Source organism: Triticum urartu, chromosome 6 (assembly GCF_003073215.2).
Source record: "Triticum urartu cultivar G1812 chromosome 6, Tu2.1, whole genome shotgun sequence".
NCBI lineage: Eukaryota > Viridiplantae > Streptophyta > Magnoliopsida > Poales > Poaceae > Triticum > Triticum urartu.
This window is the reverse complement of record NC_053027.1, coordinates 36,496,798-36,567,788: the sequence shown is the minus strand read 5'-3', so window position 1 is coordinate 36,567,788 and position 70,991 is coordinate 36,496,798. Positions and strand designations below refer to the sequence as shown.

The 70,991-nt window shown below is 44.1% G+C and overlaps 5 protein-coding genes across 6 annotated transcripts; 3 read left to right on the top strand and 2 right to left on the bottom strand.

Moving 5' to 3' along the window:
• Positions 1–44,063: 44,063 nt before the first annotated feature.
• LOC125516062 (RNA N6-adenosine-methyltransferase mettl16) lies at positions 44,064–49,074 on the bottom strand. 2 transcript variants are annotated; one of them, XR_007287224.1, is made up of 8 exons: positions 48,698–49,074; positions 47,549–47,754; positions 47,045–47,435; positions 46,757–46,964; positions 46,213–46,288; positions 45,920–46,042; positions 45,769–45,832; positions 44,064–44,738 (listed from the first exon to the last, which is right to left on the bottom strand). XR_007287224.1 is itself a non-coding variant. In XM_048681550.1 (8 exons), exons 1-8 carry the CDS (start codon positions 48,934–48,936, stop codon positions 44,668–44,670), a joined length of 1,410 nt encoding a protein of 469 aa, XP_048537507.1. In that variant the 5' UTR covers positions 48,937–49,074; the 3' UTR covers positions 44,064–44,667. The 2 variants fall into 2 exon arrangements, 1 of the variants encoding a protein (XP_048537507.1); XM_048681550.1 differs by having other exon boundaries at positions 46,181–46,288.
• Positions 49,075–49,128: 54 nt separating this feature from the next.
• On the top strand, positions 49,129–51,700 carry LOC125516065. Its single transcript, XM_048681552.1, has 4 exons — positions 49,129–49,320; positions 49,415–49,458; positions 49,752–49,891; positions 51,134–51,700. The coding sequence occupies exons 1-4, from the start codon at positions 49,231–49,233 to the stop codon at positions 51,484–51,486; spliced, it is 627 nt and encodes a 208-aa protein (XP_048537509.1). The 5' UTR covers positions 49,129–49,230; the 3' UTR covers positions 51,487–51,700.
• Positions 51,701–51,971: 271 nt separating this feature from the next.
• On the bottom strand, positions 51,972–55,008 carry LOC125516063 (MEIOTIC F-BOX protein MOF-like). Its single transcript, XM_048681551.1, has 5 exons — positions 54,853–55,008; positions 53,895–54,768; positions 53,545–53,709; positions 53,306–53,459; positions 51,972–52,285 (listed from the first exon to the last, which is right to left on the bottom strand). The coding sequence occupies exons 2-5, from the start codon at positions 54,756–54,758 to the stop codon at positions 52,269–52,271; spliced, it is 1,200 nt and encodes a 399-aa protein (XP_048537508.1). The 5' UTR covers positions 54,759–54,768; positions 54,853–55,008; the 3' UTR covers positions 51,972–52,268.
• Positions 55,009–57,089: 2,081 nt separating this feature from the next.
• Positions 57,090–60,332, top strand: LOC125512926. Its single transcript, XM_048677988.1, has 5 exons — positions 57,090–57,306; positions 57,793–58,203; positions 58,286–58,603; positions 59,058–59,480; positions 59,553–60,332. The coding sequence occupies exons 1-5, from the start codon at positions 57,145–57,147 to the stop codon at positions 60,189–60,191; spliced, it is 1,953 nt and encodes a 650-aa protein (XP_048533945.1). The 5' UTR covers positions 57,090–57,144; the 3' UTR covers positions 60,192–60,332.
• Positions 60,333–60,482: 150 nt separating this feature from the next.
• Positions 60,483–66,531, top strand: LOC125512924 (receptor like protein 22-like). Its single transcript, XM_048677987.1, has 4 exons — positions 60,483–60,670; positions 60,766–61,131; positions 61,784–63,381; positions 64,444–66,531. The coding sequence occupies exons 3-4, from the start codon at positions 62,592–62,594 to the stop codon at positions 66,321–66,323; spliced, it is 2,670 nt and encodes an 889-aa protein (XP_048533944.1). The 5' UTR covers positions 60,483–60,670; positions 60,766–61,131; positions 61,784–62,591; the 3' UTR covers positions 66,324–66,531.
• Positions 66,532–70,991: the final 4,460 nt, after the last annotated feature.

Genomic DNA, 70,991 nt, shown 5'->3' with positions numbered 1-70,991 from the left:
AAACTTCAACTAGTTTGTCATCAATCACCAAAAAGGGGGAGATTGTAAGTGCATCTAGTGCCACCCCTAGTTGGTTTTGGAGTATTGACGACAAACCTAGTTGAGGGACTAATGTGTTTGTGAGAATTGCAGGATAACACAGGTAGAAGTCCCTCATTGATTCGGTTTTCCTACCAGAGATGACCCCTAAAAATGTATGAAGACATTGATGTCAAAGGTGGTATATGAAGATATTCACATTGAAGACTATGACAAGAGAAGACATCGCATGAAGCCTATGGAGCTCGAAGACTTAGATCTTTCGTAGTTCTTTTTCTTCTTTGCTGAGTCATACGAACCACCGTACTGTTAAGTGGGGTCCAAGAGAACCAGTCAGAATGACTGAAGTGATGCTTAAACAAAACCTATGTCTTCGAGTGAAGACTATGAGAGTGAATCTTGTCCAGAGTCGGACAAGTCAGCTTTGCTTGTAGCCCAAGTAAAGTTGCCGTGTGAGTTTGAAATCTGACAGTTGGAACACGTGTCAGTTCCTTAGTGACCCAGGGTCATTTCGGACAAATCAGGTCGGGTTGCCTAGTGGCTATAAATAGCCCACCCCCTACAACCATAAACGGTTGGCTGCTTAGATTTAGAGTACGACTTTTGTCGTTTGAGAGCAACCCACCTCGAAGCCTTTGAGATAGAATTCCTTGCGAGGATAAAGCCCTAACCACCCAGAGCCAAAGAGAATTAGGCATCACTTAAGTCTTATTGTCTGTGTGATCTGAAGACTTATTACACTTGAGGACTGTGAATCCTCCAGCCGGTTAGGCATTCTGAGCATCCAAGAGACATTGTGGATCGTCGGTGAACGAAGTCTGTGAAGGCTTGGGAGTCTACCTTGAAGACTTACCAGAGTGATTGGGCAAGGTCTGTGTGACCTTAGCTCGACTGTGTGTCCTCAGGTTTAAATACCTAGCCGCCCTAACCAGACGTACAGTTGTCACAACAACTGGAACTGGTCCAACAAATCATTGTCTTCGACAAGTCACTGGTTTCATCCTTCCCTTCCCTTTACTTACTGTTACTCCTTGTGAAGTCATCGTATGTTTGCACTATCTTTTGTCTTCATTGAGTGACTGTGTGTTTTGTTTGGCTTCATAATATCTTCCTACCTGATCCTTACTACATTGCTGCTATTAGTCATTGTGCTCTCACTTCATTGAATACTTGACTATGGTTTGCCTAGTGTAGTCTACCTTCCGCTGCATGGTAATGGGTTTATTTCTAGCGTTTGTCTTCGAAACTTCCACATTTTGAAGACTTCCATAAAAATCGCCTATTCCCCCCCCCCCCTCTAGTCGATATAACGCACTTTTAGTCTTCAATGTGAATGGCTTCGTGGCACATACCACCTTCTTCAACAGCTCCAAGAACCCTTATACCAGACCTCGCATTTCATCAGATCGGTTCTGGAGCTATCAGCAGCACAGCTACTATTCCTGCGTCCTATACAATCAAGAGCGCATATTTCCACATATGCGCCTCGACTCTGAAGCTATAGCTGGCCTGCCCTGCCTTGAAGAAGCATTGGATTGCTTCAGAGATGCTGGACTATTGCACTTTGTCACAGATAAGGAACACTGGAATGAAGAGCTCTGCTACAGTTCTATGCAACTCTTCACATTCGAGGCTACAACAGGGATCCAAAGACTTGGGTCCTTGAGTGGATGACAGGCAATGACCATCATGAAGCTAAAGCTCTTGATATCATTGAGCTCACAGGCCTGCCCACTCCTGGTGAATACTATGAACCAGGTTGTCAACAACACCAAAATGCCTTGGAAAGCATCTTTCAGAAGCCAGAACCCAACATGAGTCAAATGCTGAGCATGATGAAGCCTCTGCCTCACGACGTCGAATACCCATCTGAGTTCTTTGTTGAAGACCTAGAGTACCTGCCTCACACCATTTACCATATCATCAGGAAGACTCTATGGCCTCTCAAAGGACATTCATCTGCAGTGAAGCTTGAAGGAGCAATGAAGACTTTGGTTTTCTATATCTTCAATGGCATCAGCTTCAATGTTCAAGACTTCTTCATCAGGCAGTTGGCTGCATCTGGCTCCGACATCTTTGGGTTGAAATTCTATGCTCCATGGGTCATGCGTCTTATCAAGCGTCACTCCGCCTTCAACTATCAGCCGTCTGCGCGCAATCATCTCATATTCTTGCCAGAGGTTGATCTGTCAATTGAAGCTATTTACCCAGAGCCGGCTAAGGATCCCATTTATCTTCACAATGTTGATCACCAAAGCTTCACCTAGCCTATTGAAGGAGTTCCAGCCATTTCTCGTGTTTATCCTCTTGCTGGTAACACACGTGCCCCTCACGCTCAGACTGACGCCACTGGTAGCACCATTACGCAAAGGCCTCGGAGGCGATCTCGTGTCCTAAATGACCGAGAGCTTCTCGTCGCGTTGCACCAGAAACAGGACAAACATCACGACTGGCTCAAGCATCAGATGCAAAGCCTCTTGGTGGATGCCAAACGCATTCGCAATCTTGCCACCAAGAATGCCTTTGTCACTCATGAAACCTGTCGGAGGTCGTGGAAGAATTTGACCTTACTTGGTGCTGAAGCTGATCTGCAAGACGATGGCTTCACCGAACGGTTCAAGTTTGACTCAACTCCTCGCAGAAATGCTCACTTGCGTCGGACTCCCTCACTTGAAGACTCCGACTACTCGTCCTCAGCTGCGACAGTGAATGCCAGAGTCATCGATGACCAAGATGATGCAACTTCACCTCCTCCAACTTCAGCGCGTGTCGACACTGCACCAAGTTCTTCTGCACCACCGGACCTCAACGACGACCCTGCTGCCTCACCTGCACCTCATGGGAACAAGTAGGCGCTCTATGTCTTCAAACCTTTTTGGTCCTTACTGACAAAAGGGGGAGAAGCTTATGAGTTGTTAGTCTTCAAGCGGGTCCATATGGGTGGTTGCTTTACTTTTTGCTACTTTTGCCAAGTGCTTACAAGTTACAACTCTCGTTTTCGATACATTTGGTTATTTGAGTTGTAACACCTAAACTCGATGGTCGTCTGCTACTTGTTTGCTATTCTGTGATGCGATGATAAATTCCGCATGTGCGATGATAAATTCCGCACTTAGATCATTTCGCAAACGTCCATTTTCCATTATGCATGTCATTATCTTCGTTACATCATATCATGCATGATGAATTGTCATCATAGGTTGAAGAGGATCTCCACAAGTACAACCTGCCATGTGCATTTGCATTCCAAGAGCAAATTACTTATATGCACATCTTCAGGGGGAGCCTTTGCAACTTATGAAGACAATACCCTATCCTTTACAATTTCACATATTTTATTCCCCGTTGAAAACTTCAACCAGTTTGTCATCAATCACCAAAAAGGGGGAGATTGTAAGTGCATCTAGTGCCATCCCTAGTTGGTTTTGGAGTATTGACGACAAACCTGGTTGAGGGACTAATGTGTTTGTGAGAATTGCAGGATAACACAGGTAGAAGTCCCTCATTGATTCGGTTTTCCTACCAGAGATGACCCCTAAAAATGTATGAAGACATTGAAGTTAAAGGTGGTATGTGAAGACAGTCACATTGAAGACTATGACAAGAGAAGACATCGAGTGAAGACTATGGAGCGCGAAGACTTAGTTGTTTCGTCGTTCTTTTTCTTCTTTGTTGAGTCATAGGAACCACCATACTGTTAAGTGGGGTCCAAGTGAACCAGTCAAAATGACTAAAGTGATGCTTAACCAAAAATCCTATGTCTTTGAGCGAAGACAATGAGAGAAAATCTTATCCAGAGCTGGATAAGTCAGCTTTGCTTGTAGCCCAAGTAAAGTTGCCGTGTGTGTTTGAAATGTGACCATTGGAACATGTGTCAGTTCCTTAGTGACCCAGGGTCATTTCGGACAAATCAGGTCAGGTTGCCTAGTGGCTATAAATAGCCCACCCCCTACAACCATAAACGGTTGGCTGCTCAGAGTTAGTGTACGGCTTTTGTCGTTTGAGAGCAACCCACCTCGAAGCCTTTGAGAGAGAATTCCTTGCGAGGATAAAGCCCTAAACACCCAGAGCCAAAGAGTGTTAGGCATCACTTAAGTCTTCCTGTCTGTATGATCTGAAGATTGTGAATCCTCCAGCCGGTTAGGCGGCACGTTCTGAACATCCAAGAGTCATTGTGGATCACCGGTGAACGAAGTCTGTGAAGGTTTGGAAGTCTACCTTGAAGACTTACCAGAGTGATTGGGCGAGTACTGGGTGTCCTTAGCTCAAGGGGAATAAGGTGAAGACACGGTCTTCTGAGTTGAATCTCAGCCTCCCTAACTAGACGTACAGTTGTCACAGCAACTGGAACTGGTCCAACAAATCATTGTCTTCAACGAGTCACTGGTTTCATCATTTCCATTCCTTTACTTACTGTTGGTTCTAGTGAAGTCATTGTATGATTGCATTATCTTTTGTCTTCACTGAGTGACCGCTTGTTCTGATTGTCTTCACACTATCTTCCTACCTGATCTATACTGCCTAGCTGCTATTAGTCGTTGTACTTTCACTTCATTGAATACTTGACTATGGCTTGCTTAGTGTAGTCTACCTTCCGCTGTATGATAATAGGTTTATTTCTATCGTTTGTCTTCGAAACTTCCATGTCTTGAAGACTTTCATAAAAATCGCCTATTCACCCCCCCCCCTCTAGTCGATCACTAGCACTTTCATATGGCCTTTCTCTTTTTTTTATAATTCCTCACTTGGGACAATGCTCTAGAAAATGATGATCATCACACTTCTATTTATTTACAACTCAATGATTACAACTCAATACTAGAACAAAAGATGACTCTATATGAATGCCTCCGGCGGTGTACTGGGATATGCAATGGACCAAGAGTGACATGTATGAAAGAATTATGAACGGTGGCTTTGCCACAAATACTATATCAACTACATGATCATGCTAAGAAATATGACAATAATGAATGTGTCATGATAAACGGAATGGTGGAAAGTTGCATGGCAATATATCTCAGAATGGCTATGGAAATGCCATAATAGGTAGGTATGGTGGCTGTTTTGAGGAGGATATAAGGAGGTTTATGTGTGAAAGAGCGTATCATATCATGGGGTTTGGATGCACCGGCGAAGTATGCGCCAACTCTCAATGTGAGAAAGGGCAATGCACGGTACCGAAGAGGCTAGCAAGGATGGAAGGGTGAGAATGCGTATAATCCATGGACTCAACATTAGTCATAAAGAACTCACATACTTATTGCAAAAATCTACAAGTCATCAAAAACCTCGGCACTACGCGCATGCTCCTAGGGGGATAGATTGGTAGGAAAAGACCATCGCTCGTCCCCGACTGCCACTCATAAGGAGGACAATCAAATAACACCTCATGTTTCAAATTTGTTACATAACGTTTACCATACATGCATGCTACGGGACTTGCAAACTTCAACACAAGCATTTCTCAATTTCACAACTACTCAACTATCATGACTTTGATATTATTACCTCCATATCTCAAAACAATCATCAAGCATCAAACTTCTCTTAGTATTCAAAACACTCATAAGAAACTTTTACTAATCTCGAATACCTAGCATATTAGGATTTTAAGAAAATTACCATGCTATTTAAGACTCTCAAAATAATCTAAGTGAAGCATGAGAGATCAATAGTTTCTATAAAACAAATCCACCACCGTGCTCTAAAAGATATAAGTGAAGTACTAGAGCAAAACTATATAACTCAAAAGATATAAGCGAAGCACATAGAGTATTCTAACAAATTACAAATCATGTATGGCTCTCTCAAAAGGTGTGTACAGCAAGGATTATTGTGGTAAACTAAAAAGTAAAGACTCAAATCATACAATACGCTCCAAGCAAAAACACATATCATGTGGTGAATAAAAATATAGCACCAAGTAAAGTTACCGATAGAAGTAGACGAAAGAGGGGATGCCTTCCGGGGCATCCCCAAGCTTTGGCTTTTAGGTGTCCTTAGATTATCTTGGGGGTGCCATGGGCATCCCCAAGCTTAGTCTCTTGCCACTCCTTGTTCCATAATCCATCAAATCTTTACCCAAAACTTGAAAACTTCACAACACAAAACTCAAAATAGAAAATATCGTGAGCTCCGTTAGTGAAAGAAAACAAAAGACCACTTCAAGGTACTGTAATGAACTCATTCCTTATTTATATTGGTGTTAAACCTACTGTATTCCAACTTCTTTATGGTTTATAAACTATTTTACTAGCCATAGATTCATCAAAATAAGCAAACAACACACGAAAAACAGAATCTGTCAAAAACAGAACAGTCTGTAGTAATGTGTAGCTCGCGCAAGATCTGGAACCCCAAAAATTCTAAAATAAATTTCTGGACGTGATGAATTTATCTATTAATCATCTTCAAAAATAATTAACTAAATATAACTTTCCAAATAAAAATGGCAGCAGTTCTCGTGAGCACTAAAGTTTCTTTTTTTACAGCAAGTGTAACAAGACTTCCCCCATGTCTTCCCAACAGTTCTACTTGGCAAAAACACTAATTAAACACAAAAAACACAAACTAAACAGAGGCTAGATAATTTATTTATTACTAAACAGGATCAAAAAGCAAGGAATAAAAATAAAATTGGGTTGCCTCCCAACAAGCGTTGTCGTTTAACGCCCCTAGCTAGGCATAACAAGCAAGGATAGATCTAGGTATTGCCATCTTTGGTAGGAAATTCTTCAATGAGGCATCTACCATCTTTAGGAATTTCTTTATTTTTATTTATTATCAAACTTTTAGGCACAAGATCAAAAAAATCATTTGTAACAAATGGTTCCTTAATGATAGCAAAAAGATTGGGATGAATACTTATAGATTTGAGATCCACAGTTTCCTTACTAGAGGATTCACCCTTATTTTTAGGAACATACATAAGCTTGGCAATTTTAGTAGGAGCACTTGGAGTATTCTTTACGGAAGAAAAAGTGGTTCCCAAGTTGGTAATAATATCCTCAAGTTTATCGATTCTAGTGGAATCGTGATTTATTTTCTCATTAATTATGGGTTCCTTCTCTTTAATATTTTTCAAAGTGACTCCTACTTTAGATCCATATTGAGAGATTCAGTTGTGGATCTTTACATCCAAATTTTCAATTAACTCTACGGTGCCAACTTTATTTTCAATAATTTCAAGTCTTTGCATTACATGCTCCAAAGTTAATACAGTTCCATTAACCAAAAGAGGGGGTGAGCCAAACAAATCTATCATAGCATTATAAGAATCAAAAGTATGGCTACCCAAGAAGTTCCCTCTAGTAATAGTATCAAGGACATATCTGTGCCAAGCAGTAATGCCTACATAAAAATTGCGAAGAACGGAAGTAGATTGCTTCCTGGTAGATCTATTTTGAGCATTGCAAATTCTATACCAAGCGTCTTTTAGATTTTCCCCCTCCCTTTGCTTAAAATTTAGAATTTCATTCTCGGGAGACAACGGAGAAGATAAGGGGCTAGCCATAACAACAAGCAAACGAACTAACGCACAAGCAAACAAAAAGCAAGCGGGCAAAAAGAGGCAAATAGAGAAAGAGAGGGAGGATAGAGAGAGAGGGCGAATAAAACGGCAAGGGTGAAGTGGGGGAGAGGAAAACGAGAGGCAAATGGCAAATAATGTAATGCGGGAGATAAGGGTATGTGATGGGTACTTGGTATATTGACTTTTGCATAGACCTCCCCAGCAACGGTGCCATAAATCCTTCTTGCTACCTCTTGAGCACTGCATTGGTTTTCCCCGAAGAGGAAGGGATGATGTAGCAAAGTAGCGTAAGTATTTCCCTCAGTTTTTGAGAACCAAGGTATCAATCCAGTAGGAGGCTACGCGCGAGTCCCTCGTACCTGCACAAAAAAAAATCCTCGCAACCAACGCGATAAGGGGTTGTCAATCCCTACATGGCCACTTACGAGAGTGAGATCTGATAGATATGATAAGATAATATTTTTGGTATTTTTGTGATAAAGATGCAAAGTAAAATAAAAGCAAAGGAAATAACGAAGTATTGGGAGATTCATATGATGAAGATAGACCCGGGGGCCATAGGTTTCACTAGAGGCTTGTCTCGAGAGCATAAGTATTCTACGGTGGGAGAACAAATTACTGTTGAGCAATTGATAGAATTGAGCATAGTTATGAGAATAACTAGGTATGATCATGTATATAGGCATCAAGTCCGAGACAAGTAGACCGACTCCTGCCTACATCTACTACTATTACTCCACTCATTGACCGCTATCTAGCATGCATCTAGAGTATTAAGTTAATGAAAACAGAGTAACGCCTTAAGCAAGATGACATGATGTAGAGGGATAAACTCATGCAATATTATGAAAACCCCATCTTGTTATCCTCGATGGCAACAATACAATATGTGCCTTGATGCCCCTACTGTCACTAGGAAAGGATACCGCAAGATTGAACCCAAAGCTAGGAACTTCTCCCATTGCAAGAAAGATCAATCTAGTAGGCCAAACCAAACTGATAATTCGAAGAGACTTGCAAAGATAACCAATCATACATAAAAGAATTCAGAGAAGATTCAAATATTGTTCATAGATAGACTTGATCATAAACCCACAATTCATCGGTCTCAACAAACACACCGTAAAAACAAGATTACATCGAACAGATCTCCACAAGAGAGGGGGGAGAACATTGTATTGAGATCCAAAAAGAGAGAAGAAGCCATCTAGCTACTAACTATGGACCCGTAGGTCTGAGGTGAACTACTCACACTTCATCGGAGGGGCTATGGTGTTGATGTAGAAGCCCTCCGTGATCGATGCCCCCTCCGACGGAGCTCTGGAACAGGCCCCAAGATGGCATCTCGTGGATACAGAAAGTTTCGGTGGTGGAACTAGGGTTTCGGCTCCGTATCTCATCGTTTGGGGGTACGTAGGTATATATAGGAGGAAGGAGTATGTCGGTGGAGCAACAGGGGGCCCACGAGGGTGGAGGGCGCGCCTGGGGGGTAGGCGCGCCCCCTACCTCGTGGCTTCCTCTTTTGTGTCTTGACGTAGGGTCCAAGTCTCCTGGGTCTTGTTCGTTGAGAAAATCACGTTCCCGAAGGTTTCATTCCATTTGGACTCCGTTTGATATTCCTTTTCTTCGAAACCCTAAAACAGGCAAAAAAATAGCAATTCTGGGCTGGGCCTCCGGTTAATAGGTTAGTCCCAAAAATATTATAAAAGTGGATAATAAAGCCCAATAATGTCCAAAACAGTAGGTAATATAGCATGGAGCAATCAAAAATTATAGATACGTTGGAGACGTATCAACCGCAAGTCAACATCTCGCACATGCCATTTCCTCGGACGATCCTTGGTCAGTTGGTCCTCGAAGAAACAGAACTGCGTATCACTGTCTACTTCTGAAGCTGAGTACATTGTTGCTGGTTCTTGCTGTGCTCAACTACTATGGATGAAGCAAACTCTCAAGGACTACGGCATCAACGTGAAGAATGTGCCACTCTACTATGACAATGAGAGTGCCATCAAGATTGCTCATAACCCAGTTCAGCACTCGAAGACAAAGCACATTCAGATTTGTCATCATTTTCTTCGTGATCATGTGTTGAAGGGTGACATCTCTATTGAGCATGTGAAGAAAACATAACCCATTACATTGTCTTCCTTGTCCAACGTCAACTCTTTAGCATGTCATATTTTAATTAGTTCTCACAATAATAAAAGATGTCCAAGATAGTATATTTATATGTGAAGACCTCTCTTTCTTTATTACTTCCTATTAATTGCAACGATGACCAAAACTATGTTTGTCAACTCTCAACAACTTTTATTCATAATACTCTTTATATGTGAGCTCATTACTCTCCATAAGATCTTTATGATCTCTTTTATTTCTTTTTATTCTTTTCTCTTTTCTTTTATTCACTCAAGATCATGGCAAAATAATCAAGCCCTTGACTCAACATTAATCTTTATTATATAGCTCACGGACTTGATTACATAGAGGGATCATAAAGCAAAACTCAAAACTAGATCATAATAAAAAAATTTATTCTACTAGATCAAGATATTACTAAAAGGACCGAACTAAGAAAAACGGTAAAGATAAAAGTGATGGTGATACGATACCGGGGCACTCCCCCAAGCTTGGCAGTTGCCAAGGGGAGTGCCCATACCCGATGATCAGTTCTTCTTTGTTGGTGAAGAAGGTGATGGTTTTGTTGATGGCGTAGGCTTCCTCCTTAATTTGCGCTTGAGGACAGAATTTTGGTCCCTTAGGTCCTCGATCTCCTGCTCCAGGCTCAGTATCTTTTTGCATAGTTCCTGCTTGTTTTCCTGCAAGAGGCGAAAAGGGATAAACTCAATCTTAGGTTTCTTTACTCTATCCGAGAGGCTTGACTTTTTGAACTCCACATGCATGTCCCTAGGTGGAGGTAATGGGACTTCATCTTCTTTTGAGCTCGTCTCCTCCCTTCCCTTGGGTTCATAGTCCTCTTCTTATTCCGTAGTCCAACCACAATGCTCCACATTCCCATAGACCTTAGGATCTGCAAGGTAGTCAGCCACATAGCTTTCTCCTTCCGAATCCTGGGACGACATGTTGCTCTAATCTGCAGCAGGACAGCTCGAAACAAAGACATAGGATATTTGCGTGATATAGGAGTCAAAACCTTTGGGAGATTATATAATGAATTTTTACCGACCAAAATACGTAACGTGCAAGAAAACGGAGTCCGGAGAGCACACGAGGTGCCCACAAGGCAGGGGGCGCGCCCTCCACCCTTGTGGAGCCCTCGTGTCCTTCCCAGGCTGCTTCTTATTTTTCTATTTTTCTAAATATTCCAAAACGGAGAAAAATTGCCATTAGAACTATTTTGGAGTCGGTTTACTTACCGTACCACATACCTATTCCTTTTCGGAGTCTGAAATGTTCTGGAAAGTGTCCCTTATGTATTCCTCCGGGGTTACGGTTTCAATAACATTGGTTTCAACATTTATAGGATTACCTGAGATATAATGTTTGATTCTTTGACCGTTCACCACCTTCGGATTTGTGCCTTCGAAGTTGTTGATTTTTATGGCACCGGAACGATAGACCTCCTCGATAACGTAAGGACCTTCCCATTTAGAGAGAAGATTTCCTACAAAAAATCTTAAACGGGAGTTGTATGGCAATACATAATCACCTACATTAAACTCATGCTTTTGTATTCTTTTGTCATGCCATCTTTTAACTTTTTCTTTAAACAATTTGGCATTCTCAGGCTTGGGTTCTCCATTCATCAAGTGAGCTAATGTCAAATAGCCTCTTCTCACCGGCAAGTTTAAAATCATAGTTGAGCTCTTTAATAGCCCAATATGCCTTATGTTCTAGTTCGAGAGGTAAGTGACATGCTTTTCCATAAACCATTTTATACGGAGACATACCCATAGGATTTTTATATGCAGTTCTATAGGCCCCTAATGCATCATCAAGTTTCTTGCACCAATTCTTTCTAGATATATTAACAGTCTTTTACAAAATTAATTTGAGTTCTCATTACTCAATTCTACTTGACCACTAGACTGTGGGTGATAAGGAGATGCAATTCTATGATTAACATCATACTTAGCAAGCATTTTACGGAAAGTGCCATGAATAAAATGTGAACCACCATCAGTCATTAAATATCTAGGGACTCCAAACCTCGGAAAAACAACTTATTTAAGCATCTTAATAGAGGTCTTATGATCAGCACTACTAGTTGGAATAGCTTCTACCCACTTAGTAACGTAATCAACAGCAACTAAAATATGTGTATACCCATTAGAGGCAGGAAAATGTCCCATATAATCAAAGCCCCAAACATCAAATGGTTATGGTTCAATAACAAGTGAATAATTCATAGGAATTTCTTGACGTCTACTAATATTACCAATTCTTTGACATTCATCACAAGATACAACAAACTTACGGGCATCCTTGGAGAGAGTAGGCCAATAAAAACCGGATTGCAATACCTTATGTGCAGTTCTATCTCCAGCGTGGTGTCCTCCATAAGCTTCGGAGTGACACTTGCGTAGGATCTGTTCCTGTTCATGCTCGGGTACACAACGTCTAATAACACCATCTACTCCTTATTTATAAAGGTGTGGGTCATCCCAGAAGTAATGTCGTCAATCATAGAAAAACTTTTTCTTTTGCTGGTATGTGAAACTAGGTGGTATAAACTTAGCAACAATGTAATTAGCATAATCAGCATACCATGGAGCAGTGTGAGAAGCATTTATGACATTTAATTGTTCATCAGGAAAGCTATCATCAATAGGTAGTGGGTCATCAAGAACATTTTCTAACCTAGACAAGTTATCTGCAACGGGGTTCTCAGCTCCCTTTCTATCAATAATATGCAAATCAAATTCTTGTAGCAAGAGAACCCATCTAATAAGTCTAGGTTTAGCATCTTTCTTTTCCATAAGATATTTAATAGCAACATGATCCGTGTGAATAGTTACTTTAGAATCAACAATATAAGGTCTGAACTTATCACAAGCAAATACAACTGATAAGAATTCTTTTTTAGTAGTAGCATAATTTCTCTGGGCATTGTCTAGAGTTTTACTATCATATTGAATAACATTTAATTTCTTATCAACTCTTTGCCCTAGAACAACACCTACAGCATAATCAGTAGCATCACACATAATTTCAAAAGGTAAATTCTAATCAGGTGGCTGAACAATAGGTGCAGAGATCAATGCTTTCTTAAGTATTTCAAATGCTTCTACACAATCATTATCAAAGATGAATGGTATATCTTTTTGTAATAAATTAGTCAGAGGCCGAGAAATTTTTGAGAAATCCCTAATGAACCTCCTATAAAAACCGGCATGACCAAGGAAACTTCTTATACCTTTGATGTCCTTGGGACACGACATCTTTTCAATAGCATCAACTTTAGCTTTATCAACTTTAATGCCTCTTTCAGAAATTTTGTGCCCCAAGACAATACCTTCATTAACCATAAAGTGGAATTTCTCCCAATTCAAGACAAGGTTAGTTTCTTCACATCTCCGCAAAACTCAATCAAGGTTGCTTAAGCAATCATCAAAAGAGGATCCATAAACGGAGAAATCATCCATGAATACCTCACATATCTTTTCACAAAAATCAGAAAATATAGCCATCATGCATCTTTGAAAGGTAGCAGGTGCATTACATAAACCAAAAGGCATACGTCTGTAAGCAAAAGTACCGAAAGGGCAAGTAAAAGTGGTCTTAGATTGATCATCAGGTGATACAGGTATTTGAGAGAAACCAGAATAACCATCTAGAAAGCAAAAATGTGTATGTTTGGATAATCTTTCTAGCATTTGATCAATAAAAGGTAAGGGTAATGATCTTTTTAGTAGCCTCATTTAATTTGCGGGAATCAAATACCATCCTATAACCTGTAATAATTCTTTGCGGAATCAATTCATCTTCATCATTAGGAACGACAGTAATACCTCCCTTCTTAGGAACACAATGGACAGGACTTACCCACTGACTATCAGCAACGAGATAAATTATACCTGCCTCAAGGAGCTTTAGTATTTCTTTTCTTACCACTTCTTTCATCTTAGGATTCAGCCGTCGTTGGTGATCAATAACTGGTTTGGCCTCTTTCTCCAAATTTATTTTGTGTTTACATAGAGTGGGACTAATGCCCTTAAGATCATCAAGAGTATATCCAATAGCAGCACGGTGCTTCTTCAGAGTTTTCAATAATTTTCTTCCTCCTTCTCTGAAAGTTTAGCACTAATAATAACATGATATATCTTATTTTCATTAAGATAAGCATATTTAAGAGTATCAGGCAATGGTTTAAGCTCAAACACGGGATCACCCTTGGGTGGAGGAGGATCCCCTAGGATTTCAACAGGCAAGTTGTGTTTCAGAATAGGTCCCTGTTTAAAGAACACTTCATCTATTTCCCTTCTTTCATTCATAAACATATCATTTTCATGGTCTAGCAAATATTGTTCTAAAGGATCACTAGGAGGTACGACAATAGAACCAAGACCAATAATTTCATCTTTACTAGGCAATTCCTCTTCACGGTGTTGTCTACGAAATTTAGAAAAGTTGAACTCATGAGACATATCACCTAAACCAATAGTAACAACATCCTTTTTGCAGTCTATCCTAGCATTAATAGTGTTTAAGAAGGGTCTACCAAATATAATGGGACAAAGCTATCTTGTGGGGAACCAAGAACAAGAAAATCAGCAGGGTATTTAGTTTTCCCACACAATACTTCAACATCTCTAACAATCCCAATTGGTGAAATAGTATCTCTATTGGCAAGTTTAATTGTGACATCAATATCTTCTAACTCAGCAGGTGCAATATCATGTATAATTTCTCTGTATAAGTCAATAGGTATTGCACTAGCACTAGCACCCATATCACACAAGCCATGATAACAATGATCTCCTATTTTAACAGAAATAACAGGCATGCCTACCACAGATCTATGTTTATCTTTAGCACAAGGTTTAGCAATTCTAGCAGTTTCATCACAGAAATAAATAACATGCCCATCAATATTATCAGCCAAGAGATCCTTAACAATAGCAATATTAGGTTCAACTATAACTTGCTCAGGAGGTGTATAGGTTCTAATATTGCTTTTACGAACCACAATTGAAGCTTTAGCATGATCTTTTATCCTAACAGGAAAAGGTGGTTTCTCAACATAAGCAGTAGGAACAATAGGATCATTATAAGTGATAGTCTTTTCTTCAACTTTAATAGGTGCAGCTACTTTTACTTCTACGGGATGATGATATTTAAACCACTTCTCCTTAGGGAGATCAACATGAGTAGCAAAAGATTCACAGAAAGAAGCTACTATCTCAGAGTCAAGTCCATATTTAGTGCTAAATTTACGGAAAACATCGGTATCCATAAAAGATTTAACACAATCAAACTTAGGTGGCATACCTGAATCCTTACCTTCGTCGAGATCCCAATCTTCAGAGTTGAGTTTAATTATTTCCAATAAATCCCATTTGAATTCAATAGTCTTCATCATAAAAGAGCCAGCACAAGAAGTATCAAGCATGGTGCGATTGTTATCAGAAAGCCGAGCATAAATTTTTTGGATAATCATTTCTCTTGAGAGCTCATGATTGGGGCATGGATATAACATTGATTTAAGCCTCCCCCAAGCTTGAGCGATGCTTTCTCCTCCGCGAGGCCAAAAATTATATATATATATATATATATATATATATATATATAATTGCGATCACGATGAACAAGATGCATAGGATAAAACTTCTGATGAAATTCCAATTTCAATTGTTTGTGGTTCCATGATCCCGTATCATCACATAGCCTATACCATGTCAATGCATCTCCCTCCAAAGATAAAGGGAAGACCTTCTTCTTGATAACATCATCGGGCATACCTGCAAGCTTAAATAATCCACAAACTTCATCCACATATATTAGGTGCTCATCAGGATGTAATGTTCCATCTCCTGCAAAAGGATTAGCTAGTAGTTTTTCTATCATACCCGAAGTAATTTCAAAGTAGACATTTTCATTTTCAGTAGGTTGAGTAGGTTGAGGAGCAAATCTTTGCTCTACTGGTCGGGGTGAAGATACCCCGAACAAGCCCCTCAAAGGATTACTTTCCATAGTAACAAGTGACAGTAAATTTCAGCACACTATATAAATTTTTCCTTACCAAATTCCACCTACCAAAGGCGCTTCACTCCCCGGCAACGGCGCCAGAAAATATTCTTGATGACCCACAAGTATAGGGGATCTATCGTAGTCCTTTCGATAAGTAAGAGTGTCGAACCCAATGAGGAGCAGAAGGAAATGATAAGCGGTTTTCAGCAAGGTATTCTCTGCAAGCACTGAAATTATAGGTAATAGATAGTTTTGTGATAAGATAATTTGTAACGAGCAACAAGTAACAAAAGTAAATAAAGTGCAGCAAGGTGGCCCAATACTTTTTGTAGCAAAGGACAAGCCCGGGCAAACTCTTATATAGAGAAAAGCGCTCCCGAGGACACATGAGAATTATCGTCAAGCTAGTTTTCAGCACGTTCATATGGTTCGCGTTCGGTACTTTGATAATTTGATATGTGGGTGGACCGGTGCTTGGGTGCTGCCATTACTTGGACAAACATCCCACTTATGATTAACCTTATTGCAAGCATCTGCAACTACAACAAAAGTATTAAGGTAAATCTAACCATAGCATGAAACATATGCATCCAAATCAGCCCCTTACGAAGCAACCCATAAACTAGGGTTTTAAGCTTCTGTCACTCTAGCAACCCATCATCTACTTATTACTTCCCAATGCCTTCCTCTAGGCCCAAATAATGGTGAAGTGTCATGTGACGCCCGGGTAATCAAGCTACAGTAACCCTCTGGTAATGATGCCACGTCACCTCGATTATCGTTGATAATGTCACGTTAGTTCAAAACCGATCCGAATTCAAATTTGAATTTAAGTCTAACAATAAAAGTTTTCAAACATTAAAATAAAAATGTTTGGTTTGTACTAAATATTACAAAGGTAATTATGGTGCAACAAACCCATTTTTATAAAATGCCTAAGTAATTTAAAATGATTTAAAAACAGAAAAGAAAATAAATAAAAGAAAGAAAAAACAAAAGAGAAAAAAAGGAAAAGGATCCCCCCAGGCCAGCCGACCCAACAGGCTGGCCCATTCGGCCACACCGACCGGTCCAACCTCTCCCCTCCATAACCCCCCACCGGGGGGGAAACCTTAACCCATCCACCCCGTCACCCCCACTCCCCACGCCTCTCCTCTCCCCTTCCCGATCCGATCTGGATCGGGGACGAGCCCACTCCCCCCCACCTCGCGACGCCAGCGCCCCAACCCAGTCGCCGGGCACCCCATCACCTCAACCCCGCGTTGGCCCCCCCTCCTCTCTCCCGATCTGGGTCGGGATCCAGAGGAGGCCACCGCCGCCCGGAACCCCCTTCGCCGGACCACCTCGCCGGCCTGCTCCTCCACGACGATGTCGTCCTCGTCCCCCTCCACGACGGCCCTCCCCGACCTCCACCGAGCACATGCCCCGTTCCCTGCTCCTCGATGTGAGCTCCGCCTCGCCCCGGCCTCTTCCTCTCTCCCTCGCTCCCTCGCCCCGCGCTCACTGCGTCGACGGCCGCGCCCCGCCCCTGGACGCGCCCTGGCCGTGCGCGCGCACGCGTCCGCGCACCCGCGCTGGTCTTGCCCCGCCCATGGCCGCGCCCCCGCGCTCCCTCTCGTCCTCTCCCCGCACCCGGCCACGCCCGATGCGTGCTCGTCGCGCGGCACAAGCCCGTGCCGCCCGTGGCCCCCTGTCGACGCCCTGCGCCCCGTGCGCCCACGCCGGCGCCGTCCGCTGCTGCCGGCCCGCGTACGCCCCCCCTACTTCCCTGTCGTCCCGCGACCCCGCACCGGGCGGGTTCTGTCCCAGCCCCCGTGCACCGTCGCCATCCCCGTCCTCCGCCCGGTTGGCGTCCGGCCTCGCCGTGGCCACCGGCCTCCCCTGCCATGACGACCTGCCGGGTCCGCCGCCCCGCGGCCCCCTGGGCATGTGCCCGCTCGGGCTATGCCCTGCGCCCGACGCCCGTTAGCAGCCACTAGCACCCGAAACCCGCAAGGCCCCTGTGGGCCAATGACATGGGGCCCAGCCCCAGAACGTTAAAAAAAGGGAATAAATAAATAAATAAGTTAATATAAATAATTAACCAATTAATTAACTTAATTAATTCTGATTAAATTAACCAAATAAGATTAATTAACCTAATGATTAGTTAACCTAATTAACTACTGTTAATTAGCTAATTAATTAGTATGACAGTGGGGCCCACCCACTAATTAATTTTGATTAGATTAATTAAACTGTTTAATTAAAATGTGTCACTGACCAGTGGGACCCACTGGTCAGGTTGACCAAGTCAACTCTGTTGACTGCTGATGTCAGCATGACATCATGCTGATGTCATTAATTCATTTTCGAATTAATTAATTAATTAAATTCCAGAAATTAATAAAATCTTTAGAAAATCATATCTTTTAATCCGTAACTCGGATGAAAATATTTTCAACATGAAAGTTGCTCAGAACGACGAGACGAATACGCAGCCCGTTCATCCGCACACGCACCCCTAACATATCAAACTCGCAACTTTCCCCCTCCGGCTCCTCTGCCCGAAAACGAAACACCGGGGATACTTTCCCGGATGTTCCCCCTTCACCGGTATCACCTCATACGCGTTAGGGCACCCCTAGCACCGATACTTGTCATGTCATGCATCGCTATGCATCTGTTTGCTTAAATATTTATTGTTTCTTCCCCCTCTTCTCTCGCTAGACACCGAGACCGACGCCGCTGCTACCCAGTACGACTACGGAGTTGACGACCCCTCTCTCTTGCCAGAGCAACCAGGCAAGCCCCCCCTTTGATCACCAGATATCGCCTACTCTTCTCTATACTGCTTGCATTAGAGTAGTGTAGCATGTTACTGCTTCCGTTAATCCTATCTGATGCATAGCCTGTCCTTGCTACTACTGTTGTTACCATTACCTGATATCCTACTGCTTAGTATAGGATGCTAGTGTTCCATCAGTGGCCCTACACCTTGTCCGTCTGCCATGCTATACTACTGGGCCGTGATCACTTCGGGAGGTGATCACGGGCATATACAATATACTTTACACAGTTACATTACCTGTGATATGTTCGAGATGGGGGCTGAAGGGGCAGGTGGCTCCATCCCGGTAGAGGTGGCTGGTTCCCCGACGCCCCCGACGTTACATGTTGCGGAGCGATAGGATTGAGAACACCTAGGAAGAGAGTGGGCCGCCCTGGTCGGCGTTGCGATATAACACTTTAACGAGATCTTGGTATTGATCTGAGTCTGGCTACTGGCCTATACGCACTAACCATCTACGCGGGGACAGTTATGGGCACTCGACGTCGTGGTATCAGCCGAAGCCTTCGTGACGTCAGCGACTGAGTGGCGCGCGCCGGATTGGACCGTAAGCCTGCTCTTGTATTAAGGGGGCTAGTTCTGCTTCCGGCCGTTCGCAACGTGCAGGTGTGCAATGGGCGATGGGCCCAGACCCCTGCGCCATAGGATTTAGACCGGCGTGCTGACCTCTCTATTGTGCCTAGGTAGGGCTGCGACGTGTTGATCTTCCGAGGCCGGGCATGACCCAGGAAAGTGTGTCCGGCCAAATGGGATCGAGCGTGTTGGGTTATGTGGTGCACCCCTGCAGGGAAGTTAATCTATTCGAATAGCCGTGATCTTCGGTAACAGGACGACTTGGAGTTGTACCTTGACCTTATGACAACTAGAACCGGATACTTAACAAAACACACCCTTCCAAGTGCCAGATACAACCGGTGATCGCTCTCTCACAGGGCGACGAGGGGAGGATCATCGGTTAGGATTATGCTATACGATGCTACTTGATGCTACTTGGTGAACTTACCATCTACTCTCTCCTACATGCTGCAAGATGGAGGTGGCCAGAAGCGTAGTCTTCGACAGGATTAGTTATCCCCCTCTTATTCTGGCATTCTACAGTTCAGTCCACATATGATACCCTTATTCCATTTGATACCCATGCATATGTAGTGTAGCTCCTTGCTTGCGAGTACTTTGGATGAGTACTCACGGTTGCTTTCTCCCCCTTTTTCCCCCTTTCCCTTTCTTTGTGGTTGTCGCAACCAGATGCTGGAGTCCAGGAGCCAGACGCCACCGTTGATGACGAATACTACTACTCGGGAGGTGCCTACTACTACGTGCAGCCCGCTGTCGACGACCAAGAGTAGTTTAGGAGGATCCCAGGCAGGAGGCATGCGCCTCTTTCGATCTGTATCCCAGTTTGTGCTAGCCTTCTTAAGGCAAACTTGTTTAACTTATGTATGTACTCAGATATTGTTGCTTCTGTTGACTCGTCTATGATCGAGCTCTTGTATTCGAGCCTTCGAGGCCCTGGCTTGTAATATGATGGTTGGAACATATTCCCAAGAGTTATAACACTGGTATTTTATATGACCCGGTAAGGTGATGTCATGCCTAGCACACCTGGCCGTAGGCCCTATTGTTATAACTTCCTTTTAGCAAGGTTAACCATTCTGCCATGACGAAATTGTAAAACTTATTCTATAAGTTGTTTTCAGTGGATCCTTTGCATCCAAAGTCTGATCTTCACATGGAGACCATGCCAATGCTATCTCGAAGCATGTCTATGGTACTCCGATTTTCCACAAGAGCATTTGATGCCCAATGCTAAATGTTTCCTGCTCAATTATCCAAACACCGTTGTATGGGTAATGTCAGGAAATTTCTCTCCCCATACTTAAAGAATTTTCTACATTATATCCTGTCATGGATATCATGCTCTGCTCGTCCATGGGAAGGATATATCCCTGTAATATGTGTTTAAACACATTTTCCTTTCCATTGTTCTGTTTAAATCTGATGATCACCTTTTCCTTTCCATTGTTTTGTTTAACCTTATTGGTGATATATATGATCTAAGCAGTAATATTCTCCTGCTTATGTAAACACCATGGTGTACAACTCAGTCAGTAAGACCCTGTTACTATTGTTGATGATATTCCGGTAACCACCGATGGGCGAGAACTTTGCCTATTGGTCCGCCTCGTTTCGACGAGCAGGAAAATGGTTCTCTTCGTCCCTCGCCCTTGGTACCGATGTTGTTGCCGACATAAATGACAGGCTATCCTCTGACATGCCTTGCTTACATGATCGCGCAAGATGTCACCACCTTTCCTACATTTAACCCACATGGTGGGCCCATAACCCACAGTTCCACAGGATCAAAACCTGACTCTCCTGTACACCCCATGTTCCCAAAGTTATTCCTCGCGCATGGCTTCGTATGTAATTAACAAGCCACCTTCCGTGTGATCATCAATTCTGGTATTAAACACAATACCTATAACCGTTGCCTTGTTTCAGGCAACGATGATTGTCTATCCGCTTCAAACTTTTTATGGTACCTTCTTACTTTGCTCTCGATGTGTTTCATTTGTTCAACTCGAGAGATACTCTTATGATCATTCTTGGGATACCCCCGCCCAGATGACTTTCCCTTATACCATTCAATTGTTGTAAAGCTGCCCCATTACCTATTCGTAAATACGATGGAGTTCTCGAAGAAAAGAGCCGACTTCATCATGAGGACCTGAAACAGAGGAATGAAGAAATCAATGTAATGGATCGACCTCTTCGAGAAGAGCAACCAAGACCGAAAAGATTCGCTAGATTCATTATCAAACTTTCCCCCCTTACACTACCTCTTAAATCTCGGGACGAGATTTCTTGTAGTGGAGGAGAATTGTGACGCCCGGGTAATCAAGCTACAGTAACCCTCTGGTAATGATGCCACGTCACCTCGATTATTGTTGATAATCTCGCGTTAGTTCAAAACCGATCCAAATTCAAATTTGAATTTAAGTCAAACAATAAAAGTTTTCAAACATTAAAAAAAATGTTTGGTTTGTACTAAATATTACAAAGGTAATTATGGTGCAACAAACCCATTTTTATAAAATGCCTAAGTAATTTAAAATGATTTAAAAACAGAAAAGAAAATAAATAAAATAAAGAAAGAAAATACAAAAGAGAGAAAAAAAGGAAAAGGACCCCCCGGGCCAGCCAACCCAACAGGCTGGCCCATTCGGCCACACCGACCGGTCCAACCTCTCCCCTCCATAACCCCCCACCGGGGGGAAAACCCTAACCCATCCACCCCGTCACCCCCACTCCCCACGCCTCTCCTCTCCCCTTCCCGATCCGATCTGGATCGGGGACGAGCCCGCTCCTCCCCCACCTCGCGACGCCAGCGCCCCAACCCAGTCGCCGGGCACCCCATCGCCTCGACCCCGCGTCGGCCCCCCTCCTCTCTCCCGATCTGGGTCGGGATCCAGAGGAGGCCACCGCCGCCCGGAACCCCCTTCGCCGGACCACCTCGCCGGCCTGCTCCTCCACGACGATGTCGTCCTCGTCCCCCTCCACGACGGCCCTCCCCGACCTCCACCGAGCACATGCCCCGTTCCCTGCTCCTCGATGTGAGCTCCGCCTCGCCCCGGCCTCTTCTCTCTCCCTCGCTCCCTCGCCCCGCGCTCACTGCGTCGACGGCCGCGCCCCGGCGCCCCTGGACGCGCCCTGGCCGTGCGCGCACACGCGTCCACGCACCCGCGCTGGTCTTGCCCCGCCCATGGCCATGCCCCCGCGCTCCCTCTCGTCCTCTCCCCGCACCCGGCCACGCCCGATGTGTGCTCGTCGCGCGGGCACAAGCCCGTGCCGCCCGTGGCCCCCTGTCGACGCCCTGCGCCCCGTGCGCCCACGCCAGCGCCGTCCGCTGCTGCCGGCCCGCGTAAGCCCCCCTGCTTCCCTGTCGTCCCGCGACCCCCCGCACCGGGCGGGTTCTGTCCCAGCTCCCGTGCACCGTCGCCATCCTCGTCCTCTGCCCGGTTGGCGTCCGGCCTCGCCGTGGCCACCGGCCTCCCCTGCCATGACGACCTGCCGGGTCCGCCGCCCCACGGCCCCCTGGGCATGTGCCCGCTCGGGCTATGCCCTGCGCACGACGCCCGTTAGCAGCCACTAGCACCCGAAACCCGCAAGGCCCCTGTGGGCCAATGACATGGGGGCCCAGCCCCAGAACGTTAAAAAAAGGGAATTAAATAAATAAATAAGTAAATAAATAAATAAGTAAATAAATAATGAAAATAACTAACTAATTAATTAATTAACCAATTAATTAACTTAATTAATTCTGATTAAATTAACCAAATAAGATTAATTAACCTAATGATTAGTTAACCTAATTAACTACTGTTAATTAGCTAATTAATTAGTATGACAGTGGGGCCCACCCACTAATTAATTTTGATTAGATTAATTAAACTGTTTAATTAAAATGTGTCACTTACCAGTGGGACCCACTGGTCAGGTTGACCAAGTCAACTCTGTTGACTGCTGATGTCAGCATGACATCATGCTGATGTCATTAGTTCATTTTTGAATTAATTAATTAATTAATTAATTAAATTCCAGAAATTAATAAAATCTTTAGAAAATCATATCTTTTAATCCATAACTCGGATGAAAATACTTTCTACATGAAAGTTGCTTAGAACGACGAGACGAATCCGGATATGCAGCCCGTTCGTCCGCCACGCACCCCTAACATATCAAACTCGCAACTTTCCCCCTCCGGCTCCTCTGCCCGAAAACGCGAAACACCGGGGATACTTTCCCGGATGTTTCCCCCCTTCACCGGTATCACCTCATACCGCTTTAGCGCACCTCTAACACCGATACGTGTCATGTCATGCATCGTTATGCATCTGTTTGCTCAAATATTTATTGTTTCTTCCCCCTCTTCTCTCGCTAGACACCGAGACCGACGCCGCTACTACCCAGTACGACTACGGAGTTGTCGACCCCTCTCTCTTGCTAGAGCAACCAGGCAAGCCCCCCCTTTTGATCACCAGATATCGCCTACTCTTCTCTATACTGCTTGCATTAGAGTAGTGTAGCATGTTACTACTTTCCGTTATTCCTATCCTGATGCATAGCATGTCCTTGCTACTACTGTTGTTACCATTACCTGCTATCCTACTGCTTAGTATAGGATGCTAGTGTTCCATCAGTGGCCCTACACTCTTGTCCGTCTGCCATGCTATACTACTGGGACGTGATCACTTCGGGAGGTGATCATGGGCATATACAATATACTTTACACAGTTACATTACCTGTGATACTGTTCAGAGATGGGGCTGAAGGGGCAGGTGGTTCCACCCAGGTAGTGGTGGGCCTGGGTTCCCGACGGCCCCCGACTGTTACTTTGTGGCGGAGCGACAGGGCAGGTTGAGACCACCTAGGAGAGAGGTGGGCCTGGCCCTGGTCGGCGTTCGCAGATACTTAACACGTTTAACGAGATCTTGGTATTTGATCTGAGTCTGGCTACTGGCCTATACGCACTAACCATCTACGCGGGGACAGTTATGGGCACTCGACGTCGTGGTATCAGCCGAAGCCTTCGTGACGTCAGCGACTGAGTGGCGCGTGCCGGATTGGACCGTAGGCCTGCTCTTGTATTAAGGGGGCTAGTTCTGCTTTCGGCCGCGTACACAACGTGCAGGTGTGCAATGGGCGATGGGCCCAGACCCCTGCGCCATAGGATTTAGACCGGCGTGCTGACCTCTCTATTGTGCCTAGGTAGGGCTGCGACGTGTTGATCTTCCGAGGCCGGGCATGACCCAGGAAAGTGTGTCCGGCCAAATGGGATCGAGCGTGTTGGGTTATGTGGTGCACCCCTGCAGGGAAGTTAATCTATTCGAATAGCCGTGATCTTCGGTAACAGGACGACTTGGAGTTGTACCTTGACCTTATGACAACTAGAACCGGATACTTAACAAAACACACCCTTCCAAGTGCCAGATACAACCGGTGATCGCTCTCTCACAGGGCGACGAGGGGAGGATCATCGGTTAGGATTATGCTATACGATGCTACTTGATGCTACTTGGTGAACTTACCATCTACTCTCTCCTACATGCTGCAAGATGGAGGTGGCCAGAAGCGTAGTCTTCGACAGGATTAGTTATCCCCCTCTTATTCTGGCATTCTGCAGTTCAGTCCACATATGATACCCTTATTCCATTTGATACCCATGCATATGTAGTGTAGCTCCTTGCTTGCGAGTACTTTGGATGAGTACTCACGGTTGCTTTCTCCCCCTTTTTCCCCCTTTCCCTTTCTTTCTGGTTGTCGCAACCAGATGCTGGAGTCCAGGAGCCAGACGCCACCGTTGATGACGAATACTACTACTCGGGAGGTGCCTACTACTACGTGCAGCCCGCTGTCGACGACCAAGAGTAGTTTAGGAGGATCCCAGGCAGGAGGCATGCGCCTCTTTCGATTTGTATCCCAGTTTGTGCTAGCCTTCTTAAGGCAAACTTGTTTAACTTATGTCTGTACTCAGATATTGTTGCTTCTGTTGACTCGTCTATGATCGAGATCTTGTATTCGAGCCTTCGAGGCCCTGGCTTGTAATATGATGCTTGGATGACTTTTTTTTTATTTGTAGAGTTGTGTTGTGATATCTTCCCGTGAGTCCCTGATCTTGATCGTACACGTTTGCGTGTATGATTAGTGTACGGTCAAATTGGGGGCGTCACATGTCATGTAGTCGACGTTCACATAACACCACTAGAGGAGAGACAACATACATCTCATCAAAATATCGAATGAATACCAAATTCACATGACTACTAATAGCAAGACTTCTCCCATGTCCTCAGGAACAAACGTAACTACTCACAAAGCATATTCATGTTCATAATCAGAGGGGTATTAATGTGCATATAGGATCTGAACATATGATCACCAAGTAAACCAACTAGCATCAACTGCAAGGAGTAATCAACACTACTAGCAACCCACAGATACCAATCCCGGACTTGGAGACAAGAATTGGATACAAGAGATGAACTAGGATTTTGAGAGGAGATGGTGCTACCTCTTTAGCACTGTGTTGGTTTTTCCCGAAGAGGAAGGGATGATGCAGCAAAGTAGCGTAAGTATTTCCCTCAGTTTTTGAGAACCAAGGTATCAATCTAGTAGGAGGCTACGCGCAAGTCCCCCGTACTTGCACAAAACAAATAAATCCTCGCAACCAACGCAAATAGGGGTTGTCAATCCCTATGAGGCCACTTACGAGAGTGAGATCTGATAGATATGATAAAGATAATATTTTTGGTATTTTTATGATAAAGATGCAAAGTAAAATAAAGGAAAAGTAAATAGCAAAGTAGTAGGAGAACAATATGATAAAGATAGACCCGGGGGCCATAGGTTTCACTAGTGGCTTCCCTCGAGAGCATAAGTATTCTACGGTGGGTGAACAAATTACTGTTGAGCAATTGACAGAATTGAGCATAATTATGAGAATATCTAGGCATGATCATGTATATAGGCATCACGTCCGAAACAAGTAGACCGACTCCTGCCTACATCTACTACTATTACTCAACTCATCGACCGCTATCCAGCATGCATCTAGAGTATTAAGTTAAAGACAGAGTAACGCCTTAAGCAAGATGACATGATGTAGAGGGATAGACTCATGCAATATGAAGAAAACCCCATCTTTTTATCCTCGATAGCAACAATACAATACGTGCCTTGCTGCCCTTACTGTCACCGGGAAAGGACACCGCAAGATTGAACTCAAAGCTAAGCACTTCTCCCATTGCAAGAAATATCAATCTAGTAGGCCAAACCAAGCTGATAATTCGAAGAGACTTGCCAAGATAACCAATCATACATAAAAGAATTCAGAGAAGATTCAAATATTATTCATAGATAGACTTGATCATAAACCCACAATTCATCGGTCTCAACAAACACACCGCAAAAAGAAGATTACATCGAATAGATCTCCACAATAGAGGGGGAGAACATTGTATTGAGATCCAAAAAGAGAGAAGAAGCCATCTAGCTACTAACTATGGACCCGTAGGTCTGAGATAAACTACTCACACTTCATCGGAGGGGCTATGGCGTTGATGTAGAAGCCCTCTGTGATCGATGCCCCCTCCGGCGGAGCTCCGGAACAGGCCCCAAGATGGGATCTCGTGGATACAGAAAGTTACGGCGGTGGAATTAGGGTGTTGGCTCCTGTTCTGATCGTTTGGGGGTACGTGGATATATATAGGAGGAAGAAGTACGTCGGTGGAGCAATAGGGGGCCCACGAGGGTGGGGCGCGCCTGGTAGGGTAGGGCGCGCCCCCTACCTCGTGGCCTCCTGTTACATGCCTTGATGTAGGGTCCAAGTCTCCTGAGTTGTACTCGATGAGTAAATCACGTTCCCGAAGGTTTCATTCCGTTTGGACTCCGTTTGATATTCCTTTTCTTCGAAACCCTAAAACAGGCAAAAACAGCAATTCTAGGTTGGGCCTCCGGTTAATAGGTTAGTCCCGAAAATAATATAAAAGTGGATAATAAAGCCCAATAATGTTTAAAACAGTAGATAATATAGCATGGAGCAATCAAAAATTATAGATACGTTGGAGACGTATCAAGCATCCCCAAGCTTAATTCCTGCTCATCCTCAAGTAGGTAAATGATAAAAAACAGAATTTTTGATGCGGAGTGCTACTTGGCATAATTTTTAATGTAATTCTTCTTAATTGTGGTATGAATATTCAGATCCGAAAGATTCAAGACAAAAGTTCATATTGACATAAAAATAATAATACTTCAAGCATACTAACTAAGCAATTATGTCTTCTCAAAATAACATGGCCAAAGAAAGTTATCCCTACAAAATCATATAGTCTGGCTATGCTCCATCTTCACCACACAAAATATTTAAATCATGCACAACCCCGATGACAAGCCAAGCAATTGTTTCATACTTTTGACATTCTCAAAACTTTTTCAATTTTCACGCAATACATGAGCGTGAGCCATGGATATAGCAATATAGGTGGAATAGAGTGGTGGTTGTGGAGAAGACAAAAAGGGAGAAGATAGTCTCACATCAACTAGGCGTATCAACGGGCTATGGAGATGCCCATCAATAGATATCAATGTGAATGAGTAGGGATTGTCATGCAACGAATGCACTAGAGCTATAAGTATATGAAAGCTCAAAAAGAAACTAAGTGGGTGTGCATCCAACTTGCTTGCTCATGAAGACCTGGGGCATTTTGAGGAAGCCCATCATTGGAATATACAAGCCAAGTTCTATAATGAAAAATTCCCACTAGTATATGAAAGTGATAACATGAGAGACTCTCTACTATGAAGATCATGGTGCTACTTTGAAGCACAAGTGTGGTAAAAGGATAGTTGCATTGCCCCTTCTCTCTTTTTCTCTCATTTTTTTTATTTGGGCCTTTTCTCTTTTTTTATGGCCTCTTTTCTTTTATTTTTCGTCCGGAGTCTCATCCCGACTTGTGGGGGAATCATAGTCTCCATCATCCTTTCCTCACTGTGACAATGCTCTAAAAATGATGATCATCACACTTTTATTTTTCTTACAACTCAAGAATTACAACTCGATTCTTAGAACAAAATATGACTCTATATGAATGCCTCCAGCGGTGTACCGAGATATGCAATGATGCATGAGTGACATGTATGAAAGAATTATGAACGGTGGCCTTGCCACAAATACGATGTCGACTACATGATCATGCTAACCAATATGACAATGATGGAGTGTATCATAATAAATGGAATGGTGGAAAGTTGCATGGCAATATATCTCGGAATGGCTATGGAAATGCCATAATAGGTAGGTATGGTGGCTGTTTTGAGGAAGGTATATGGTGGGTGTATGATACCGGCGAAAGGTGCGCGGTATTAGAGAGGCTAGCAAAGGTGGAAGGGTGAGAGTGCGTATAATCCATGGACTCAACATTAGTCATAAAGAACTCATATACTTATTGCAAAAATCTACAAGTTATCAAAGAAAAGTATTAGGCGCATGCCCCTAGGGGATAGATTGGTAGGAAAAGACCATCGCTCGTCCCCGACCTCCACTCATAAGGAAGACAATCAAAAAATAAATCATGCTCCGACTTCATCACATAACGGTTCACCATACGTGCATGCTACGGGAATCACAAACCTCAACACAAGTATTTCTCAAATTCACGACTACTCAACTAGCACAACTTTAATATCACCATCTTCATATCTCAAAACAATTATCAAATATCAAACTTATCATAGTATTCAACACACTCATAAGAAAGTTTTATTATTAATCTTGTATACCAAGCATATTAGGATTTTTAAGCAAATTACCATGCTATTTAAGACTCTCAAAATAATCTAAGTGAAGCATGAGAGAACAATAGTTTCTATAAAAAAAATCCACCACCGTGCTCTAAAATATATAAGTGAAGCACTAGAGCAAAATTATATGACTCAAAAGATATAAGCGATAGAGTATTCTAACAAATTGCAAATTATGTATGGCTATCTCAAAAGGTGTGTACAGCAAGGATGATTGTGGTAAACTAACAAATAAATACTCAAATAATACAATATGCTCCAAGAAAAACACATATCATGTGGCGAATAAAAATATAGCTCCAAGTAAAGTTACCGATAGAAGTAGACGAAAGAGGGGATGCCTTCCGGGGCATCCCCAAGCTTTGGATTTTAGGTGTCCTTAGATTATCTTGGGGGTGCCATGGGCATCCCAAAGCTTAGGCTCTTGCCACTCCTTGTTCCATAATCCATCAAATCTTTACCCAAAACTTGAAAACTTCACAACACAAAACTTAAAGTACAAAATCTCGTGAGCTCCGTTAGCGAAAGAAAACAAAAGACCACTTCAAGGTACTGTAATGAACTCATTATTTATTTATATTGGTGTTATACCTACTGTATTACAACTTCTCTATGGTTTATAAACTATTTTACTAGCCATAGATTCATCAAAATAAGCAAACAACACACGAAAAACAGAATCTGTCAAAAACAGAACAGTCTGTAGTAATCTGTAGCTAGCGCAAGATCTGGAACCCCAAAAATTCTAAAATAAATTGCTGGACGTGAGGAATTTACCTATTAATCATATGCAAAAATAATTAACTAAATATAACTTCCCAAATAAAAATGGCAGCAGTTCTTGTGAGCGCTAAAGTTTCTGTTTTTTACAGCAAGTTCAACAAGACTTTCCCCAAGTCCTCCCAACGGTTCTACTTGGCACAAACACTAATTAAACACAAAAAAACAACCAAAACAGAGTCTAGATAATTTATTTATTACTAAACAGGATCAAAAAGCAAGTAATAAAAATAAAATTGGGTTGCCTCCCAACAAGCGTTATCGTTTAACGCCCCTAGCTAGGCATAACAAGCAAGAATAGATCTAGGTATTGCCATCTTTGGTAGGAAATTCTTCAATGAGGCATCTACCATCTTTAGGAATTTCTTTCTTTTTATTGATTATCAAACTTTTAGGCACAAGATCGAAAAATTCATTTGTAGCAAATGGTTCCTTAATGATAGCAAAAAGATTGGGATGAACACTTATAGATTTGAGATCCGCATTTTCCTTACTAGAAGATTCACCCTTATTTTTAGGAACGTACATAAGCTTGGTAATTTTAGCGGAAGGACTTGGAGTATTCTTTACGGAAGAAAAAGCGGTTCCCGTGTTGGTAATAATATTCTCGAGTTTATCGATCCTAACGGAATCGTGATTTATTTTCTCATTAACTATGGGTTCCTTTTCTTTAATATCGTTCAAAGTAACTCCTACTTTAGATCCATATTGAGAGATTCGGCTGTGGATCTTTTTATCCAAATTTTCAATTAACTCTACGGTAGCAACTTTATTTTCAATAATCTCAAGCCTTTGCATTACATTCTCCAAAGTCAATATAGTTCCATTAACCAAGAGAGGGGGTGAGGCAAATAAATCTAACATAGCATTATAAGAATCAAAAGTATGGCTACCCAAAAAGTTCCCTCCGGTAATAGTATCAAGAACATAACGGTGCCAAGGAGTAATGCCTACATAAAAATTGCGAAGGAGAATGGTAGTAGATTGCTTCCTAGTAGATCTATTTTGAGTATTGCAAATTCTATACCAAGCATCTTTTAGATTTTCACCCTCCCTTTGCTTAAAATTTAGAATTTCATTCTCGAGAGACAACGGAGAAGATAAGGGACTAGCCATAACGACAAGCAAACAAACTAACACACAAGCAAACAAAGAGGCAAAACGGGCAAAAAGAGGCAAATAGAGAAAGAGAGGGAGGATAGAGAGAGAGGGCGAATAAAACAGCAAGGGTGAAGTGGGGGAGAGGAAAACGAGAGGCAAATGGCAAATAATGTAATGCGGGAGATAAGGGTATGTGATGGGTACTTGGTATGTTGACTTTTGCAAAGACCTCCCCGGCAACGGCGCCAGAAATCCTTCTTGCTACCTCTTTTAGCACTGCGTTGGTTTTCCTCGAAGAGGAAGGGATGATGCAGCAAAGTAGCATAAGTATTTCCCTCAGTTTTTGAGAACCAAGGTATCAATCCAGTATGATGCTATGCGCAAGTCCCTCGTACCTGCACAAAACAAATAAATCCTCGCAACCAACGCAAATAGGGGTTGTCAATCCCTATGAGGCCACTTACGAGAGTGAGATCTGATAGATATGATAAATATAATATTTTTGGTATTTTTATGATAAAGATGCAAAGTAAAATAAAGGCAAAGTAAATAGCAAAGTAGTAGGAGAACAATATGTTGAAGATAGACCCGAGGGCCATAGGTTTCACTAGTGGCTTCTCTCGAGAGCATAAGTATTCTACGGTGGGTGAACAAATTACTGTTGAGCAATTGACAGAATTGAGCATAATTATGAGAATATCTAAGCATGATCATGTATATAGGCATCACATCCGAAACAAGTAGACTGACTCCTGCCTGCATCTACTACTATTACTCCACTCATCGACCGCTATCCAGCATGCATCTAGAGTATTAAGTTAAAAACAGAGTAACGCCTTAAGCAAGATGACATGATGTAGAGGGATAGACTCATGCAATATGAAGAAAACCCCATCTTGTTATCCTCGATGGCAACAATACAATACGTGCCTTGCTGCCCTTACTGTCACCGGGAAAGGACACCGCAAGATTGAACCCAAAGCTAAGCACTTCTCCCATTGCAAGAAATATCAATCTAGTAGGCCAAACCAAACTGATAATTCGAAGAGACTTGCATAGATAACCAATCATACATAAAAGAATTCAGAGAAGATTCAAATATTATTCATAGATAGACTTGATCATAAACCCACAATTCATCGATCTCAATAAACACACCGCAAAAAGAAGATTACATCGAATAGATCTCCACAAGAGAGGGGGAGAACATTGTATTGAGATCCAAAAAGAGAGAAGAAGCCATCTAGCTACTAACTATGGACCCGTAGGTCTGATATAAACTACTCGCACTTCATCAGAGGGGCTATGGCGTTGATGTAAAAGCCCTCCGTGATCGATGCCCCCTCCGGCGGAGCTCCGGAACAGGCCCCAAGATGGGATCTCGTGGATACAGAAAGTTGCGGCGGTGGAATTAGGGTTTTGGCTCCTGTTCTGATCGTTTGGGGGTACGTGGATATATAGGAGGAAGAAGTACGTCGGTGGAGCAACAGGGGGCCCACGAGGGTGGGGCGCGCCCCCCTACCTCATGGCCTCCTGTTACGTGCCTTGACATAGGGTCCAAGTCTCCTGAGTTGTATTCGATGAGAAATCACGTCATTCCGTTTGGACTCCGTTTGATATTCCTTTTCTTCAAAACCCTAAAACAGGCAAAAAAACAACAATTCTGGGCTGGGCCTCCGGTTAATAGGTTAGTCCCAAAAATAATATAAAAGTGGATAATAAAGCCCAATAATGTTTAAAACAGTAGATAATATAGCATGGAGCAATCAAAAATTATAGATACGTTGGAGACGTATCAGATGGTGCTGGTGAAGATGTTGATGGAGATTGACCCCCTCCCGATGAGAGGATCGTTGGTGATGACGATGGCAATGATTTTCCCCTCCCGGAGGGAATTTTCCCCGGCAGAACAGCTCTGCCGGAGCCCTAGATTGGTTCCGCCAAGGTTCCGCCTCATGGCGGCGGAGTCTCATCCCGAAAGCTCTCTTATGATTTTTTTTCTCGGACGAAAGACACCATATAGCAGAAGATGGGCATCGGAGGGCCACCAGGGAGCCCACGAGGCAGAGCGCCCAGGGGGGTAGGGTGCGCCCCCCACCCTCGTGGCTGGTGAGTGGCCCCCCTCTGGTACTTCTTGCGCTCCGTATTTTTTATATATTCTAGAAATAACTTCCGTGAAGTTTTAGGACTTTTGGAGCTGTGCAGAATAGGTCTATAATATTTGCTCCTTTTCCAGCCCAGAATCCCAGCTGCCGGCATTCTCCCTCTTTATGTAAACCTTGTAAAATAAGAGAGAATAGGCATAAGTATTGTGACATAATGTGTAATAACAGCCCATAATGCAATCAATATCAATATAAAAGCATGATGCAAAATGGACGTATCAATTTGCCTATATGATGAGTGAAAAATATCAAATGTCTATGATGGGAGAATTGAAATTCTTCTTAGGTCTTCAGATTCGTCAACAGCGCGATGGCATATTCATATCTCAGGAGAAATACCTCAAGGATGTACTAAGGAAATTCGACATGCAAGATTGCAAAGGAGTCAAAATCCCTATGCCCACAAATGACCATCTATGCACTAATGAAAATGGTATTGACTTCGATCAAAAGGTATACCGCTCCATGATTGGTTCTTTATTGTACCTATGTGCCTTTAGGCCAGATATTATGCTTACTGTTTGCATGTGTGCCCGATTTCAAGCTACATCGAAGGAATCACACCATAAGGTTGTGAAGCATATTCTTCGATATCTAGCTCACGCACCAACACTTGGATTATGGTACCCCAAGGGCTCGGCTTTTGATCTCATTGGATATTCAGACTCTGACTATGCTGGTGATCGTGTGGACCGCAAGTCAACATCTGGCACATGCCATTTCCTCGGACGATCCTTGGTCTGTTGGTCCTGGAAGAAACAGAACTGCGTATCACTGTCTACTGCTGAAGCTGAGTACATTGCTGCTGGTTCTTGCTATGCTCAACTAATATGGATGAAGCAAACTCTCAAGGACTACGGCGTCAACGTGAAGAATGTGCCACTCTACTGTGACAATGAGAGTGTCATCAAGATTGCTCATAACCCAGTTCAGCACTCGAAGACAAAGCACATTCAGATTCATTATCATTTTCTTCGTGATCATGTGTTGAAGGGCGACATTTCTATTGAGCATGTGAAGACTGAAGAACAGCTAGCCGATATCTTCACTAAGTCCTTGGATGAGAAGAGATTTAGTAAGTTGCGGTGTGAGCTAAATATCCTAGAATCTTCGAATGTTCTTTGAAAAGGACACTCATCCTAACACTTATGCTAAATTGATGACTTAGATGTGCAACACATGAAGAAACGTTTTTCTTCAATCAATGAAGACTAACACTCTAAGTGTGAATAAATTAATGAAGAATTTGATTCTCAGAACCCTACGACAATTGTATGCGGTGTCTGAAATCATCATTCTTACACGGTGGGTCACGCCACCACCAAATGTTGAGAATCTTCAATTTGAGTTTTTTTCAGTGGTTCCAATTCTTCAACTTTGCATTGTCTTCACCTTTTCCGTCGTTTTTCTTCATTGGCTATATATATATATAGGGTCGCGCTATTCGTCACCCTGGGTGAGAAATAGTTATTCTTCACCCCCTCGATTTTACCATCAATGCACCATAATTTTACATTCCGTAAGTTTTGTCTTATTTCCGACGAAAAAAGGGATCGTAAGAAAATATATAATCACCGTAAAAAATATTTTATGTTATGTAAAATTACAAACGTAAAAACATAGTCTAAAATACACATAAACTGCAAATTTTCTTGTCTTATGACCTATATTTTTTATTTTCTTATGTCAAATTTTACGTAGTGAATCAATAGAAATGTACTATTTGAATTCCAAACGTAATTTAATTATGAAATGATCATAAGATTATCTCGGGTGAAGAATAACTTATTTTGCAACCCTGGATGATAAATAGTAACACTATATATATATATATATATATATATATGAGTTTATGTCCTCTACAACATTCACTTATAGCTATTTCTTTGTATTGCCTTTTCTGCTATGTGAATGTGATCGGACCCTTCTCCCTCTATGCTATACTCAACCCAATATATTCACAAATTCTTCATGTGCGTTCTATTTGAAACTCTTTCAAAATCTTCACTGTGTTCTTGTCAGCTGAAGAATTTGCGAACGGAACTTTTAACTTATCCTATCTAAATTTTTGGCTTTGCCGCTCAAATCGTTCCATATCCCACGACAACACTTATCTATTCACCCACAATCTCACACGATCTCCACTTCTCAGTACGTGGGTGACACATGTCAAGCGAATGAGAAGGGTCAGGGGCACATTCGTCCAATTTCTTAGGGCGAACAGTTTTTTCACCATGGATATAAATACCCCTTCCCTTCCTCACTTCACTTTTACTCCGCTCGTTCTCACTCCAGCTCAAGCTTCTCAAACCCTAGCGCCACCGCTACTTCATCGTCTCTGGTGAGGAAGAGCTTCACTACCTCGACCTCGTCGCCGTCGTACTCGCGCCGGCTGCAGATTTCTTCACTCCGCCGCCGCCGTAGCTGTCTTCCTCTGCCAAGTTAGGGCGTGGAAGATCTGAACTGACGAACTTCACATCTACACCTCTCAGTTCGTCGTGTTCTTCGTCCAGGGTAATTAAAAGTTACTTTACTACCCTCCTTGATTCGACAAATTTCTACAAAATCTTCAAAGGTGTTTATTCTTCAAATTCGTCACACACTGAACACCTCACATGTCATATGTTCTTGATTCATTTCTCTAAGCTATATTTTTCTTCAATATTCCTCAATTGTGTGGATTTTCGATCTATACAACTCTGGAATCTAAGACAAAGAACGCTTAGTGAAATTCTTCAAGACTCATCTAGTCAAATTCCTCAAACTTGTTCTTTTTGAAAAACCTCCGAGAACGCATATGACCTCTCCATATTCCTCGCAACTATACTCTGTTCACAGGTACTCATGTCAGCTGCTGAATCACTAGGTTCTCATCAACTTAACTCATTTGCAGCGTTCCTCGAAGAAAAATTGCATACATCTTCAGAGAATTCCATTGTTCAAATTCCTCATCTGAAGAAAATGGCTGATGGAAAGAAGCCACAGAAAGGAGGAAAGAGGCCTGAGGTCAACACAGCGTTTGAAATCCCTGATGATATTTATGCTGGGTACTGCACACCCCCTGAGGAGGACAAAAATCAGCGCAAGGTGCGCATTCAAAAGATTGAGAGGAGATGGCCAGATGGGCAAGAGAGTGGAGGGAGTACAGGTATGTTACTCGCAAGTACATGAAGAAATTCGCTCTCAATCCTCCATGCCCAAGACCTCCATTGGCACCTGGCCAAGAAGCAGATCCCACCAGCCTCAAGCGCGGTGAGGATTATCCTCATGAATGGGCCAAGCGCCAGGCCAAGCTAGCCAAAGTAGCTAAGGAAGCAGTGAGGAAATTTAATGAAGATTCTGATGTTGCTGCTATCACTGCTGAGGCCTCTGCAAGCAAGCCAAAGAAGGCCATGCCAAAGAAGCCTGCTCACAAGCTAAGTGCTTCACCCTCAATGCCCTCACGGCCAAGTTCCTCAGCAATGCCCTCACGGCCAGACTCTTCAAAGCCCTCACGGCCAACTCCTCATGCTGCTCCCGCTCCAAAGTCCTCAGGTCCTCCGCCAAAGTCCTCAACTGCTCCGATCAAATCCTCAGTACCTGCGCATCTCGCCATGTGCCAAAGGACGACAGGCATCTCTATTGCCTCAGGAGCTTCTGCTAGTTCCTCAGTTGCACCAAATTCCTCAAGAGGCCCCTCTCTGCTGAAGAAAAAGGCCACTGCTGGACGAGGTTCTCGCCCAAGTCCTCACAAGAGGCAAGTCGCCTTCCAAGTGTCGTCCGATGAAGATGAAGCTGATGATGATGAACTTGCAGAAATCATCAGAGATAGGCAAGTCGGGGCCGCTAGAGCCAAGGGCACAAGTGTGCCTCTGCTTTTGGATCCAAAGTTGATCCTTGAGTACATTGATCTATGGGACAAGGACCCCAATACTCCTATGCCTGATTTCAAGCTGACTCCTGGCCAAAGTTATATGTTGACTCACTTCATTCAGGAAGAAAAATGGAAGTTTGAGAAGGCCAGGCAGATCAAGAAAGCGCAGTACAAGAAGGAGCGCTTCCTGAAGAAGAACGTTGTCTCTATGACAACTGAAGAACTTGTCACAATTCAATCAGAGATCAAGAAACTCAATGATGAATTTGACGCATACCGTTTTGACTGGCTTGGAGCCAAAGTCAGGTTTGTGAAATTGACTGAAAAGTTCACTTCCACTGTTGCAGCCCCAAAGCAACAAGAAAATCCTCAGGTTGAAGCATCTGCTCAGCCCACTGAAGAAAATGCCGGCACCGCTGATGACACTCAGGCTGCTGAAGAAAATGCTAATTCCAGGGCTGATGACTGCATTCCAGCCACTGAAGAAACTGCCAGGGCAACCACTAGTGTTGTGCATGAAGAAAGTGAAGACGTCAGGGCAACTGCATCAGTTGCGCCTGAAGAAATTCAACCAAATTCCTCTGCTCCTCCTGCGCCTACACCAACTCTGCTCCTTCCATCTGCATCAGATGTGAAGAAGACCAAGGCTGCAGAGCATGCAGCTGTGAAGAAAATGAAGGCATCAACTTCATCAGATTCTTCAGCCCCGAAGAAGATGAAGCCATTGACTAGCTCATTTGACAACCCAATTGATGCAGTTCCTATCTCAACCATGACATCAAAGGACCTTGTTCCTTTTGATGAAGAATATGTGATTCCAAGTGAATTAGATGATGACATTCCCTCAGCTGCTTCATCAGAACAGCTTGATGAAGAAATTGAAGTTGATGCAATCCCTTCAACACCAATTGTCTCCTCGCCCATGCCTCAGTTTACTGCTGAAGAGGCCGGCGTTGAAGAAGAAGATGCAGATGTGGACATTGGAAGCACTACTCCGGTGATGAATGATGACTTTTGGGAAAGTCAGCACCCCAACTCTCCTCTGTTCACACCTCTTCAACAAATTCCTCAGTCCCCTGTAGCTACTGAAGTACAAATGGGATCTGAAGAACCTCGTGCAACTCCGTCCATCCATGAAGAAATTCTAGCCACTAGTGCTGATGAAAATGTAAATGAAGAATTGAAGTCCCAGGCTGCCACTGAAGATGCATGTGGAACCTAAGATCGAGATCCCTGAGGTTGTGATGCAATTGACTGACACTCCTCACCCCAAGCCAAAGGATCCCTTCTCGAAGAAGCAAAAAATCAAGGCTGATGACTTCTTTGGCGAGCATGTATTCTTCACTGAGTACAATCCTTATGACTCTGCTCGTCTTAGGAGGAAGCACTTCTGGACTGCCAGCCAGGCCAATTTCTATTCTTCACTACTCTTCAACAAGGACAAAATCTTCTATCATGAGCATATTCCTCATGTGGACATGGAATCATTGCCTTGTTTCACTCCTGTGCTCGGTGTGCTCCATGACGCAGGCCTCCTTAACTTATGCTCTCACATTGTTGATTGGAATGAAGAGCTCATTCTTCAGTTCTATGCGACACTACACATCACCGGGGATCCTGAAGACTCCAACACCTGGGTCTTGGACTGGATGACCGATAATACTCATTCTAAGGCATCGGCCTCTGAATTGCTTCACGCTGATGACCCACAAGTATAGGGGATCTATCGTAGTCCTTTCGATAAGTAAGAGTGTCGAACCCAACGAGGAGCAGAAGGAAATGATAAGCGGTTTCCAGCAAGGTATTCTCTGCAAGTACTGAAACAAGTGGTAACAGATAGTTTTGTGATAGGATAATTTGTAACGAGCAACAAGTAACAAAAGTAAATAAAGTACAGCAAGGTGGCCCAATCCTTTTTGTAGCAAAGGACAAGCCTGGACAAACTCTTATATAGAGAAAAGCGCTCCCGAGGACACATGGGAATATCATCAAGCTAGTTTTCATCACGCTCATATGATTCGCGTTCGGTACTTTGATAATTTGGTATGTGGGTGGACCGGTGCTTGGGTACTATCCTTACTTGGACAAGCATCCCACTTATGATTAACCTCTATTGCAAGCATCTGCAACTACAACAAAAGTATTAAGGTAAACCTAACCATAGCATGAAACATATGGATCCAAATCAGCCCCTTACGAAGCAACGCATAAATTAGGGTTTAAGCTTCTGTCACTCTAGCAACCCATCATCTACTTATCACTTCCCAATGCCTTCCTCTAGGTCCAAATAATGGTGAAGTGTCATGTAGTCGACGTTCACATAACAACACTAGAGGAGAGACAACATACATCTCATCAAAATATCGAACGAATACCAAATTCACATGACTACTAATAGCAAGACTTCTCCCATGTCCTCAGGAACAAACGTAACTACTCACAAAGCATAAACATGTTCATAATTAGAGGGGTATTAATATGCATATAGGATCTGAACATATGATCTTCCACCAAATAAACCAACTAGCATCAACTACAAGGAGTAATTAACACTACTAGCAACCCACAGGTACCAATCCCGGACTTGGAGACAAGAATTGGATACAAGAGATGAACTAGGATTTTGAGAGGAGATGGTGCTGATGAAGATATTGATGAAGATTGTCCTCTCCCGATGAGAGGAGCGTTGGTGATGACGATGGCGATGATTTCCCCCTCCGGGAGGGAAGTTTCCCCAGCAGAACAGCTCTGCCAGAGCCCTAGATTGGTTCCACCAAGATTCCGCCTCGTGGCGGCGGAGTTTCGTCCGAGAAGATGGCTTGTTATTTTTTTCCCATCGAAAGACTTCATATAGCAAAAGATGGCCACCGGAGAGCCACCACGGGGGCCCACGAGGTAGGGGGCGCGCCCCCACCCTCCTGGGCAGGGTGTGGCCCCCCTGGTGAATCTCTTCCGCTGAGTATTTTTTATATATTCTGAAAACGTCTTCCGTGAAGTTTCAGGACTTTTGGAGCTGTGCAGAATATGTCTCTAATATTTGCTCCTTTTCCAGCCCAGAATCCCAGCTACCGGCATTCTCCCTCTTTATGTAAACCTTGTAAAATAAGAGAGAATAGGCATAAGTATTGTGACGTAATGTGTAATAACAACCCATAATGCAATAAATATCGATATAAAAGCATGATGCAAAATGGACGTATCACACGCCCTGCCCATCAGTCCACCCAGTGAAGGAGCTCGCTGCCTGTACCAAGAACCTAAACTCACCGCTCATTACATGCAAGTGTTAATGAAGCCTCTGAAGCCCGGTCAAGCCCCAAGGACCAAATTCCTCGTAAAGGACTTACTCTATGTGCCCAGAACAGTCTATCGTATTCTGACGAGGACAATGAATCCCATCAAAGGCCACGACTCATCTGATGAGGAAATAGTTGGCATCATGAAGAATCTGCTATTCAACATCATTCATAGCATTCCTATCAATTATTATGATTTCTTCATGAGGACTCTGGCAAATTTTGCACTCTCTCCGTTTGAGTTGAAGCCTTATGCTCCTTAGATTATGAGATTTCTCAGAATAAGGTCTTCACTCAACTACAAGGCTGATTTTCAGAATCACCTCAGCTACCTGCCTCCGATTGAAGTCCTCGAGCAGACCTGTACCTCAGCTGATGAAAAGGGCAATGCACCTCTGGTCATTGATGAAGGCATTCGTCCATTGGATGGTCAGTTTCGCAAAGCTGCATCTTACTCCACCAATGATGACTCTGCCACTCATGATTCTGCTGCAAATGCACCCAAGTCTACTCCTCAAGCCACGGCTCCATGTGTGATGACTGACCATGAGTTGCTTCTTAGTCTTCACCAGAAGGTGGATCGAAACCATAAATGGGTTAAGCGTCAGTTTGGTTCTATTCTTCACAACATGACTGCTACACATAATGCAGTGAAGAAAAACCATTACTACCTCCATGAAGTTTTTGGTCGCACCTGGGCTGTCCTATCACATCTGTATGGTGAAGAAGATCTGAAGAAAATGGGTCTCAAGGAAGATTTTGACTGGTCTGCACCTCCATCGAAGAAATTCAGGAAGGTCAAGGTTCCTTCTTTGGTGACCAGCTCATATTCTTCATCGCGCGAAACCGACGAGTATGAAGACTTGGACGACACTGCGGCAGGCCCTACAACAACAAATGACCCCAACAACGCTGGCGCTCCTCCGTCAACTTGATATTCTTCAGGGGCGTTAGTCCTCATTTTTCGATCCTTTTGGTCATTCGATGACAAAGGGGGAGAAATTTGAGTTAGTCTTCAAGCGGGTCTACCTATATGGGCGTTTTTTTTCTAAATTACAACTCTCGTTCTTTTGAAGACTTTGCTGGATCGAGTTGTAATCTTAAACTCTATGGTGGCCTGATACTTTTGTTGTGTTTTCCTGCATGCTTATTCCTCGTTAATATTAATGCAAGCATGCTGAATTACATCAGTCACCATATTTCATCATGCATTTCAATTTCTTCATATTATACGTTAAATGCGTGTATGCATTACAAGATATAGGGGGAGATCTCCATGATTCTACTCTTCAAAGTGTGCATTGCTTCAAAAGCAAATTCCTCACTATGCACATCTTTAGGGGGAGTTCTTCTATATCTTGCAATCAAATCCCTCAATTCCAGTATTTACACGTCATATGTTTATCCCCGTTGAAAACTTCACCTATATTGTCATCAATCACCAAAAAGAGGGAGATTGTAAGTGCATCTAGTGCCCCTTAGTGATTTTGGTGTATTGAAGACTTATAGGTTAAGGGACTGATGCGTTTGTGAGTCTACACAGGTCTATAAGTCTATGAGGAGTTTGATATTTACAGAGAAAGTCGACCCCTAAAAATAAAGTTCTTCGATTGAAGACTTTGAAAGTGAAGAAATTGGTGTAATCCTGAAGACTTGGTATTCATTCAAGAAACATGGAGCATGAAGACTTTTGTTTTCGTAGTTTCATTTTCTCTTTCTTGAGTCATAGGAAACACCGTACTGTTAAAGCGGGTCAAGGAAATACTAAGGAAAAATTTCCATGTGATGCTCAACTCAAATCCTACACCTACCAATCCCTTTGAGTGAAGCCATTGGAAATCTCATACAGTTCAGTCATATTCTTCAGTAATAGAGACGAAGTTCTTCTGGTCTCTGAGGAATTTGTTCTGACTGAGGAGTTAGGAATTCGCTAGTGCGGATTGCCTACACAGTGAGGAACATGATAGCCCTGAGGAATTTGATACTCAAAATTCTGACCGTTGTTGTGCTATGAGCCAGCTGTCCCAAAGTATCTACCCACCTAACGGTCATACCATTGAAGGGCATCTATGTCTTATCATGTCGGGCTGCTCCCTAGGCTATAAATAGCTGCCCCCTATCCTCCGAGGACTTTGAGTGCTCCGAGAGAAACTGACACTTGTCACTTTCAGTTACAACCACTAGCTGGTTGGCTGCTCCGAGAGAAACTGACACTTGTCATTTGAGAGCATCCCATCCTCCAAGGACTTTGAGTGAAAATCATCAAGTGAGGAAAACCCAAACACCTACAAACCCAAAGTGATTGAGCATCACTGAAGAGATTGATCCTGCGTGGATCCGATGCTTGTTACCTTTGAAGACTGTGCATCTTTCAAACGGTTAGGCGTCATGGTCTAGAGCATCCAAGAGGAAATTGTGGATCACCGAGTGACCAAGCCTGTGAAGGTTTGGAAGTCACCTGAAGACTTACCACGAGTGATTGGGCGAGGTCTGTGTGACCTTAGCTCAAGGGGAATACGGTGAGGACTGAGTGTCCTGAGCTGCGTGTTCAGGACTGGGTGTCCGGGACTGTGTGTCCTCGGGTTTAAATACCTAGCCGCCCTAACCAGACGTACAACTGTCACAGCAGTTGGAACTGGTCTACCAAATCATTGTCTTCACCAAGCTACCTGGTTCCATTTTCTCAACCCTTCCATTTCCTCATTTCTGTGTTGTGTGCTTGTTCATGTCTGTTTGAAGACTTTGACTGAAGACTTTCTCTATTTCCTCAGTTCAATTTCTTCAGTCTGTTTGTCTTATCCTGTGTTTACGCTTTCTGTACTCTGTGCTTGTTTTCATTTCATCATGAAGACCATGCTCATGCACTGTTATGTTTACTTCTGAGTACTTATTCCGCTGCAAGTAGTTCTTCACTCAGGAATTTCCTCACCCTGAAATTCCTCAGTAAAGAATTCATAAAAATCGCCTATTCACCCCCCCCCCCCTCTAGTCGATATAACGCACTTTCACGTATGCAACTAGGGCATGTAGAGGGGCGATGAGTTGACGAGGGAGGCAAAAGCATGACAATCGAGCGACCCTGGAGTAGCTGATCATTGCCTAAAATGACGATGATTTTTTTAATGAAATTCAACAAGAAGGCTTGTTATTTACAAATAAAAGTGTTGTACTATTCTTTCTAAACAACAAACTCTTTTGGAACAAGGGTCATCCTTCCGATTTTGCAATTGCAGCAAGTCTCTTATTGCAATGATGGGTGGTGAGCCAGAAATGCTCTACAACAAGGGCCCTTTCGTTCGTTCGTTCTATAATTTGATTTTCAATTGAATGAACTATAATTTGATTTTCAATTGAATGAACTACGAGAAATGACTTCAAACCTACACGTTTTTTTACTTTTTTTTAACACAATACAACATATATGCTCACATACACAGCACATATGCATCTGTTTTTTCTTTTAAACGAAAGGGCTCAGGATGACAAAAATCTTCTCAATTTCTGTAGTTGGTGGAGTAATATACTAAATTTTGCCATATTAGTTTCGTTTTTAACCAGTTGATGACTACTTGTAGATATCGGTTGAAGAGAATTGGCGTGACAGCTTTGAAATCTTTTACCAACCAAAAAAGGTACAAGGTCATGGAAAAATACGACAGGCCGCTAGAAGAGTCACCATGGTGCACGACGGCTTTGACTGGCCCGTGACAAAAGAGTGGTCATAAGACAGTCATTGGGTTCATGGCAAAGTTCAACCCGGCTACGTACGCCGTGAGATTTTTTGTGTCGCGTTGAATAAATAAACCCAAAAAATTTGGGTACTCTGCACTCGGCACGAAAGCTTTCTCCATGTAGGCTCCACACTGCAATGCTGCCTGCCTACCCGGCACAGTTTCATACGTACTGCAATAAAGCCATTGCCGTAGATTTTCGTAATACTAGACTAGATAGAAAAAGCAAAGAGCTGCCGAAAGATATATAGCACCGCCGATGACCAGAAGACGCCTGTCAAAATCGGCTGCCGGACTGCTAACACGAGCGTATCTGAAACACGTCAACCGCAAAATGGCAGCTCCCTTCCTGCACCGCGCAGCTCAAACAAACCACCGGAGCCAGACGCGGTGCATCTCCAAAAGCGTGACGGACGCCGGCACACACGCCCACGCCAACAAAAGAAGAGGTTCGTTTCTCGTGTGGGCGGAATCTGGAAAAGAGCAAAGGCGAGGTTCTCGAACGGGCGGGCGTCGCCGGAGTCGCTTTCGAGATTCGGACGAGCAACGGGGCGCCATGACAGCAACACAACATGCTGGTAGGCATCGGCGCAGCAAAAGATGGAATTGGAATTGGAATCGGGTGTGGTGCAGGCCGCCTTCGGTGACGGCTTTGCTCGTGGCTGCCACCGGCCGCCGCCAGGGCCGTTGCTGTCAGTCTCGTGATGCCCACGCTTCACATTTCTTGGCGTTGAAAAGAGTTCAGGCCAGCAGGGGTTACAATAATAGCCTCATCCGCTTGTTCATGATTAAGGCCCCGTTGACGGGGATGGACTCTTGAGCTACCGGTCCTTGCTGACGAACTCCGTCTTCAGCGTCTCCTCCAGCTGGGAGAACAGCGATGTGAAGGTACCTGCAGAGAGAATACCGATGGTTTAGCGTCGTCGTCAATTTTCACCACAATAAAATCAGTTGGACCTTTGTTCATCGCCCGCGATCCACAGAAGCCATCAGTGCAATATGCATGACAGTTTTATCATAAGAAAGTGTTGTCCGCTCGTGCTCGCAGCCGGAGCCACTGCTAGATTTGGATTCCAGAGGTCATGATTGGTGCAGGAATGAGTAAAATGAAATGCAGGTGCACCAGGAAGCATCGTGTAACCTATGCTGCCTTCATGCGGCCTGAATATGAGAAGTGACATCTTATTCGCCTCTGAGATCAGATCACCGATATGATCCTGTATGCCTGAATTTTTTCAATGGCAACGGCGGTCAATAACGAAGGAAACACCTCCAAAACCAACACGCCATGCATATGATCCGGGTCTACAGGCTCTGCCTCCTGCAGACCAGCCGCCCAACCTCTCACAATGGTCACTAGCACGTCCAATTGTCATCTATCATGTCTCCGTCGTGCCTTTAGCCACTACCAGCTGTCCAGAGCCAGCTAGGCATCAGTACCACTGCTACTGGATAGACAACTACTGCCAGGACAGTGCCATCACTACAGGAACCAACATAACTTTGCAAAGTAGCACATGCTAATGCTACAGCATTTTCCATGTCAGACTGTCACTTTGGTAGTTTGTTCGTTTTTGGCTTTGTGGGGTGTTTGTCCAGAAACTCCACACTACTCGGTAAATATCTCGGCTTGTGTGGTAAACTTGTATCGGGAACTCTCTGTCGTAACACAACGGAATCTAGGCTTGCACTTATGGAAGTGGTAAAAACTGAAACATAGAAACTATATATTCCCTCTGTCCAAATTACTAGTCGCAAAAATGGGTAGAAATGGATTTATCTAGAACTACGACAAGTAATTTCAGACGGAGGGAGTATAAGGTAAAGATAATATAAGCATGCGATGTATTGAAGCAACCCAAAAGGTGTCTGCATGTTTGTCTGAGAAAAGTGATATTTTTCACATAAAGAACAAAGGGTACCTGACAGTGACTTGTTCAATAATGAACCTTTGATTAACAGTGTGCCAGGCATCTGTTCAAACACCTACGTAGAAGTAAATTTATAAATTGTTTGTCAGGCAAAGTAGATATAGGTAGCATATGAGTAGTATACGATATGTAATCGACATACCGAAATACGGAAGGATGCTCCTGTAACAATGCTATGCACCTTTGTAGAGTTGTCTTCAACAGAACCAGGAAGGTCATCACAATCCAATGTTGCAGCCTGAGTCTGCTCATCTGGCAATGTAACCTAAACAGATATTTCATACAACAATTAGCAAGAGATTGACATACTAAGACTTCACTTAAGAAAATGACATATCAGTGTGGGTCTCTGTCATGATGTTATATGGAAAATGAATAGGTGGAAGATTAATAGGATTCTTACATCAATAGAAAATGACAGAGAATCGGTTTTACATGATAGATTAGATGCACAGAAAAAGGTCTCAGCTGACTTCAACACCTGAAACGCACCATTTCCACGTCGGAGACCCTGAAATTCATTATGCAGAGAGCGTACGTTAAAGCACAAAAGCTAAAGAGAAACTTAGTACTAGTAAACTAGCGATAACAAGAACTAAAACATAACTATAGGTTATTCTGTAAAGAATTGGTCAACAAGGACGAAGAAATGCTACAAACAACGATGAGATGTACTCCCTCCGTCCCAAAATAAGTGACTCAACTTTGTACTAGCTTTAGTACAAAGTTAGTGTAAAGTTGAGTCACTTATTTTGGGACGGAGGGAGTAACGTTTTAAGGCACACGAATTAATGCTATCTGTGATGTAGAGATCACACTCATGAGAACTAGAGAGGATAGTTGTCTCAAAGATGAAGTATCTCATTGGAGAACAGTAACCTTTATGACAGAGACCACTAAAACCAAAGTTATAGCAAACTGCACTTAGGAGCTATAAGCGACAAAGGTGCATGATCAAGGAAGGTGACATGATGCCCACCTGAAGCATGAAAGAATGGTGGACTTTTCCTGGTGTACTGGATCTTATAACATTTTTTCTCGGAGCAATGAACGACCATGCAAGGCCCCATCTCGCTGTTTGTCCTTGCACGAACTCAGTAGTTTTCACAACTGAGGCCCCAGCTTCACGGACTTTGGATGCTAATAGTTTTAGATTTGCTTTTCTGCCAACCATCGACGTAAACCACCTATAAAATTTCAAATAAATCATGAACAGAAAAAAAAATGACATAATACTATGGCCGCTGTAACATCAGATATGAATCACCTGAAAGAGTTCTTAAAAGAAACACTGTCTTCAATTATATGTGTTATAAAGGCTTGCTCGCCACCAGGGCAAGCCATCTCTTCAGCAGTTCCAGCACAAGAAGTTTTTGGGTTAAGGCCAGCTTCCTCCATACTCTCAAAGAATGGTGGATTGCACATACAGAAGTCAAAGTTCTCACTATCCTTCACAACACCCACAAAAATAGGTGCTATTGCCCTCACCACACTGTCCACTGGCTCTGGAATGTTCTCACTGACTGCTTCCTCAGCAACTGTTTCAGACTTCGAAGAGCAGGGTGCTTCATTTGCGTTTCTGATTTCAATTAGACCTGCTAGATGTGGGTTGCTCTCCACATTCCTCTTAGCCCATTCAAGTGCAACATCAGTCACATCTACAAGCAAAAATCCAACTGAGCATGGATCCATCTAATTTAGCTAAGTAGGTCACTAAGGGATTCCTAGATTATGCTTCATGGAACTTCTAGCACACAGGATAAAAGCATACCAGATCCAACAAAGCTCCAGCCCAGTAACGATGCTCCAAGGAGAGGGTAGATGCAATTGGCACCGGTGCCTATGTCAAAACCCCTCACTGTCACACTTGAGTTGGACATTCGTGGTATGAGATCAGAAGAGAGAAGATCCTCAATCCAATGGATGTAGTTGGATCTGTTTGGAACAGTAGGGCAAAGCTGTCCATCCGGAATCCACCTGACAGTAGGAACGATATATATCATGCGAACATATTAAAATGTGATATTGCCCACTAACCATAGTGTGTGATAATTAGAAAAGAACACATGAGTGTTTCAAAAATAGAACATATGAGGACATAGTGTGCACGGACTATAAGCTTCAACATTTTTTTGAAAATCAAGTGATTCTTATTGTTAGCAAAAGTGGGAGCTGCCAGTTGTGCTAAACAGTAATTCTATTTGAACTTTAGTTATACAAATTTGATGCAGCAAACAATTCAAACATGAAAACAACATGTGATTATTTACTGAAATGTCTTAACAGAAATGATAAGTGGATCGATTTGGCGCAGCGCCACGAAAATACGACCTGTTGTATAGCGAGACCAAAGTAAGAATAAAGACATCTAGTTATGGCATATGATGTGCACGCTGAGCACCATTCTTTACATGGACTACTCTCTCTGCAGAAGTTCCCGGTGGAAGTGCTCATGAAGCTGAACAATAATGCAATGAGCAGCATATACTTACTTTGAAGATCCTTTTCGGCAGATTTTTGTTCCAACAAAAGGGCTTCGTTATGTGTTTACTGTTATTACTATGCAAGCACCGCAGCAAGATAAATCAAATGATCTCTTGGGGATTACGAAATGTTGTCTTGACATACAGCACTAATATGCACACAAAAACCTGATAAGCTCCAAGCCCTGAAGTCACTTCAGAACTTCCATCCCAAGAGCGACATGAGCAACTCATAAGACAACAGGTATGTCAGATTGCAGGTGAGTTTGATGCCGCAATTAGCTGAATTCAGGAGCGCCCTTGCAATCCTCCACCAGCACAACAGCAAAGAGATAAGCAGCTCAGCCGAACAGGAACAATCGGGAGTGGAGCAGCGCGGAATGCATCTTAGGGTTGAGGGGGAGGGGGCGGGAGGAGGAGGAGCAGGCTGCACGGACCAGTTGACGCCGTGGTCGTGGAGGAGGAGGACGCGCGTGAGCTCCCGCGTGGCGGCGAAGTCGGTGAAGTCGACGGACGCGCGGCCCCCGCCGGACACGGTGACGAAGGGGGCGAAGGAGGGGTAGAGCGACGCCAGCGCCGCGAAGTCCGGCGCCGCGGCGGCGTAGCGGTTGCGCGGGTGCATCACCGGCGGCGCGTCCGGGCCGTCGCGCCGCCGCCGCTTCCTCCCGCCGCCCATCCTGCGGAACCTCGTAGGCGGGCGCGGCGGGGGAGCTGGGGGCCGAGGGGAGAGCGCTGCGGCGGCTGGAGCGAGGGGCGGCGAGCGGGGACGCAGTGGCACGACTCCGGAAGGAACGCCGTCAGCTCGCCGCGTGGGCCTGTCTTGGGCCTTTGGGCATCTCTTTTCCTTCAGGTCGTGCTGCCAAACAATGATGGGTCCATTTAGGGTCCACGTATTTTTTCCCCCCTCGTAAGGACAGCCCTAGCTCGAACACCGGGCGGACGGGGAGCGACATCGGAGCGTGGTGCAGACATGTCGCCGCTTCGATTCCTCGCCGCGGGGAGGCTGTCCTCACGCCGGATCCGCGCTGGAGAGTCGGCGAGGCGGCTCCTCCACCACTCCGTACGCCGCCGTCGTCTTCTTCTTCTCTCTAGCTGTCTCCCCCCGCATCTGCGCCCGCGTGGCCGGCTGATCCTGTTCCCTCCTCGATCTGCAGAGGAGCCGTGCGGACGGCGCCGGGGGATCTGGCTTCTCTGCCCGGTACGTAGGCACCTCACATACATGGACATTGTTCGTCACCATGCCCATGTAGAATCAAGATCCAATTCTACTTTTGCCCCCAAATTAATCTTATTGACCGACAACAGATTGGATGTTCTCCGTTCTCGACCTAGTCCTTGTCCAGTTTGATATTCCGTACTAGATTTTGATGCGACGAATTATTGCTTGAAAGCTGTCAGAGACACAGTGCGAGAGAAATAAAGCAATATAGTCCTACCATTAGTTCTGATCTTGCTTCCTGATTTTAAACAAGTTATTGACAATCTCTGCAGTTTGCCGATGGGAGGCAGCAACAAGCTGCGTGCTAGCGTTGCGGCGGTGGGGGCCTTATCTGCCACCTTGATCGGAGCAAAGCTGTATCTCAGAAAACAAAAACACAGAAAGCAACCGACATCTTCATCTTCATCTTCAGGTAGCAAACAACCGGACCTCAGTGTCCTTCTCCTGAGTAAATTGCACGAAACCACCATTTTAAAGGCTAGGTTTGCGAAAAACACTACGTTACAGTTCTATTGCAGAAAACACCGTATCTTGTGTAATCATTTTGCAAAAACCACTGATGGACGGATTGCGCTCGTTTGAGCGTGTTTATGACAGGTGAGCCCCATTTTTTGCTGACATGGCATAACGGTTTGGGGGAGATAGCGTTAGATGGGTTTTAAATCAAAAAAGCCCCCAACCTTCTTCCCGGTGCCCCCAGGCCCTCCAACCGCGTCATGATGAAGCTCACCGCCTCCACCGTCGGATCCGCCAACATCCGCCTCCACCGCAGCCCTGTGCCCATGAACGCCGAGACTCCAGCCTCCTCTCGAGCTCGAGGGGCTCCCCGAGCACGCACGACCACGCGGCCTCTCCTCCTGAAGACCAGGGCCTCGTGCCCGAGCGCCGCTGCTCCCGTGCGCCTCCATGAGCTCGAGCTCCCTGCCTCGCCGGACCACCCCAACCTAGTTCCAAGCCAGGCGCCTGTCGCCCCCTCCTTCCCTTCTCCTTCCTACTGTCTCTCTCCCGCCCTAATTCTCTGCCCCTCTCTCTTTTCTTCACTAGGAGCACCCCACCGCTGCCGCATGACGAGTAGCCCCGTCGCTGGCCTCCCTTCCGATGTGCTATCGCCGGAGCTGGAACCCCACCTCCGGATCCATCCATCACCCGCCTTGCCTTTGACCTCGGCCGCCTGCCAAGTCGCAGGAGCAGCGCCGCCGCGCCTGCAAGACCTCGCCGCTGCCCCAAGCTAGCAAGGAGAGCTTGGGCCGCACGGAGAGCCTGGGCGGCGCCGCCCCAAGCCAGCTACATGTTTTATGCACGTGGAGGGCTGATTGCTTTTTTCTTTTTGTTTTAGGAGGATCTATGTAAAACTCTAGGGACTGGTTTGTAAATTCATGCTAAAACCTATCTAGCACGAAACGTTATGCCACATCAGTGAAAAGTGGACCCACTTGTCATAAACTCGCTCAAACAAGCCTAATCCGTCGATCAATGGTTTTTTGCAAAATGATTACACAAGACATGGTATTTTCTGCAATAGAATTGTAACGTAGTGTTTTTTGCAAACCTAGCCTTTAAAATGGTGGTTTCGTGCAATTTACTCCCTTCTCCTTCAACTCCTTGTCAAATGTTACATGATCATATGACCATATGAATTCTGTCTTGCTCACAGGTTGGGAGCTGACCGACGAGAACGAGGCGACGCTCGAGGAGATGATCGCCGAGGAGCGGGACCTGGTGAAGGAGGCGGCCATGAAGGCGAGGTTCGAGGATTGGATGGTTGAGTATGACCGGAAGTACAAGAGCGAGGAGGAGAAGACGATGCGGTACAGGGAGTTCAAGCGCCATTGCAAGAACGCCGAGAGGGCCAACATGCTCTCGCGTGGAGGCGCCACGTTCGGACCGAACAATTCGACCGAGGAAGAGTGTCTCCGTCGCAGCAGAGGTGAGCGTGAGCCGACCTTCGCGCAGAGGTTGGGGTACCCGTACCGGCGCGCCGTCGAATGGTGGGTTCTGGGCAAGTAAAGGGTTCTTTGGGACGAGCGGCGAATATGCATGGTTGTTTCAAGTTTTGTTATCGGTTTTAGTATCTTTTGCAATGGGGGGTAATGTGGATGTTCAGGTTTTATCAAGCTATAAAACAAGCGTCAAGTGAATGTAGTGTTATTGATTTGTTGACCTTCACTGACTCGAAATGTAACCTCTGAATTTCCGCACTCTTAACACCTCTTTCTGCACTCTTCCATGCATCCAAATCTTGGTACAGGAGACATAATAAACGGATCACATCACAACAGAACAAGTTAATTGCCGAAGCTAAAAAGAATTGCAAAGAGAACACTAACCGGTCCATGAGCTGAATAATTCTAAACAAAGACCAAAACTGCATCAGAGATTTCACATGATACGATAAAACCAAATCCAACTAGATATATGGCCTAGAGTTCACAAGTTATGTACTGCTGCGGATTCTACACCGTTCCTGGGTAGAACTGGTAAAAAAAGAAAAATGAGGGCCAAAAGTGATTCATTCAGTAGGCATGTCAAGATAGTTACAGTACAGTGTTAATTACATGAGCTATATGATCAGGAACAGCAGAGCTCGAAATAGCTCCAGCTCCTATTCTACGAACAACAGCAACAATCTGATGTGCAACATTATTCTGGTCTCTTTTGGCTTTGAACAAACTGACAAAACTGGTATCAGACACACATGTAAAAAAGAACATGGAAGCCTTGTCACAATGGCAAATCAACTGAATAGCCACGAGATGCCAAATCAACTGACGCCCCACATCTTCTCACCCCTACTCAAAACTGAATCCTGTATATAAATGAAAAGATAACGTAAGAGTGGCGTATATGCAGAAGTAGAATGCTCAGTTACACTTTCATGCCGATGGAAATGAAGATACTGGAACAGACTTCAGTAAGATTGAAGGACACTCACTTTACAGGCGCAACTTATCTTAACATGAACTATGGGAAAAACTTTGAATATATTTCTGGCTTAATCTGACATATAACAAGAAAACATATATCTAAACAGCTCCCAAATGAAATGAGAATGCAGAAAATGCCATAAGCAGTTTCATGTCAAAGGAAAGGTGAAGTAAGGAATCATGGCATACACTAATAGACATGTGATGTACAGATTCTTTTTGAAAGAAAAAAAATACGTTATGTAAACATTGACGACTTCCCAGGAGCAAACAGAGGAATCACAACCAAAACTATAATGCAGGAACATCATACAATAGCCACTATGTTTATATAATGTAAAGAGATATCATACTGCAGTTATTCTGCATGATCAAGAATCGAGTGCGGAATAACATTAGTCCATAAGGGCAAGGACCTGCCCATCTAACGAACTCATAAAAAACATTACTGATTAGCACCGACTACTCTAAAACAAAAAGAGTGAAAATATGTATTCCTGCAGAACTTGAGTTGATGTTCAGACTTCAAAGCTAATCAACATGTGAAGATACTGTATCCCTACTCTGAATTAATTGATTCAAATATTTGCGCCACTGCCCAAAAGAGACCAGAACCAATCAACAAGTACACATGTCGTTTTACACTCACTGTTTATGCAACACAGCTAAACTAAAGCCTCCTTTGCCGACAAAATGGATAATATTGGTTTTAACTTGTGCCCCTTCCGGATGTGGTTCAGATTTTTTTTTCAAGCCTGAAATAATTTGGCACCCCTACAAACTGTTCTTCCTACATAATTCAGGAGTTTATTCTTCACAGCTTGCTTCCACAGTTTCGTTCCCACATACGAAGGCTAATTTCAGAAGATAAAGAGTATGGAAAGTGCCATCAGTTAGCTTACGTATATTAAATGCACAGAGGAACTTCAAAACTTTGAAAACTCCCTGATTGACCACATTACACTGGACTTCAACTACTTTAAGGTGCTCTGATATTGCAGCCGGTCTCTCCGCTGAACTGTAGCTTCCTTTCATTTTCATTTCTTGTTTTGGTCCCTATGGTAAGCAGGAACACCAACAAAGATGAATAATCGGTAATAACCTCAACAGTGTAGCAATTGCCCATTTCGAAGATTTATACCTTGTTGGTAAAGAGTTGAAGAGTGAGCTTCTCTAGAACTGGCGAGTGTTTCAGAATGCAAGCTAGTGCATCCAAGTCAGGAGCCTCGGACCAGTCCTCATTGAGTAATAAAGTCTTTAACTTGCTGAATGTAGGGCACTGTCTCAAATCTCTTCTGAAAACAAACTGAAAACAGAAATGTAAAATGATCAAGCAATCCTTAACCAGAACGTACGCAAATTTATGACCTAATGCACCCCAACGGATGGTGATGTATATATGTAATCCAGTTAATTGCCTAGCAACATTGTAGACAGTGCACCACAAAAAGAGGGGATAACAGAAGGAGTTGAAGAGTAGTGGTACCATACATTTTGAAATGCAGATACCAGCTCCAGATGTTTAGCACCCGAGAGAGCACCCAGGAGCACAGAATCACCACTGTCATCTTTATTGAAAGGAACAGAGTTCTCATCGGAGTCGTAATCGAAGCAGACATCGAAGTCGTCACTAAGATCAAGACGCGCGGTCTCCAGCAGCGCCATGTTCTCAAGAAAAGGGGTTGTGCCCCCAAATCTAAGCAGCACCAGAGAGACAAGGCCCGGAGCAGAGACATGGACCCAGCAATTGGAGTTGGAGCGGCAGCTTCTGAGGCTCAAATGCTTCAGGGAACGGGACGATATCCTGCCAACGCTGATGTCGCAGTGCTGCATATTCAGAACCTCCAGCGCCGGGCAGCCGGCGAGGTCAAGAAATTTCTGCTGCAGGCTGAGACCGTCGAGGTTCATCACCCGCAGGTGCTGGGAGACGAGGGGCAGGTTGTCGAGGTCGAGGTAGGAGGAGGCGCCGATGTGGAGGGTGAGGTCGCGGACCCTGCTCATGACGGCGAAGCGGGTCCAGAGGTTCACGTAGGCCTCGTCGTCGGCCACCGAGAACCGGTCGAACCTGATCTCGGCGGCGTCCAGGTCGGCGGCGCGGTCGCGCAGGACCAGCAGGTGGTCCATGAACTTGCGGAGGCCCTGGACGGCGTCCGCGCCGTCGAGGCCCACGACGCGCAGGCCCCTGGTGGATCTCCAGAGGTGGCGCCAGCGCCGGGCCAGCACGCACGTCCGCACGGCCGCCTGCGCCGGGAGGAAGGAGAGGACGTGCTGCAGGATGGGGTCCGGGAGCGCGCCGATGCGGTCCGCGCCGCGCACCGGCGGCGCCGCGCTCCCGTGCCTCCTCCCTTGAGGCATTCCGGAGGCGCTGCGGTGCGAGGCGGAGAATCGTCAGGACGGCGTGGCGGTGGTGGAGAGGACGGGGCGGGACTCGGGAGGGACGGATGGATACCTTGCGGTGGCGGCGGCTCGCCTCTGGCCGGCCGCCGGCAGGTCCGGCCGTCACGAGTCGGCAGACGGGCAGAGGCAGTGGCAGAGAAACGGGGAAAGGATGGATTTTTTTTTTTTGAGGGAAGGGGAAAGGATGGATGGGACTGGCGTGTACTTTCTCGAAACTCGTGGGTGTCGGCGGTCATAAAATGGATCGGATATGCAAAATATCTGCGCATGCGCATGCTCATGCACCCGAGAGCACATGCTCTCGAGGCATCGGAAAAACATCTGTGCATACACACGCATTTTTTTTAAAGCTGAGACGCTTGCCCGGCCTTAAGAATGAGGCCCTTAAGTTTTACAGTTTACAACCGCTCGGCCGAACTTCATGAGAAAGGAGATAAAAGAAGACGACAAAGGAAATAAGTTTCGACACAAGGCACTAAGGTCTAGGGCCAGAACAAGCGACACAGCGCTGTTGGCACGCGAAATCGCCGCGCAACACTAGGATATTTGTCGTGCTTTTGTGACGACGAACGATTAGTTTACGAGCAAAGCAACAAAGATTTCCTCGTTTTCGTGAAGGAGAACCGGCCGCTTTCCAGCGCAAAACGGCAAAGATCGCCAAACCCTAGGGCCGCTAGAGCTTGGCAGGAGGTAACAACAGAAAATAGACATACGTGAAAAAGTAGTTTGTATTGATAGATCGATTGCTCTCCTCCTCAATCGGCCACGGCCTTACATATATATGGCACGCTGGACTTGGCATACAAGATTACAACTCCGAAGCTAAAACCGATCAGGACGCCTTTCTTGATTCGGTTACCATGTAGCATACGTCTACAAAAAATATACTTGCCGATCTAAGTACGTAGCAAATCTAGGCCATATCCACCGTACATGCACTCTTGTATATATGAATAAAGTATTCCGGCCACGTCGCCATCACACTAAATATAATGGCTAAGCATATGTATAAATATCTTGAGCCCACAAAGAAAATGTTAAATATTCCGGCAACGTCGCAAATCAAACAGGATAATGGCCATCAGGACTAAGCATACTTCTTCATATACGTAGATATATATCACTTGCATGCATCACGCCCATGGTCCAATATAGCATATGATTCTTCTTAGGACTTGTATCTTCACCTTCCATGAAATTTTTTATGGAAACACTTTAACAATGCATTAACCGATCAACTTAATAAACCATTGATTTAATTTGGCTCATCACATACTAAGTAGCCAAATTATACCATCAACAAGCGCATTGCCATCGAGGTTAGCCACCGAGGTATAAAACTTCGGTCTCATCTCCTTAGTCATAACCGCGACAAGATGGGTGCCTCTCCAGGCAGTAGTATCTGTAGTTGGTTCCCGGAGTTGGCGACATGTAGCTCGCAGCTTGTTGATGTATGCTTCAAGATGTGATTGATCCTTCGTTCTCCTAGTAGCTTTCAAAGCTGCAATCACACAACGTTTCTATACACCACATCAGTCGGATGCTTGAAGATTTTCCGCTCAAATAATGCTTTATTACGGATGGTCCATAGTGACCAAGCAATTAATCGTCGTGAAAAGCCACCCAAGTTAAACGCCCCTCCTTGCCGATGGTGAACATCCACAAAAACCTTTCTGTTCCGGTTGTAATCCGTGGCCTCTCGAATCGCACTCCACGCATATTAAGCAACAATGCAACCGAACATGATGTGGTCGCTGCCTCATCTCCATTTCTATATGCACGTGCAAATTTTAAACACCTCCCTGGTGAAATTTTTGATCCACCTAGGCAACGAAGATGGCATTACCTATGTGTCGAAAATTGGCACAAAGACGAGCTATCAAATGAACTAGTACATTGGATTTTCTCTCGACGGACAATGTCACTCTTCCCCCACAAAAAATAAACTATGTCACTCTTGAGTCGAGGTTCGAGGTTCTACACATCGATGAAGTCGATCGGCAATCCACATCACATTGTTGCTGCCGATGGTCAGCAATTGAGAGATCTTATTCTTGACGCATTGTACTTCATCCGTCTCATAATATAAAAGCGTTTTTTACACTAGTCAGGAATAAAAGAGAGTGTGGAAACATTTACGAGGTTTGCCGGAATATATTTTTTGTCTTGTGAATACTGTTCCAAAGGGAAAACCATGGACCGCGTCCGAATTTCGGTACTCCTGCGGCGCTTCCCCGGAAAAGTGCGGAGAAACGGGAAGGGGGGTAAAAGAGGAAAAACGCAGCGCCCCGAGCTCGGTCGCGTCGTTTTTGCTGTGACTGACGCACGGTCGGGTACGCCGCCCATGGAGGAGGGCCTGCCGGAGGCGGGCGTCGCCGGCGGAGGCGCCCACGAGGGGGAGAATCTCACCTCCGGGAGGCCGCCCCCGGGCTTCGACGGGGTCCGCGTCAAGGCCATGCGGGGCGCCATCCAGGGACATCCTCTCGCCCACGAGTCCCACGTGCAGGTACCCTGCTGCGCTCTCCCTCGCGCGCCCCGCCGTCCTCCTCCTCTCGCCGCCGACCGGCTAGGGCTTTGATCGGGCTGATGCGTGCTTCCCGGCGCCTGCCTGCACAATTGGTTCTCGATTTAGGGCGCGATCCCACGCATTTGGACATTTTACTGCGCCAATTCCGCAATTAGGGTGACGAATTGTCAGAATGAGCTACTGAAATAGGAGAATTGGGAAAGAACAAATATTTCTTTTCAAGGGAAAAAAAGAACAAATAATTTTTGGTTCCCTGGTTAATTTGGATATGCATTGATGCTATCACATACTGTAAATGCCATGTGTATCTCTTTCTCTCACTGGATACAGAAAAACAGAGACCACACTTGAACTATTCAGGCATATATCCATGGTGCCCAAATGGATGACTAATTTGTCATCTCCCAATGTTATGCAGCCGCAGTTTATTGGGAGAGACGACTAATTTGTTGTCTCGCAATGCAGGGTGCCCCAATGGATGGTTACAGGAGCTCGCTGAACCAGGGAAACAACGGCGCATTTTGGGACGACCGTCAAGTCTGTACCCCAGCTGAGGAGCAGCAGTCGCCAGCTGAACGGTCTACTCGGTCCGTGAGATCAAGGGGCAGGAGAACAAAAAATTTCAGCGATAAGGAAGACAACATGTTGGTGTTGGCATGGCTGAATATCGGCATGGAAGTAGCACCAGGGAACGAGCAAGTTCGTTCTTACTGGCAGAGGATATATTGTTACTTCCACCGGAACAGGAACTTCGAGTCGGATCGCAATCAGAATTCCCTCACGCACCGTTGGTCTACCATTCAGGAACACGTTCAGAAATTCTGCTGGTGTTATGACCGGATTGGGTGTAAGAACAGGGTCACGGAGGAAGAAAGGGTATGCACCTATCGCTTTAATCTGCTTGTAACTTCACATGTTCCGTGCGATTTTGTTAAGACATATCTACATACTTGCGCAGATAGTTCAGGCGTTGGGAGTGTACAAATCAGAAGAGAAGAAAGCGTTTAGTTTCTTGCATTGTTGGAATACCTTACACGCCCATCAAAAGTGGACTGACAGGTTGTCTCAGAAAAAACAGAAGACAACCTCCAATTCAAGTCCGGGTACATTTGCTCATGGAACCAACTCAACTCGGCTTGATGATGAAGCGGAGGTTCGTAGTCCAAAAAATGAGGACTCGGGCTCGGACGACGGAGGGGACTGTGGGCATGAGCAGGTTCAGGCCCTGGAGTGCGCCCTCCAGGAGCAGCCTCTCGACCACAAGTCCCACCTTCAGGTATCCCATCCCCTGTCTCACCCTCTCTTGGGCACACTGCCATGCCCTCATCTCGCTGAATAGCTAGGGCTTTGACCAGGTTTTCTGATGCACAAGTTGATGCGAGCTTTATGGCGGTGCCTACCTGCACACTGAATTTTTTACTAGGACGTGCTCTTACACATTTGGACCTTTTTCGGCATTTGTTTTGCCCTTAGGGTGACGAATTTCTCTTACTGGTTCACATGACATCCTGGAAGGTGTGGAGTAGAGCTCACAAAGAAACAGGAGAATGCAAAATTTGCTTGGTTTTAATTAATTTGGATAAGAGTTGACGCAATCACACCAAGACCACGTGTCTCTCTCCCTTACTGGACACAAACAGAGATTATAATTGAACTATTCCTGCAAATATTCATGGCGCACTCTGTTATGCGGCAGCAAGAGAAGACTAATTTATTATTTTGCAATGCAGGTTGCCACAATGGATGGTTATACTTATAGGAGCTTGTTGAATCAGGGAAACAAGGAACCATTTTGGGATGACCGTCAACTTGGTAGTAGCTCAGCTGAGGAGCAACAATCGCCAATTGAACAAGCTATTCCGTCCATGCCAACAAACATCAAGAGAACAGAAAATTTCAGTGACAAGGAAGACTATATGTTGGTGTTGGCATGGCTAAATATCAGTATGGATGCAGCACAAGGGAATGAGCAGACTTGTTCTACTTATTGGCAGAGAATGCATTGTTACTTCCACGAGAACAGGAACTTCGAGTCAGATCGTAGTCAAAATTCTCTCTTGCACCGTTGGTCGACCATTCAAGAACACGTACAGAAGTTCTGTGGATGTTATGACCGTGTTGGGTGTAGAAGCGTAACGACAGAGAAAGATAAGGTATACACCTATCTCTTTAATCTGTAGTTACATTTGTTTTATGTAATTTTAACAAGACATATACTTGCACAGATTGTTCAGGCATTGGAAGTGTACAAGGCAGAAGAAAAGAAAGTGTTTGGTTTCTTGCATTGTTGGAATACCTTACAACTCCATAAAAAATGGACTGATATGTTATCTCAGAAAAAACAGAAGACGACACCCAATTCAAGTCCAGACACGTCCAACTCAAGTTGTCCTGATGGTGAAGCGGAGGTTCCTACTCCAGAAAATGAGCCTTTGGAAAGACCAATAGGTAGTATGGCGGAGAAAGAACAATTACAACCTTGTAAAAGTTCTGTCTCTCCAAATGATAATATTTACATGGAAGCGGCAGATCATCTGTGGTCAAATAAGAGAGTGGCGGAGAGCGTGAAAGAGCTCAAGGAAGATGAGCACTTTGAACAAGCATGTGCACTAGAAGAAGAGAGGATTGCAAATGGAAAAGGCATGATAGCACACAAGAGAAAAAAGCTTGAAGTAAAAGAAAGAGAGTTAGAATTCAAGAGAAAGAAGCTGGAAGTAAGGGAAAGAGAGTTAGAACTTCAGAGAAGGTTGGAAGATGGGAGAATAATGGATATGGATATTAGTGCTATGACTGGGCGACAACAACAGTTCTACATGAGCTTGCAGAATGAGATCATCGCTCGACGATGCAATAGCTCGAAATGAGCTGCTTCATTGTCTTGACTTCAATGTTATTTCGTTGTACGTAGTATTATCTTGTATGAACTTCTAGGTGGGTAGATGCTTTTGGTTGATGAAGTTATTGCCTGACTAGCTTAATGTCGATTGGTCTGATTGGTTGATAAATCTCTTGTATGCTTTTGGTTTTTCTGTTGTTCTGTTTTGTGACAGACTGATTGGTCTGAGCTTTGTGGTTGTTATCTACGCACTAGTGTTTTCCTTTTCAGTTAGTACAATGTTTGAAAAAATAACCGGGGGATATCAATAAGGTTCGTGCCTCTCGCACCAAATATGTGGTGGGATTGGCCGAAGGATGAGATCTAACTGAGCTTTGGGTTTGTGATTCTTTTTTCTCTTGAAGCGCTTTCCTGGAATATTTATGTTATCTGCACCAAAACCTTTCTCCTTGTCTCTGTTGTTAAAGTCATGAAAAGCTCTATGAACGTGGAGTGCAAGAATATCTGGTATGCCATACTGTTTTTGTGGAGTTGAGTTTAGATTGTTGAGCATCTGGAGTGATAACTTATCTTGTTGATCGAAGCATTAATCTATTTTGCAGGACTACCTTGGTTCTGTTGAGGAGCATGATCAGTCAGTGTCATGATGGTCACAATCTGATCTTTCAAAAATGAGGGATTTGTAAGAGTCTGCAGTCACTGCAGGGGGTCTACATGTGACTAAAAGGCAGCTAACTCTGGGAAGCCTACAGAGAATATGAGAGGGCTATTCTGACCATTGGTGATGGTGATGATGAGGAGAAGGCAATACAGATGATCCAGATTCCCAAATTCATTGTGTTCCCCCAAAATGTCTGTTTAAAGAATGGCCAGTGACCGAGATGTGCAATGCATGGAAGCGGTACGACTCTGAGGATCAACTGGGCGACATGGCTGGATCCGATGCTAACAAACTGCAAGGGTTTCTGGTATGTCGAAGTTACTTTATTATATCTGCCTAAGATTAACTTTGGATCTGTTGCATAGTTTCTTTGCAATCTATCAGAGCCCAACGTAATTACTCTCTGACGCCAGCAGCGTAAGAGCCTAATATCAGTGCCCAGTCCTGATGGGAAATGACAGCAGGACTACATTTAATATAATCACCACAGTCAACAAAACCAAAGTCTTTTCATGCTCCCCTTTGAGCTTTCAAAGTCCAACAAGGTCAAACAGTCATGGTATCAAGTGAATGGAGGGAATGTGAGTCTGGTTTTTAGGTTTTCTGGTGATCATTAGAGGGGTGGGTGATTTGAATTCTGAAGTTAATCAATGGATAGCAGGACTAACTCAATGCCCGATCTATTAAATTCAATTAATCGGTTTGTTAAAAACTGTGGGTAACACGGTGGAATAGAGGTAGCAAAGACTGAAGAACCAGCCAATGCTTTTTGTACCAGTAAAGATGGTAGGTCCTCCGACAACGTGTGTAATCAACCACCCCTAGCTTTGACCGTCAGTATGTTGATGACGAAGGAAGCACTGTAGTAAGTAATGAATAAATTGTTTCTTGGTCATCTGTCCCCTTCGCTGGACCGAGAATTTTCCGCATTATATGACAGTTTGGTGTGACACATGCAGGCAAATGGTGACAAACTGCTACTAACAGAAAGAAAAGAACAGTCATGCGGGAGCTACTACGTTTGAAGAGTATGAAATGCGTAACTTGACTCGAAGCCGGAAAGCAGTCCAGAGAACAGTTCAACCTTTGAAAAGTTCTCTCTGTCCGTTCCAGATGTCTTGCTTGAGGTTCTTCTTGGACCAACACCCAAAGGGCCTGTGTAGGACGACTTGCAAGTCTCAGCAGTAATTTATAGAAAGATCACAAAGAAGATGGATGCTGGTGTTACCAGGTGTCTTGGTCGTTAGATAATACCCAGAAGTAAGAAAACGATGGGATGTGTGCATTTTCCAAGTGACACAAGAAGCATTTTGGGGGTCAGTTGGACAAAGCCTCCAGCTGCAAAGCATGGTGTTCCTGTTCCAGCTACCAGCAAAGAAACCACAATGCTCTGCTTTGGAAACCATCATGCTCTGCTTTGAAGTTCACGAAAATGGGTTGAAAAACAAAACAGAATGATCGGAGCATTTCTGCCGGCTGGTCGAAGTCTAGCACATGTTTCTATTGTTGGGCTTAGGTTTGCCATCCGAGAAGAAGCAGCTGAAAATGCCTACAGAAATGCAAGCATAAAACAAAGACTTCAGGAACCATGCATGCATCTTGACTGCCTGCCAACCACAACCACCGTAATATTTTTCTCACCAAATGGCCTGTCAACCACGGCATGCATGACCCAGACCATATAAAATGATTCCCACTGTCTTCACTCTATAAAGGGAACATACTCCTACTGTCCTACACCATTGGAAGCCGCAGGCCAGCAGCAAAATGGTGGCTACTCCCATTCTGCACCACCTCCACATCCTCACGCTCCTCCTCATATGCTCCTGTTCCATGCACGCTTCAGCCAACACCACCAACAGCACCGTCCCCTGCCTCCCAGACCAAGCCTCAGCCCTCCTCCACCTCAAACATTCCTTCACCCATGCAAACCTACCGTCATGGCGAGCTGGAAAAGACTGCTGCCACTGGGAGAGTGTCGCCTGCGACGCAGCCTCCGGAAGGGTCATCTCCCTGAACCTCAGCGTCGTCGACGCGGCGATCCGCCGTGTCGACCCCGCACTCCTCAACCTCACCTCCCTCAAGATCCTGAGCCTCACCACCACACGCATTTCCGAGGGGCTCTCTTCGCTGAGCAAGCTCCCATCACTGAACACTCTGGAGCTTCACGGGTCGAGCTCCTGGGACCCGGTAGGTCCCGAGCTTTCTTCGGTTGGCGATATCAGGCAGCTGACATCTTTGCGCCTCGAGAGATATGATTTCTCTCGGTCACAGCCCTCTTGGATCGGCAATCTGACGGGCTTGGTGTACCTGCGCATGAAGAGTTGCAGTTTCACTGGGACGGTGCCTGATCAGATTGGAACTCTTGCGAAGCTGACGCTGCTGGATTTCGAAAATTGCAACTACACCGGGCAACCGATGCCTTCATGGATCGGAAACCTTAACAGGTTGACAACATTGAGTATCCAAGGTTGCCGGCATTCTGGGTCGATTCCCTCGGCAATCGCAAACTTGACCCGGCTTGAAGTTTTACGGCTAGGGAACAACAGCCTTGTTGGTGAGATCCTAACTACAATCTCAGATAATGCTTCTTTTCGTTCCTAGCTAAATGCATATCATGGTTGACACAACTCTCATCTATTCAAATACACGGTACTGCTAAGAAAAGGAAATTACTCTGTTTTTCAACCTGAAACAATGAGGTCACCCCATGTATTTACAGAAAGAGTAAACATTTTTGCAGAAAAAACATCTTATTTTTTATACTCGACACTTTTTAGTTGTGTAGTACTTGCCTAACCACACCTCTAGCGAGTTCACATTTCACAATGAGCCACACTCCGGTTGTAGCTGTTCTTCAGCACCTATGTATCCTGCCTCGGGTGTGTGTTGTTTGCGGTGAATTGTCGTTGGTCTTTGCTTTATATATAAACAATGGCGAAAACTTTTTTCGGTAGATCGAGCTATAGTTTGGTTAGGATGTTCTTTTGTGAAACTTTTTATGGCCATAACACTTTCGCTACTCACAGTGAAACTTAATTTCCAACTACTATAACCATAGTCTTCAGTAATTTACTTAGCTGAAAACTACCTTTTCCGAAAAGGAGGGTTTACCCCTGGCCTCTGCGTCAGACGATGCCCACACCATAGCTGAAAACCACATATTCTATTAAACTATCAATTGTACTATTTATCTGTAAATGTTGGTTAGCATGCACAGTTAAAAATGTGGTTATTTAATTTTTTGGGGCATTAGTAGTGTTATTTATGTTTATCCCTGCCTCTGCATTAGTAGCCTCTTGCAGAAATGTAGGGAAAGGCTGCGTACAATAGACCCAAAGTGGTCGGACTCTGCGCAAGCAGAAGCTACGTGCACCGGGCTGCCCTATTAGTAGTGTTATTTAAGTTTGTTAGAAATATAGGCCGAATTAACTATAAAAGTATATGAACACAGTATCGCACCTAAAAGTCATGAAATATTTCAGAAATTAATGGATAATTTACTTCTTTTTAAAAAAACTGATTGCTATTTTGCCATAGATACATCAAGATATGTGTATTAATTTTCTTTTAAAAGCACTGGAACATATTTTGACTAGTACTCGCCCTTTTCATGCAGGGAAAATTCCACAATCGTTGTTCGCTTTTCCAGCATTGAAAGTGCTTTCCCTAAAGAACAATCAACTCTCTGGTCATCTTGAAGACATTCCTTCCCCTCTATATTCATCCTTGTCTACTGTCGAGATAAACGACAACCAGTTAACTGGCCATATACCCAAATCAATCCTTCAGCTTAAACATCTTGAATACCTCAACTTTGAATCAAATAGATTGTCAGGCACAATCAAACTAAGCTCTTTCTGGAGGTTGGAGAAACTCTTTTTTCTTAGTCTATCCAACAACAAGCTATCAATCGCCGACGAAGAAGGCGGTGACGTTTTAAAATCTCTTCCTAACATCTACCAGATACACCTTGCATCCTGCAACCTCACAAAATTTCCGGGTTCACTGAGATATCTAGATAAAGTTTCCGTTCTTGACCTTTCAAGTAATCAAATAAATGATGTTATACCAAGTTTGGTATGGGAGAACTGGAAGGACCAGCTTGAGAGTTTGAACTTCTCACGCAACATGTTCACGGCTTTGGAGAAGTTTCCTTCTCTTGTTCATATGCCACGCCTAACTGCTCTTGATCTCAGCTTTAATAGGCTTCAAGGCAGCATACCAATACCAGTAACTGCAATGCCTGGGAAAGTATTGGATTATTCAAACAATAACTTCTCTTCCATTCTTCCCGACTTTGGAAGATATATTAGAAGCTTCTACCTCAATTTGTCCAAGAATAAATTAAATGGTTATGTACCATCTTCCATCTGCAGTGCAAGCCATCTCAATATCTTGGACCTGTCTTACAACAATTTTAGTGGATCACTCCCATCATGTCTTATAGGAAGTGGGAAACTAGCCGTGTTGAAGTTGAGAGAAAATCAATTCAACGGGATGTTGCCTGAAAATATTAGAGAGGAATGCAAGTTTCGAACGATAGATTTGAACAGAAATCGAATTGAAGGTGAACTACCAAGATCACTGTCAAATTGTCAACAGTTAGAGCTTCTTGATGTTGGTAACAATCAGTTCCGCGGTTCTTTTCCATCTTGGTTGGGTATTCTTCCAAAGCTTCGCGTCCTTGTCTTACGGTCCAACCAGCTCAATGGAACAATAAGGGATCTTGATGGTGACCATGGAACCATCAACCAGTTCCCAAGTTTGCAAATACTCTGTTTGGCTTCCAACAGATTCTATGGACACCTGCCAAAAGGATGGTTCAATAAATTCAAAGCAATGATGGAAAATGTCAATGAGGAGGGACGAGTTTTAGGGTATTACACAAACACGACACGTGGATTTTATCAAGACACTGTTACCATCACACTTAAGGGATCCGACCTTATTTTCACCAAGATTCTAACTACTTTCAAAGCAATCGATTTCTCAAATAACTCATTTGATGGTCCTATTCCAGAGTCAATTGGGAATCTTGTTTCGCTTCACGGGGTTAATATGTCGTCCAACAATTTCACGGGACAAATGCCATCTAGCCTCAGTAACTTGTCTCAGCTGGAATCGTTGGACCTCTCCTGGAACCGGATTTCAGGGGAAATCCCGCAAGTGCTGACCTCTCTAACCTCTCTTGCCTGGTTGAATCTTTCATACAACAACTTGGTTGGAAGAATACCGCAGGGCAACCAGTTCTTGTCATTCCCCAATAGTTCATTTGAAGGCAACGTGGGGCTATGTGGAAGTCCGCTCTCTAAACAATGTGAGACTACAAATTCAAGTGCATTGGACCCTCCTGAACCTTATAATTTGTGGCAGGATAAACTTGATGCCATCCTTCTCTTCACATTTGTTGGCCTGGGGTTTGGAGTGGGCTTTGCATCGGCAATTACGTTCCGAATGTTTTGTCACATTGAAGGATTGGACCGCAAGCGTTGGTAAATCCATGTGCTATACCGCTAAGCAAAACTATGTAGAGTAGTATTTTATAGAAAGTGCTTTTTAGGTAAACAGTACAAAGTACTTGTATGCTCCATTTCATTGTATGGATTGCAAAGATTGATGAATCAAATATGTGATGTCACTACGAATAATATGTAGTGTACACAATGTTGAAGCTGGAGGATCAAACTTTATTAATTACATGGCACTAAGGGCACAGAACATAGTACTAGGGTTAGAAACGAGTGAATTGCAAGAAACCACCACATTTGGGCTTATCTTGCAGAAAACAACGTGGTCGCTAATCATTTGCAAAAGCCACCGCGGATTCAGTAACAGTTTTGCAGATTACACTGAACATGTAATTCTGCGCGGTTGAGGGCGTTTCTGACATGGGGGGCCCAATATGCGTGACGTGGCGTAACGGACGCGCTGACGGCGCCGTTTGAGCGTACATCTTGTCGAGCCGGACCGACCGACCGACGGCGCCCGACCAGACCAGATCTGCTCCGTCCTCTCCCTCCAGCTCCAATCCATGGCGACGACGAAACCTAGCGGTGTGGACGGCGGCGGGGGAGTTGCTGCCGGCGGGGATGCTCCGGGCGACGGTGCTGGAGATCCACCGGAGTTCTACGGGAGCTCCAATCCGTCGAGCGCGCTGCCTCTTCCCCAACCGCCGTCGCCGCCGAAGTCGTTGGAATACGCGGCGGCTACTGCGTTCGCCCAGTCGGTGAAGGCCAATCCAACGGGCAGCCACCATTTTGCCTCCTCCTTCGGCGGTGTGGAGTAAGTCATCCTCCTCCTCCTTTGTCATTTCCCCGATTGGTATTCTAGGGTTAGGGTTGTAGTGTTAGGGTTCTATGGTTGGTGTTCTTGGGTAGTTGTAGTACGGCTAAGGTTGTAGTGTTAGGGTTCTAGCATTAGGGTTAATGTTAGTTGTTAACTAAATTTTCAGTAAACTGTTAACTGTGTACTGAATTTATTGAACATTGTATATTGTTAACTGGATTTTTTGAAGACTGTTAAGTGGATTTTAACACTGTTAACTGAATTTCTGTTGCCAACAATTTTAACTCTGTTAACTGAATATTGTGAACACTGTTAACTGTTAACTGAATTTATTGATAATTGTATGTTGTTAACTGAATTTTTTTTACACTGTTAACTGGATTTTAACACTCTAAACTGAATTTCTGTTGCCACCAATGAGACCTCTTAACAATAATTGTGAACATCGTTAAATGCATTTTATCTGAATTTGTAGCTTGGATGATGAAGAATGGGAAGTGGGGTTCCATTTCCTAGACAGAGATAACTTGGAAAGAACAATCTGTTTATCAGACATAACCTTCTGGAATCTCATTGCCCTAATAGAGGTAGAAGGCTATAGTTCAAGGGATTTTATGTATTATGTTAGAGATCCAGGAGTTGGTGTGTGAGGAATGGAAGAATTAACTGATGATGACAAGGTGGAAGAAATGTTGGATGACATAGCTAGTAAAGGAAAGAATGTTGTTAACATTACAGTTATGAGAAGTGATGCACCTAGACCAGTTGATTTGAACATTGGTCATGCTTATGAAGAGCAGGTTCCTTTATCAGAAATAGGTGTACCAGTTGTCTATGAGGTAGACAATTCAGGAGTTCTTTTCCCCAGTCCAGTGAAACCCCAACCACAACCAGTCCAAGTAATGAACACACAGGAGAGCTCTTGTTTGTTGAAGCAAAAGGGCCCAAGTGAACCTGAGTTTGCTTTGGACAATGGTAATGAGAGGCATGAGTATTTCATGAAGACAGACCAAGAGCAAGAGCACATTGAGCAGATGATGGAGCAGAAAAGAAATGAAGAAATTCAGAGGTACAGGAGTAATATGATACAAAGAGAGAAGTACAAGGCAGCAAAAAGAAAACTCCCACAGCTGCTTGCTGAGGAGTTCACTGATAGTGAAAGTGAGGATGAAGATCTTGAAGATGAGGGCATATTGGCTAGGTTGGAGGCAATGAAGAGGCATAGGGATGATCCACTACATCACTTTGAAGGAGACATTGATGTAGAAGAGCTATATGGACCAGATGAGGAGGAGGAGAATGAAGGAAGAGATGAGGAGGAAGGACAAGAGGAGCTAGTAGATGAGGGCTTGAGAGGAGGAAGCAGTGTAGGAGGAAGCAGTTTAGGAGGTAGCAGCAGCACAGGAGGAAGTAAGAGGAGGGGGAAGGGGCCAACAACAAGATCCCATGCAAGTTTGGATCAAATCATAGAGCAATACTGGGCACCTTCATCTGATGAGGAGAGCAACCCAGGTGATTTAAGTCAAGAAGAGAATGATTGTGCTCAGCTTTCACCATTTAAGCTACCAAATGGTAGGAAGAGCAGGTCCAAAAAGAATAAAGTTAGGGTTTGGTATGATGAGGAGAGGAAAAACCCATAAGAACAATTTGTCAAGCAACTTTGTTTGCTAGATGTCCAGCAGTTCAGGAGGGCACTCCTAACATTTCACATCTCACAAAACAGGAACTACTCATTTCATAGGAATTGCTCAGAGAGTTATTGTAGTTTGCAGTACAGATGACTGTCCTTTTTTCATTGCTGCTTCCAAAATTGCACATGAGAAGACATTTTGCATGAAGAAAATGAACTTGTACCACAACGGTCCTGCTGTTGGAGAGAGCACCAAGTCACTGCAAGATGGTTGGCACATGAGTGTGAGCAACAGTTAAGGTCTGACATAAACACACCAGTCCAGGCAATAATTGACAATTTGAAGAAAAAACATGGAATTGAAGTGTCCATTCACATGGCCTAGAGGGCAAGGAAAGCAGCTAAGGAAGTTGTCCAAGGAGATCAGAGGGCACAATACACTAGGATAAGGGATTACCTCCAAGCTGTGCTGGATACCAATCCTGGAAGTAGATGCATTGTGACAACAAAGCATTTAAAGCTTCATCCTAGCAAAAACCCTAGATTTCATGGCTTGTTCATGTGCCTCAATGCTTACAAAGAGGGCTTCCTAAATGGTTGCAGACCCTTCATAGGTACTTGCATAATTATTTTCCCAACATATTTGCCATTGCTTTTGTTTATGCTTGGTGCTAATGTGTTATGTTTGGTTGTAGATGTTGATGGTTGCTTTGTTAAGTTGACAACAGGGCAACAAATATTGGCTGCAACTGGAAGAGATGGTAATAACAACATCTTTCCCATTGCATTTGCTATTGTTGACAAGGAGGACACTGCCAGCTGGTCCTGGTTTCTAACCCAGCTCAAGTATGCTCTTGGTGGTGAGTCAGGCAAGTATGGCAAGTACACTAGCATATCTGATAGACAAAAGATACCTCATACATCATAATTCTTATTTTTACTGAAGTTTTACCATGCTTAGTACTGTCAAATAGTGTGTTGTTATACTATATTTTGAACACTAGTTATTTAAACGGGGCCTTCTTAAAGCCATAAACAATGTCTTCCCAAATTGCCCTCAAAGATACTGCCTTAGATATATTTATCAGAACTTTCAAACAGCTGGCTTTAGAGGTGAAGAGTTAAAGAAGTATATGGATCAGGCTAGTTATTCATATACTGAGCATGGTTTTGAACAAGCAATGGAAGGCATGAAAAGAGAGTGTGAGACAGCTTGGAAATGGCTTAGAAAGATACCCAAGCATACATGGGCTAGACATGCCATGGACAAGAATTGTAAAACTGATTTGGTTGTTAACAATATTAGTGAAGTGTTCAACAAAATGATACTTGATGTGAGAGGGAAACCAATTAAAACCATGGTTGATAGCATCAGAACAAAATTGCTAGTTAAGTTCAATGCCAATAGGACCAAGACTGAGACAGCCAAGTGGCAGATATGCCCAACATATGCTGAGAAGTTAGAAGAAGCAAAACACCATGCTAGATATTGTCAGTCAATCAAAGCAGGACCTGATCTATACCAGGTTAGCAGTGGAGAAAGCACATATGCAGTAAATCTGCAAGTGCACAGATGTGGGTGTAGCAAATGGGACATGACTGGTGTTCCTTGCAAGCATGGTGTTTCTGCAATTAACAAGGCAAAACTTCATCTAGAAGATTTTGTTAGTGATTTCATCAAGAAACCAATGTACTAAGCAGCCTACAATCCAATTGTGTATCCTGTGCCTGGGCCTGATCTATGGCCAAATATTGGGACCCCTGACATAGAGCCACCAGTTTTCAGAGACAAGCCAGGAAAGAAGCAGACTAAGAATCAGTTTGAGAAGCCAGCTCCCAAAGGTACTTCAAGGATGGCAACAATAACCTGCAGCAATTGCAACTTGACAGAGCATAGGTACACTAGCTGCCACAAAAATCTGAAGCCAGCCCTAGCAATGAGAAGGAACCAACACCAGGTTAAATCTTATTTATATATGTTGTCACTGCAGGTTAAATCTTGTGTATATTTAATACTATGTTCTAATCTGTCTATATGTTCTCACTGCAGGAAAACAGGAGAGTTGATGCACCAATGGCAGCTCCATCTGCTCCACCAGCAGCATGGGCAAGAACTCCTGCTGCAACCAGTGCAACACCAAGGACAGTGTAACACCCTCGATGCGACTATATCTCCCACGTGTCGAGGCACGACTTAGAGGCATAATCGCATTGAAGGCATATGTCGCAAGTTAGGCAATCTTCACAAC

Excerpts from the sequence above, each read along its gene's own strand:
- LOC125516062 (XM_048681550.1), bottom strand. The coding sequence starts at position 48,936 with ATGGGCGGCGGGAGGAAGCGGCGGCGGCGCGACGGCCCGGACGCGCCG. Across the intron at positions 46,043-46,180 it reads CTCTGTCATTTTCTATTGAT|GTTACATTGCCAGATGAGCA; the intron begins GTAAGAATCCTA and ends ATATCTGTTTAG. Across the intron at positions 45,833-45,919 it reads GAGCATCCTTCCGTATTTCG|GTGTTTGAACAGATGCCTGG; the intron begins GTATGTCGATTA and ends ACTTCTACGTAG.
- LOC125516065 (XM_048681552.1), top strand. The coding sequence starts at position 49,231 with ATGTCGCCGCTTCGATTCCTCGCCGCGGGGAGGCTGTCCTCACGCCGG. Across the intron at positions 49,321-49,414 it reads GGCGGCTCCTCCACCACTCC|AGGAGCCGTGCGGACGGCGC; the intron begins GTACGCCGCCGT and ends CTCGATCTGCAG. Across the intron at positions 49,892-51,133 it reads ATCTTCATCTTCATCTTCAG|GTTGGGAGCTGACCGACGAG; the intron begins GTAGCAAACAAC and ends TCTTGCTCACAG.
- LOC125516063 (XM_048681551.1), bottom strand. The coding sequence starts at position 54,758 with ATGCCTCAAGGGAGGAGGCACGGGAGCGCGGCGCCGCCGGTGCGCGGC. Across the intron at positions 53,710-53,894 it reads TGGTATCTGCATTTCAAAAT|TTTGTTTTCAGAAGAGATTT; the intron begins GTATGGTACCAC and ends TTCTGTTTTCAG. Across the intron at positions 53,460-53,544 it reads TTCAACTCTTTACCAACAAG|GGACCAAAACAAGAAATGAA; the intron begins GTATAAATCTTC and ends TGCTTACCATAG.
- LOC125512926 (XM_048677988.1), top strand. The coding sequence starts at position 57,145 with ATGGAGGAGGGCCTGCCGGAGGCGGGCGTCGCCGGCGGAGGCGCCCAC. Across the intron at positions 57,307-57,792 it reads CCCACGAGTCCCACGTGCAG|GGTGCCCCAATGGATGGTTA; the intron begins GTACCCTGCTGC and ends CTCGCAATGCAG. Across the intron at positions 58,604-59,057 it reads ACCACAAGTCCCACCTTCAG|GTTGCCACAATGGATGGTTA; the intron begins GTATCCCATCCC and ends TTTGCAATGCAG.
- LOC125512924 (XM_048677987.1), top strand. The coding sequence starts at position 62,592 with ATGGTGGCTACTCCCATTCTGCACCACCTCCACATCCTCACGCTCCTC. Across the intron at positions 63,382-64,443 it reads AGGGAACAACAGCCTTGTTG|GGAAAATTCCACAATCGTTG; the intron begins GTGAGATCCTAA and ends CTTTTCATGCAG.